A 67,121-nucleotide genomic window follows, 5' to 3' on the forward strand; every position below is an offset into this window, starting at 1 on the left:
CAGATGAGATTCCTGCCCTTTACCATGTGCGCACGAGTGTACCGAGGTAGTGAGGGAACTGCCATTTACGGGGGGAAACCTACAACTCAGTAAACGTTGTTCCACAAGATTCTGATGAGTGTTTGAGTTCTGCAAACCATAAATAATCTGTCAGTTATCCTGTCTACGAAGTTCTGGAATAGGCGCAACCCCTTTCAGTTGAATGCTTACAAATGGTCCAACACAACTGTGAAAAGACACGCTAAACCTATTCATTGTGCACGTATAATTTCCCTACGACTGTTGCAATGCTATATGTTTAAGTTTTAAGAGCGTCATTCAAACATGTTCACGTACTGGATTTGTTATTATTTGATCATGGCTCATTGTCCTGGAGACTTCATGTTGCCATATTACTATATAATTTAGCTGCCAGCTGTAGTTGTGTTGTTGTTTTTTTTCTTCTTGAGTCGTGCCATTTAACCAACAGCGCACAAATACAAAACTCTGGCAGGTACAAGGTAATGGCTGCAATCAGAAACATAAAAGCAAATCAAAGCTGTCAACATTGTTCGCTAAATAAATTGTGCCCATCATAATCTTCATATGCAAACAGAAAAGTATTTGAACTCATTTGAAAGAGAAGGGTAATCTGTTGCAATTAATCAGCATCCCAGGTACCAAAATAATCACATCATCATTTTTATATTTATGCGTGTGTGTCGCAGTGTGTGTGTGTGTGTGTGTGTGTGTGTGTGTGAGAGGTTTCCAAGAGGTCACGTCAACACACTTTCACAGATATAATTGCACCTCATTAAGTCGTACAGATTGGCGCCTTCCACTCCCTCTCCATTTTGCGCGCTCCGGACGACCCCATAGGACAGCTGCCACTCACAAGAAAGTCATTAACCAATCACAGCGTGGCATTTGTCACTAAGGAGGAAAAAATAATGATAAGCGTAATCTTTGGGATCTCCTAGATAACTCATTTATTTCATTTAAAAGCCAAATGACGGTGTTTCAGGAGCAGAGCGGGGGCTAACGGCGGTGGCACTCCAAAGCGGCGTGCGTCGGAGAGCGCTGTGACGCGTCTTCATTAACGGTGCGAAGTGGAAACCAAAGACTCGGCACGCAATTAATGCAACATCACAGCGCCAGCGTTTGTCCCTCGCCCCTGTGGATAGACACAACAGTGCAAGGCTCATTACTGCGCGGGGCCCGGTCTCCACGGTTTGCAGAAGAGATGGGGGCTGAGGGATGAGAATGATGTCGGTAGAGAGGAATCAGAACAGTTTGGATTATGACCTCAACTTTAGATGTCATACTCCAATCAGGGGTGTGTCATTTCAATGTAATCTGGCAAAGATGGAAAGTATATCACATACCTTTTGGAAATAAATACAGTTTATCCTTTTTTTAAATCACTTTCTTTTCATAAACCTTACTTTTCATTAAAAGATGTGTCAGATTCTTATGTCCAGGCCTGGATTGGCACAAGGAGTGATGAACTGGTCTGTGCTCTTGCAGTAAAGTTATTGCAGCTTATGGGCTCTGGTGTTTTGGAAGGTCCAGTCAAAAGATACACTTTCATTTACTTACTTTACTTATTAGTCCAGTTACATATATTTTGTTAGTGATGGTCCCAAGCTAGGATAAATGAGCAGCATGGTTGCAACAGAAAGGCAAAATTCCTGACATACAGTGCTTTAGATTACATTGTATTCTATACAGAGGAAGTCCCATCAGCTATTGCTCTATCAGAGACCACGCACCAATCACAGCTTAACCAAAACTTCCACAAAAAAAAAATTTCAAAATTGCAACCATAAAATAATATTGGCTTGTGCTCTTTCAGTTTGAAAGACATGTCACTAAAACCACTGAAATTCAATGCTTCTCCCATTGTGCCCTTTAGTCTTGCCTTGAAATGATATTCAAACAAGCCAATACCATATAACTTTCTCAGAAGAATACAATAATAATGCATTAGTTAATATCTGAATTGTGCCCATTGTGGGACAAATAAAGGTTCTCTTATCTTAGAGGCTAGCTCTTTGTTAGATGCTCAAAGCCGCTTTACAGTTCTGTGCATTATTTATTCACTGCAGACTAGAAGAGGAAGTTAGGTGGCCACTGCCAGGCTAGCAATTTTATTCTGTCTTTTTAGTCTGCAAATGTAAAAGACAACAGAAAAAAAATCTTATTTTAGTACATATAATGGAGTTATGAGCACCTACAGAATAGGATTCTGCATGTAAAATGACCCCGCTCATTACTCTGTAGTCCACATGGTCTGCAGAAATGATGGGGTGACGACAGGCACAGACATGGACACACAGCCTCACCTGCAACAAGGGGAAGGGGATGGGGGTCTCTGATTCACTGCCTTTTATCTCCACACACACACACACGCACACACACACGCACACACACACACACGCACACACACACACACGCGCACACACACACACACACACACACACACACACACGCACGCACACACGGGAGCATCATATCTTGATTAGGCAGCTTACGTGGTCACGGGGAAATACACTCGTCTCTGTCTGTCTCTCTCTGGCATGTTGCTATCTCCAGGGCCCAACTGTTTGGAGATATCTTCACACACACCTGATGACAAACAGCCTGAGTCGTCCTGCCGGCCTGTCCATCTTCTAACATGGCCCAGACCCACAGCCTGTTTACAAAGGGTCGCTCCCCACACACTATTTACCCTGTTTGTCAAAGGCCACGGACAGAAAGGTAATGGCAGACGGTGAGCTTTACACTTTTAAATCCTCGTCAGGAAAATTGAATTCCAGGACTAAGCCTAAGGAAGGAAACTCATTTGCATTCAATTTAAAATTGGAATGTATTGTATTGAATATTGGCCTACTGTTCAAAATGCTGATATATAAAATGTATTCAAATCACCAACAGAACTTGGTGGAGGATTAACATCTTTTTTTTCCTCACTTTTTTCTCACACTTTCTAGTGTCCAAAGCCATAAGTTTAATTATTCAAACCAGTTTATAAAATGTAATGTGCATACGCCAATATGCAGCTCAGCATGATGTGTCAACAAACAGTAATAACCAGTTTAGATCTTTAAAGTATACTTTGTTGTCCATTGTCAGTTTGTTCATTAATTATATACATGACTACAAAGACACATTTTCCTGGTCAGTCATGCAGACAGTAAAATATAATGTAAATGTAATCCAAGTTTTATGCAAAAGGAGTCTAACAGGTGCAGTGGAGTGTAACGGATAAAACATGAAAGCCATGAAGTTCTTCAGTAAGATGTAAACAAAGCCTTTTACATTAGACACAAAAGATTAAATGAAATAATATAACACGATAAACCAATAAAACTCATAAAACTATAGTTTAGTAAGAAAACTTGGCCATCTAAAGAAACTATAGCAAGGTTATGGCCTTGGGGTATAGAAAAATAGTGTAAGACGTAAGACAAAGAGGTTTTCTGTAGAATCGTCACCTATAGTCACCCAGCCCATCCTGGTAAAGTTAGTCTGTACTTTTGTACAAATATATTCATTAATATCTGGGGAAGCTTAATTTGTGGAATGTCTCATATTAAACTGGACAAGGCCATTGGCCACAGCCCCTTGAGAGGAAAGCATACATGTGTTTGTTCTGTGAATAAAAGGTACATATTTACATAGATTTGTTCATCATTGCACGCTGATACTGTGAGGAATCTGGTGGTTATATATAACCCGGATTACCTATAAAGAACCTTGAAATTGCATGTTATATATCACAATTAGAGGGATGAACTGTCAACATATCGCAATTTGTGAAGTTTGCAATAAAAAACAAGTCACAACCGAACACTTGGAGTGAATGGAGTGGCATACCGTACGTAACACCTGATGAGGAAATTCCTGCGGCGTCCCGGGAAGGCTGTGGCGGGTGAAGTGATTGACACGAGAACAGCAGTCAGATAAAGGCAGATAAAAACACATTTACTCTGTGTCTCACACTCACTCACACCGCGCCACGACGTGCTTGAGTGCGCTCTGCTCACTATGTAATGACTGTGCTATGTGCTATGTTTTTTTTTCTCCCTTAAAGTTGACTCATGCTCCACTGCCTGGTCTCTGTGTGTGCAAACGCTAACAGCTCACTCGCACATTCACAATAGCTGACGATGGGTTGTGAGCAGTGACTGGAGCCGAAACTATTGCACACATGTTTCAAAAATGAGTTTGAAAAGACGCTGTTCAATTTTTCAACTGTCTCGTAGCTGAAAGGCGCAGTCGCCTGTCTAAACAGCACAGACAAACAACACACTTGATAAAAAGGCAGCGCTTAGATAATTCACTTTGTCATCCACAATCTTGGTTTAGCTTTTTTTCCATTTGGCTCACACAAACTAGCCACAGCACTCGTGGGGACAGGTATATCATGCATTCTGGGCTTACAGTGCCGGGTCGTTCAGTAATTGAAAACAGGCCGAATAATCGAGGAGAATGACAGCACTGAAAGATTATGTGAACTCAAACATTAACACAATTAAGTGTGTGAGCAGTGGAGGATGTCGCGGCATTAGACACTGTCTTAATAGTCCCCCAGCACAAAGGAAGGAGAGCGAGAGAAAGAGAGAGAGGGGAGAGTGACAGGCTGTGTCAGCCATGAAGAAACACCAGGAGCAGAGCGGCACATGAGCCAAGAGCACTACCGAGGGTTCACACAAAGGAACCGCGCTTCTCATACGCGTCGGTGAGAATGTGCTTTTTATATGACACACCAGCAAAATACAAATTATTCTTCCATTTAAACAAACACAAGCAAATCAAATAAACAGACCATACAAGTTAATGAAGTCCAACAACTAAACCATACAACTCTACAGATGTATTCACACTAGAAAAAGGCAATAGACTAGATACAAAATTTAATTCTGAATGTTTTGAGAATGTGCAAAATTTAGAGTATATTTTTAGAAAAAAAAAATGCTACAAATAAGCTGATTAAAAATAAAAGCTAAAACATCATATTGTAAAGGGCATATTTCTTTTAACATTAATTTTACAGTCATTTCAAAGTCACACATTTCTGTTGGATTGAGATAATAGCATCATTATCAGGATACTCCACAAAAGAATCTCGCAATATTATTATTTTTTTTGTCAATATTGCCCACCCCTACTTCACACATTATTATTATCATTGATTATTCGATAAATCAGTTAGAGATGTTTGAAAAATTGTCAGAAAAATTGCTTAAAATCACAAGCAATGACTGTTTTGTACTGAACTTATGTGATGGTTTAAAGAAACATCCAAATAGCAGGCCTGACGTAGCGAGTGTCTCTGTAATTCTAGTGGATCTTCACTGGTCTTTACTCCCTCCCCCACATCTCAAGCCAAACTCAGACAGAGCCGTGCAATCAGGTTTGTTTATGTCAGTCACTACTAGTGCTATGGATTAAAAATATGATTAATCACACTTTTGAAATATGATTAATTGCATTGCACGCTTCTTTAAATATCATTCTTTTATGCACATTTTTAACAATTACATAATTTAGGCTTATCATTTGACAAATCTAATTATTTTAAAGCTCAAACTGGTAATTGAATTGTATTTCATGTTGAATTCGTGGGCCCTTTATTGTGGCTCTTATGGTGACAGATGCAGGCTGAGTTGCCCTGGCGTACAAGTGTTCTGTTGTAGTTTGGTGAAATATGTTCACATGCATTTTGAAAAATCTGTTGAAATGGGACTAGGCCAGTTATCCAGTTTGCCTGGCGTGCATGTAAACGTGGTGGAGAATGCATGGGAGACAAACAAGATAGTCATCTACATTTTACAAACAAGCCGCCATGTTTGTTTTGACACAAACGGATCATACATTTCTCTGATTGGCAAAGTACCTGCCAATCACATTCATCTAAACTCTGGGAGATAAAACAGTGTTCCAGATTACACATCTTTATATTGATTAGAAAAAGCATGCGGTTTTGGTTAGCCAGGCTATCAAGTCGACCTATTGACCTTATTCCGCCCCGCCCACTTTTTCCCCCACATTTCGCCACTTCTGTTGTAATCCCACTTTCGGTCCAGCGGAAACTCCGTGGGTTTAAATGTAGAAAAAGACGCTAAAATATTCTATAAAGTAGATTGATTTGTGTAAAATATCCACAGTTCCTGTATTTCAACAATGCACTGCTTCCCTGGCTGGCTCTGAAAATGGCTTTTAATCTGCATTACTCTCATATAAGGTGAATAGGGAAGACATCCTGCTAAATGACAATTAAAAATGTATCTACAGTCATTGACCAAAAGAAGAGGTTGAACAATAACCTGAGGTACACGTAAAATGGCCTTTGTATGAAATATTAATTTTAGAGCAGGAAAATGTATGTATTCTGCCACTGCTGGTTCAACTCGTTTATCATCTGTGAAAAATGTTGCCATTATTTTGTGCTGTTGCTACGAGAGTGACTAAACAACAGTAAATAACTGTGATGTACATTTAAATGCAAGTCTTTTTTATTACTAAATACATAAATGATTCCTCCTTTCAGTGTAATGAGAATGCCCATAACAAACACAGTGGTGTTCCCAGCGAGCAGACAGACCCTTTATCAGAGCCTGAACAAATGCAGCGATTGTCTCCCGGTGGTGCACGCCTTAGCAACAGCCGGTGGGTCGGTGTGGCCACGGCCCAGTTCTGATTTATCTGGCCGGCAGCACTCAGGTGCTGTTTTGTTAACAGGATTGCAGCCATTTATAACTGTGTTTCATTACTGTACTAACAGCCGATAAGATGATCACTCACGCACATACACACATACGGCACAGCAACACACAGAGGCGCTAATTCAATCCGCTGACAGGGAAACACGGCAAACAACATCCATTATGGCCTCAGAGCTAATTGGTAACGTGGAGGGGGAGAACAGGGGTGGGACTGTAGGGGGTGCAGGGGGTTTGAATTTTTACACATTTAGTAATATCATTTATTTTGTTATTTTACTCTTCAATGATAGGTTAGTACAATATAATTAAAACCACTGCACATGATCAGAGATGTTGAGAAGAGCCGGCATTAACAGAATGCAAAATATCAAGCCCAAATAAAAAGGGTCCGGGTCTCGCCTTGATCACTGCGCTGCAGCGTTCTCCTCGTGACAACAGTGCAGCTTTTATGAATTTGTTTGGTTATGCTATATTAAGAACTCAAGTGCTTTGATCCATCTCTGAGACTTACTCTGTCTTTTTTTCATACATTTTTTATAAATATATGGCAGTGCATGAAGTAAAAATAACAATTTAAATAAAACATTAAATATGTTCATCAGTATATTTTTTGTCACTCTGTACGTTTAACCAATTAATACAACCTACCTGCACAAGTATAAATAATAATAATAAATATATAGGTAAAGAGAAATAATTGAGAAGCAGAAAATCTCCTCAATGGTAGAGAACTGACATTTTATTATTTTTAGGTAAATTCGAAGACAGTTAGAAGACTGCCTGACTAACCTTTCCAAGATATTTACATTAATTTGGCACCTCTTTCTTTACAGGACATTTTGACAGGCAAGAGTAAACATCTGGCCAACATCATGGACTTTGAGTCAACTTGTGATGAGAAAAGCACTGAACACAGGAAGTGAGAGATAAGTATATTTAAAACACAATAGATGGTGGTTATGTTCTTGAGCTGTAGAAGACAAGAAAGAGAAAAATAAAAATACATTTGCTCCTTCACCAAAACGCATGCATTTGTTAAAGGTTTGAAGCTAGGGCTCTGCGATTTATCAGTTTGATTCAAATATGTCTTCCCCCCGTCCGTAATGTTTGAGTTAAAAAAATAGATATTGAAAGATTTCCCCCCCCCCGTTACCCCGATGATGCAGTGGATGAGGGCGATGCACATGTGTAGTTGCCATCACCGCAGCGTTGTGGGTTCTATTCCAACCCTTGACCGTGCCGATTGTCTCTCCCTCCTCTCTTCCCCATTCAACGAGATGACAAAATAAATATAAGACAATGGAAAATGGAGATTTATCAATATGAGAAGAAAATAAAACCAAATTAATTTGTTTGCTCGTCTACTTGACGCTATTGTTTGTGGTCTGATTTAAAGTGGTTCAGGCCAGTCCGTGGACCCAGTGTTGACAGCAGAACAGAAGTCAGAGCTGCGTTACTTCCTGCCGTTTTAAAACGTGTCTTAAAACATGTCTTAAGTATATATAAGCCACTATATTTTGCCTTTAAAACCAAAATCAAATACTGCACTATGCTACTATTCTTTGATCCAAGGTCGAGCAAGATCTGTCAATAAAGCAAACATCAATACCCGACCAGAAACAGTCAAGTCTAATACAAAGATTGCCTCGCAACCTCCTGTCAAAACAGCTCCGCCATTTAATAATTCTTTTGCATGGCCCCTCCCTTTCTCCAATCACCTGACTCCTTATTACAATTACCCATCAATCTTCCCCCCAATGCCGAAAGATACGTTTGTGATGAATTACCGTGGTTCATGCAAAGACAAGATCTTTTAGGGATTCTTGGCTGGGCTTTGTTTATTTACTCCCGCCATCGCAGCACATCAGCCGCACAAGTGACGCTGGATGAATGGCCCGACGCAGACCGGCAGACAGATAGAGTCGCGGGCGGAAATAAATAAAGCTCGTGAAGGTGTTGAAAAGGGGAGCAGAGGAAAAATGACAATGAAGAGGGAGAAGAGTGGAAGAGAGATGCCCGGGATGAGAGAGTGGAGCGCAGGCAGAGGCAGCGCGATGGATGGGCAGATTAACAGGGGCAACCGATAAGAGCTCTGATAAAGGCAGCGAGCAGTGGGGAGGGGCTTAATGTTTACATGCAGCAATATGTTGTTGAACATGTTGATGCACTTCTGTTGTTAGTTAGAGCATGGAGGACGGTACGAGCAGGCACCCCGGGGGAAGGAAAAAAATCAAAAAAAGAACCAACGACAGGCACAAATGATGACAGTGGGTGAATGCGGTTATGTCCGTTTAGGCTTTTTACGCTATTGGCGGTCTAATCCTAGTGTTGAGCTGTGGGCGTGTCTTGAAGTAAAATAAATAATGTGGTTTGTGTATCTTTAACTTCTGACAAACTTGCCTTTGACCAGGTTTGAGCAAATATTTAGTAGATGTTTCAAGAGACTGTTTGGGGTACTCTCTATACCTGCAGGCACTTCCTGGAGTGGTATAATTATGCCTTCATCAGAAAGCTTCACCTGCTGAGATCTGATCTTATAATGTTACTTCCTGGGCAGCCTTATTGTAAACAAGGGCCAAATTTCTTATACAATTACACAATAGTTATGATTAGACAAATAATACCAACTGATAACATTTCTCATCATTTAACATTTGTTTTATTGTTCTTGAATCGTGGATGTAATGTCAGTCACTTATTGACTTATTGACAAGAAGGATACATTTTAAAACTCAGCTCTACATCCTGTATTTTTCCATTTGTATTTTCCTTCAAAAACTGTTACTTGTCCAACTATAATGTCTGATGTGACCAATAATGAATATTTAGCACCAAACTAAGTTGTAATTAGAAAACCATGAAACTGCCATATGCACTTATAGCATGTCGGCTTTCAGCTCTAAGCATGAGCATAGGCCAATGTTTGGTTTGGCCTTAACACCCGACTAAAGAAGACATCAACAACAGCTGTTTCCAGTTTATTAGTGCACAACACTCAATTTGTGATTGAAAACAGTAGATTACCAGTGCAGAACTCAACACTCACCAAATCCATTGCATTACAAGAAAAAAAAAAGTTGAGGTGGCAAAGAAAGGTCAAATAAATACATAAAAAGCTAACCAGTTAAACTCTAGCTTTAGCCACACACAATCTCAAAGCACTGCAAACTTGGACTGTTTAAAGGTTGTTTTTGTATGTTTTTATATATATTCTGTTTGAGTGACGCGCTCATAGCAAACCTGTGACCTCTGGATCTGAAGCATCCATAACTCAATACAAATTACCCTATGGCCATAGGGAATGGCTATAGTTAACGCAAGGATTTTGGCAAAAACCCCGAGTTGAGGGTGCAACTCTTATAGTGTGATAGGTCAAACACTAATAATTAAATTCACTTTGCAATATAAGGGAGTAGACTGTAATGATATTTGTTTATAAAAAGATGTGCAAAATTACATAAAAAAACATGTTCTCATTAATTGCTTAATAATGCTTAGGATGTTCTTTGGGAATGACACAATACTATACTACTTCCTCCTGGATATTCTTACACTTCCTCATGGCCCAAAAGACAAAACAAAAGAAAAACTAATTTCACTATATTTTGAATTAATAGGAATTGAATTAGTAAGATTTTTTTCAGAAAATGATAAGTAAAAAAACAGTAACTCCTGATAATCACAAAGGCCCCAAACTCAATTTAGATATAGAATAAGATAAACTAAAAATATTTTAACTTCTCCGAATTCCATGCTTTGATTGAGAGCTGTAATGGATGACATGAGAACTTATGTTTTGTACTTTGCCTACAATATAGAGTAAAGTTTTAGAATGTCTAAATGCCAAAACTTTTCTCTTATATATCAACATCCTATACATTTCTATTAGTATAGCACATGAATGCCGTGAAATAAGAATTTTGCGCACCAAAATGGTCCTATATTCTTCCGCTGCTACAGTATAATCGCACTAAAGATCGGTTGGACCTTGTGGAATCTTGTGACCCCTCCAAGCAAAGATGAGGATAGCTCATTATATCCTCTAACTCTGTCGTGTTCGGGGCATGTCTTGTACAGTAAACGAGTCTTTGTGTGTTTGCCTTGTCAAAACTCCCTTTCTAAATGGCAGTTGTGAAGAGCAGCTTTTTGATCCCTGCGGATTCTGTTGGTATGAGGTCAAAGAAGGGTTGAGAGGTCGATTAAAACCCACCGTTATTTGTGACTGTATTTCAAAAATGTTTTTGATTGAATTTTCTTTGACAGTAAATGTTGCTTCTCACTATCGCTGAGCTTTGGCTTGAAACCAAATTACATTGCAGCATGAGAGAATTTGGCGTGTTTTTTTTTTAATGGGAGAAATGTGTTTTGGAACCTTGACTTATTCCATAAAATTGCCAAAATATCAATACATTCTTCAACTTAACTGCTATTGGTCTGTAACACGGGTACTAGCTTGAACAGTAAGAGTAAATTTAATGACAAAAGATGACAATCGCAACATTTCGGGGAATAGGTACATTTTTTCACCACAATTTGTTAGGTGACGTCCAAACACGAACACTTAACATGGCTTTCTACAAAAGGTGACTTATTTAAAAGGCTATCTAAAAACACAGATGCTATGACATAAACAGGGTGATCAAAGATGAACCATTGGCAGCAGGCTGTGCCTTGTCAATACGGGAGTCTTGTTTGTTGAGTTCTATCTTATAACATGATTTCTCAAAGCCTCAGATCAGTTGATTCAACGGAGCCAGATCATTGCAGAGCAAGTTCAGGCTTTAAGGAGTTATGGGACACACCCCATGTTACTACATAAAGATGCAGCACAGTCAGCAAACTCCGAGTTGTTCACAACTTTATTATAGATTGAATATTTGATGGAATGGATGAGCTCAAATGTGAGCAGCAGCTACTACTTGGCCACACAGTGTGTACTTTGGTTTAAGTAGTGTAAAACTAGAACTTGCCCTTGTCCATTCTGATCAAATCACAATTCCTGTCTGACTACAAAAAAGAGAAGAACAAATCTAGTTTCAGACATTACCTTAACAATGGTGAAGATGGTTCTTTACACACAACCCACACCTCAGATAGTATGGTGAATTCATTTGGTCTTTGGGCCATAAGTCAATTCAGAGAAAATGGAACAAACACCAGAGATTATTGGGAGCAGGGGTAAACAATCTGGGTTGTATTTATAACTGTTATTTGTAGAGTAGTGATTGGGGCATTGTGTAAACACATTTTAATACAAAGGAAAATCAGTTCTGAAGAGTGGCATGCTGATATATTTCTTTAATTCTTTCCTTGTGACAGAGGTACTTTACAACAAACTCAGCACAGTTTTTGATATATAAATCTCCTTTAATGGCAAACCCAAGAAGGCTGCTGTTGACAAATATGCAGGGAGTCGAACGCAGAATCTGAAATGAGCTCACAAACCCCCCGAAGTACAGAACAAACTTGGTTAGTTTCTTATGACCATAACCATAAGAATGGGTATGTTGCACATGGATGCATGCTTGTGTGCACAAACATGCACGCGGGCCCTCTGAGGAGCCCCAGGCCAAGAGGGAATAATGGTTAGTAACCTGAAAAATGCCCTCATCACAAAAGGCTGCAGACAGTAATAAATGAAATGGTTGAGCAAAACACATTAATCCACACCGGCTCCATTGTGCTAGTAGTGTGTAGTTATGTTTTTCACTGGTTTGTGTGATGTACATATAACAAGACATACATTGTAAATGTTGTTACAGTCCATAAACCAACTGGAATTGGTGTGAAACATCACCTATCTTTACTTCAATCACTGAGCACCATTTTCCTTGTGAAGATCTATTGTCAAAATGTGAGAAAGGAACATTTTATGAGTTGTAGTAGAAATAAGCAAAACATAGACATCTTTTAGCTTTGGTGACAATGCAAACATTCTTGACCTTGACCAGAAACAAGGAAATCAAATGAGATACTTGAGTGAATTGCATCACAAATTGATCCAGAAACGTAGAATCCAAAAAATAATTTAAAAGCTACAATCAATATTTCTCTTTTGCCCATTATTTGACTGGAATTGGTGTCACAAATATGAATACACACATATTTTCTTTTCCTTAGCAGTATTTTAGGAGCTTACATTAGCTCCTCTGTCGTGTTAATGCATGTTCAGCCTCCTATTTTGCTGCAACTCCTGTCCATTAATTCCTAAACTGTATAATCCTTCCTCGTCTTTGTGTCTAAACTGTGTATTTTTAGTCACTCACCTTGTTCATTTCCTCATTCTCTTTACCTTGGCCCTGTCTCTCTCTCCAAACTGTGTATATTTGGGTCTGTCTGTGGGGAGTCAGGGGTCATTATTAATCTTGCGAGCTCTCCTGGCTCCAGGCGTAACAGCGGGGCAGCATGTGTGTGTGTGTGTGTGTGTGTGTGTGTGGAAGTGAGAGGGAGCGGGCGCTTGCCAATGAGTCAGTTACGTCCATTCAACTAAAGGGGTAAGAACATGCTTCTTTTTTGAGGACATTGTAGACGTACCAGTGTTTAGCCGTGTGTACGGTAAAGCAAATGTTTTGCCGTGATAGATCATGAGAGACCCACATTGTTAATGCATAGTCGCACAAGACAGACACCCATGAGAAATGAGAGGGGCAGTGTGAGAGGGGGCTCAGGGGGAGGGGACGGAGAAAGGGGTGACAGGGAAACTGAGCAAAGCAGAGAGAGTCCCTTTTCCTCCTGAACTCATTAACCGTTGTCCTCTCTGCCCTCCCTCCCTCACTCACTCCCACAATGCCGAGCAGCGGCGTGCATCAATAACACCATGACAGCACGAGGGGGACGGGTCAGACAAGCAACCGCCATCACCCTGGCAACCATCGCCACAGCCACCATCGCCACGACAACAATTGGCGAACGCATACGGGGGGTATCCCCCTTCCCCGCCGGTCGCGCTCCCTCCTGCAGCCAGTGCACAGCGAGGGCCGCCCTGCCCGCTGCTGCTGGATCACAAGAAGGCTAAATCCACAGCACGGCGCCGGCACGGGATGAGGCGAGAAAAAGCTGACTGATCTGGATTCTGGGATGAAGTGAATGGACAGGGACTTCTTTCTGAGCAGCATTACTGCGATTCAGCGAAGGAGGGGTTAGGGACATTCTCAGACAGGATCACAAAAAAATGGCATTAGTTTGCAAAGGGGAGAAAAAAAGCCTATTCCTACAGTGCCTGTCCAGTGAGGTACATGACCTCAAACAAACACACGCTACAACATAGACTTTCAATGATAATAAAAGATCTACATACTACTTACATATTAGATAGCAGTTCTTTGCCATTCAGTCAGTTTTTCCCCTAAATGTTAAAACAATGATTTTATGGATCCAAAGCAAATTTTAAGTTGATGTTGTATATCATGCGGGTTCATTAACATGCACTGTCTTGCAAAAAATAAATAATAATGCATTAAAAATGTTCAATATGCTAAATCTAATATATTAAAATGTATATTTATATATATATTTTTAATCACATATTTAAAGTATTTAAACGTTATTCTGGAATTTATTGGCAAGTCTGGGTCATTAATTTTTCTATTGAAATTTGGATCTGCTTTGCGTTTGTGTGTGTGTGTGTGTGTTCTCCGGGCAGTATTTTATTGATCACAATTCAATATTTTGAGTTGTAAATATAGTAATAAAAATAAAGTGCTGTAATATTGTGTTCAATTTTATTTCAGTATTTTAAGTGAGCCAATTTGTAACTTCAATATTTTAAGCTGATTCAATATTTTTTAAATAATTAATTTAGGCCAAATTGTCTAATAATTTACCAAATGTGTTTTATTAAATAAAATACATAATTTAAGGTCTTCCGTGTATTTGCAGATTTGGTTTCAGAAAAGCATTGTATGTGCTTGTTTGTTTACATTTAAGAATTCATTTAAAACTAGCAGTAGAAGAAAAATTAAGGATTATGATAACGTATTAGTGCTATCCATAAAAGTACAAATTTAACTTTGTTTTTCATTTTTATAGGATGTACACTTGCAATCATGACTGAATATTCAGTTGTTGTTGTTTTTTTTTTAAATAAAAGCCAATAATGAATTTCTTCTTCTCGAAGGTTTAATTGTTTTTTAATTACAGGTTTTATTATTTGTCATTTCCAGGCTGTATATATTGTATACTGGTTGTGTTTTAGGGTCAACATCTTGGGCAGTCTTTGTGACGCCGTTTGTGAACACATGGATGAAATGCTTGGGCAGCAGAAAGATGGACATGTTTGTCAGGACTGAAGCCAGGACAGAGGAGCTCACATTCTGATTTAGAATATGTACTCTTTTGCTCACTAAAACAGCCATAACATTTTAACAGTGCCAATGGAGGCTGTAAACTTTGAGAGCTTGGGGCGTGAGCTTTACATTAAAAAATGCACTTTTAGTATAGAATAGGTTTAAAAAAATTGTGGCCCCGTTAATATAATAGTCTTTAGATTTAATGCATGGTTAAATCTAGCAGCCAAACGGATTCACACATACATGTTTCTGTGATTACAAAGCAGTGTAAAAAAAAGGCAAAGAACATGCTTAGGTTTGCCAAAACATAATTTTAGTACTCCCTAAAATGTATCCTGCATGCTCCTTCAAAAAGCTACAGCAAAATGGTGGTGAATGGCTATTTTTCCTGGGAAAGTAACATGTGTGTGGAAACATAGGCTGACTGTGTGTGGGTGTGTGCCGCATGCTGTGTGCAGTGTGAGAGCGCAGCGGCGGGAGACTTTATCAAGGGTCCTGAACAGAAATGAGAAAACAAAGATCGACAGAACGTGTGGCGGAAACTGGTGCAGAAACAATGAAACCAAATCTGCTTGTCCACAGTCTTAGATGCGGGTTAAATAAGTACTTATCGTTTCTCTGCGTTTTGTGTCGCTCAAAGCTTCGCACGGTGCGAAATGTCAGCTCTGTGTTCATGCGCCTCCATTAAATGAAGCAGCGGCGGCAACGCGGCTGCCGCGCGAGCCACGGAGCTCGCGAGAGGGATATTTCCTTTCCTCGCGGACGGAAAAACAAGTGGAGGAAGGAGAGGAGGGGCCGCGCGCGGCGGCTGGGCCAATAAAAGCAGCAGCTTCTCAGCGGGCGGGTCTTGGCCGAAGGACGCTCAAATGAAGCTCCGCGGCCCCACGTGGGATGTGAGATCCCAAAGACAACGAGCGGGCTCTAAGCCAATCACGTTTGGGTAAGGTGTTAATCTTGGTCCTGATTGGCTCGTTGTTTTTCACAGAGTCCGCTCACTCATCACGTTTAGGCCGTTGTTATTAACTCTTTCCTACCACACAGGAAGGTGCTGCTCTGCCTATAAATCACACGCCGCACTGTAATAGTCAAATGTGAATTAATAAATGATTCAGAGGCGGTTTGTTTTTAGAAACACGATACATCAGTTAATCCGGACTGTTTCAAAGAGTCGTTTCGGAGACATTTAAAGAAATAGAGAGGGTAATGTACTGAACTCCGTTGGAGCCCACGAGGCGACCTGCGCAGATGCTGCTGCAGCCTTTAAACCCTGCGTTGCCCTCATCATAATCAAATCAGCATGCACGGAAACCTATGGGATTAAAAGCACATGAGTTGAGCATGCATGCAGTGGGCTATAACCACATTCACACATCCAGGGTCTAAAACTGTAGAGTCCGAGCGCTTCTGCGCTTCTCCTCCGAAAGCCAAGTCTAGTTTAGAGAATGATTATAACACACTGCCCCGCCCGCCCGCCGTTGTGTATTTTGTCCCGATGCTTTACAGCTGATAAGACTTTCCTTGTTGTTTGTTGGCGTCAGTTTCTCCTAAAGCACGAGACATTAAAAGCAGCCATTTTAAATAGCACTAAAGTCCTCCCCTCCTCCGCTCTGCAGTCACACAGGCACCAACACTGACACACCAAGCATCAATCTTCTCTTGCTTTTTTTGAACCTCCAAAACATATATAGGCAGTGTTCTTATAAATGACTTATAGCAGAAGGTTAGTACTGCCCCTAAGAGGTGGCTTTGAGAATTGCAGGCAGCACCGATTGAAACGCAATAGCTCTTACTATAAAGGTGAATAAAAATAAATAACTTAATACAAATAACTTGTGGTAGGAAATATAATAGTATTTAGTACAAGACTTTTGTGATGACCTATGAAAAGTAAATGTCTAAGCATAAAACGTTCAGATATTATGTCAGCATACAAAGTTTTCTTCATCAAATATAGTTGTGAGGCAATTGTTCCATTATAATCTTATGCATCTTCATACAGCAAAGTCTTAAGGCAAAATACCTAGTCAACCTCCCAGTCTATGTAAATAATGAATGCATACTATTTAGATGTTTATATTAGAATTTGTTTCTAAAATAGTAATGTAAAATTATTTTGAAATGTATGCTTAATGTGACAGACATCTACACCAGTTGATCCCAACCTTTTCCTCTCACCTACAAACTACATGAAAATGTATGTTTAAGAAAGAGGAAAAATACCTTATAGAAGCAATTAAAATCCCACCCCTTCATAATTTGAACAGACTATTTTTTTTTAAGAAACCTGCGAAGCTTTGATGACCAAATGTTTGGGTCTCAACCCTACGCTTGTGAATCACAGATGTGGACTATAAATACATAAACACTATGTCTACGAAGTAAATGCAGTGCTGAAACAACAAGGACACCCACAAGCCCAAAGGCACATCCCGTTTATTCAGTTCACAACCTTTAAATTGAAGCAACTAGATGAGGAGAGGAAAGCAAGAATTGAGGTAAAAACATGGCATGGGCAAGAAAACAGCCGTGTCTGTGTGTGTCTGTGTGTGTGTGTGTGTGTGTCAGCTCCCAGAGCAGTGGGGCACTGTGGGGTATGAGGGAGCACCCTGCAGTCCCCTGTAATGGCAGAATAGAACTTAATAGGGTAGAAAAACGCTAGAGGCTGTTAACTTAGAAGCGGTCATTTTGAATTGGCCATTCTTTTCCTCACTCACTCCTTTCTTTCCCATCCCTTTCCCCAAACAGCCACTATGTCTTAAACTTGCAAGCTTGTGTCATTTACTATCTCATTCTTCCTTCCTCGCTTCCCCTTCTCCTCTTCTTTCCTTTTGCATCCTCCCTATTCATTCCCCCTCTCGCTCCTCCCTCCGTGTGTCTCCTTGGAGGAGGTGTAATGATAGCTATTTGAGTGTCATCAGAGAGCGCTGTAATGGCTTCTAAAGCACCATCCCACGGTTGCCACGGTGAACCTGGCACAGTCGCCATCCCAGAATGAGGGAGGGGGAACTAAAACATGGTGGGCCACGGACAGGCATCAGGGTTGAGACAGGAATATGAAGTCAGTGACGCAGCCCCCGGGGTCCGCAAACAGCAAGCTAATGATGCGTGGGATAGGATACATATGACAACTATAGTAATAGTGATAATAGTAATGAAAATAATAGCAATCATAACCATAACAGTTATGTTTTTTTGTTTATAGAGTAATGCGCATGCACTTCTGTACCTCTGCTATTTTTCTTGTGTGTCCCGCCTGTACAGGTTAGTAGAGAACTGAATGTTATGCACTCATCTTCAAGGTTACACAAATTATGGTAATAGATTATTTATATTGGCAGATGATGACCTTCTTTCATGGTTTAAAAAATGTATATATTTTTCCTAAACATTTTCATAAAAACAAGATGAGAAATGGTGAAATAAATAGTGGCATGGCATACGACTTTCCAACATCAGACCAGTCACTTAAATTGGTTTTGAAATTGTTTGGAAGATTCCACTGTTAGGTTATTTTCTTCTTTTTTAAAAAAAAAAATCAGCTTTTTCTGCAGCTGTTTTATGAACATTTTTAATAAAAAAAAAAAAAACCTTTGTACACTCACTATCCATACATACAAGTCTTTCTAAAAGTGTATGCATATCATACACAGTTTTGCAACAAGATATTTTGTTCTCTACAGAGGAAATTATACTATCTAGATTATATATTCCAAGCCTTTGTGATATGCTAATTCAACCCACTTAAATTGCAAGTTGATTTGATTACAATTAAGCTTAGAGAAATATCAGTTTTTGGGACTTAGATCTGTTCTCCAAAGGGGTTCTGCAAACCAAAGCACCGCCCTCCATCTATACTCAAGTCTGGCATTGTTCATTATGTTTTGTCCTACAGTTCAACTCTGGGTCAAGTCGAGTAAATCTTTGGGTGGCTGTTTACGATGAACCCCAGGACCCTGTATTGACCCGTACGTGCATGTGGCGTTGACATAAATGTTGCTTTGGGCCAGTCATCTTGTTTCAGTGCATGTTTCTATCCAGCAACAACTCTTCACGTTTGCGTCTGTGTCAGAAGGCCGTAAGAAGGGGAAGGGGGGGTTGTAGCGTCGTAGATTAGCCAGGTTGAAATGATTGGGTAGAGGATTAGATGGATTCGGGAAGAGACACGTCTGTTTACCTTCCAAAGGAGTCTTATAATAGGCTGATTGGCGGGGCTTGATTACATACACAATCCCCCCATATGTTGATTGCTTTGTTATTGTTGCCCCCTACAAACACCTGCCATCTTTGCTGTGTATAAAAGTCGGACTCCCCGGGCTCAGGCAGACACATTTCCCATTAGAACTGACCCAGAGAGAGCTTGCAATCAGAGAAGATGTGTAACCCAAGACGGGGCATAAACAGGTAAGGGGAGCTGAACTGGCCCGAAGGCACAGGAAGCGATCCGGTTACCTCCTGCAGTAAATTGTGTGTATTGTGGGGCTCGTGTTGTTACCTGTGCCGCAGAAAGAGGCAGGAGCGGAGAAAGGCAGGATTATACACATGGCGGGTTAGGAAAAAAAGACGTCAAGAAAGACAGGAGACGATGGCAGGGAAAAGCGACAGGGAGAGGCTTAAGATTACACACCTTTAGAGTTCCTTTTCTGGTTCATGTTGACTTGAGCAATTTGCAGGACAGATGCAGATGCTCGCTGATCAAATTGTCATCTGACGGGGCGCACCAGGTTTGATGCTGGAAAAAAGAAGAAGATATTGTGTGGGGATTTTTACCATTCAATAACAAGCAAGAAATGGAGTGAAGCCGGACAAGAGAGACTGAGCGAGCGAGCGAGCGAGCGAGGATAGAATAAAAAGGTAAGGCTGGAGAAGTGAAGATAAGCAGTCAACACACAAAATTAGTCTACAGGGAAAAGAAAGACCCAAAAGTCCGGACTGAGGAGAGATCAAGGCCAACTTGAGTCTTTGCTGCCTCGAACCTGATTAAGGAAAGGAGCGGTGGTGGAGAAGGAGTGCAAGGAGACCAAGAAATAGTAGTAAAAGAGAGAAAAAGAGAGAGAATTACAAGAGGACGTCTAGTGAATGAAGCCTCTTAAATCTGGGAGCTTGGAATTAGAGCCACAGAAAACTGCAAAGAGAAGTCCACAAAACCACAGTAAGTAAATTAGGAGGCTGTGCGGCAGGAAAAACGTGTAATGAAGCTACATGGGGGAAGGGATTTGTGGTCATTCAAAGTGTGTTATATATTGTACCTTAATGGATTGATTTCCTGTCTGTAAGATCTGTGCATGTTGACATCTTCCATGACCTCACCTACTTACCTTGGCTTTTTGAAATATGATTCAAGTGCAATTCTTGGAGCGCAGTAAAAACTCTTTTCACTACGTCTGTCATCTTGTTCTTGTTGTAGGTAAAGATGCCTACAAATGGAAACCTTCCCCTGAAGTTGCAGTTTGGTCTGATAAACCACGAGGGTCGCTATCTCACCGCTGAGAGCTTTGGCTTCAAGGTTTGCAATAAACAAAATAAAACTAACTGGCAAGGTATCCTAATAGTTTTTTTGTTTTATTATCCAGTGAGAATAAATACAAACATGCAACCAATAAGAAAAGATAAGGCCCATCCCACTAAAGACAGAGCTGAAGATGTTTGAGCGATGAGGTCTTAACTAAGCCCACTCTCTTTTTGTGTAAGACCACTGCAATTTAATGATTGCATTGATCATTTAGAGCTTAGTTTCAATTCATGAGTGTCAAATAGAAATGTCCTAAATTATCAAAGAGTGTACAGCGTTCATCCTCTCACCAATTGTCACATCTAAATGACAAAATAGTGGCTGGATGTGACAGGAACACACAGGGCACAAATCTGTCAAATCGCTGTGCAAAGACTAAATATCCAGATATTGTTGCTCCCTAAATTCTTATTACTACCCTTATACAGTTATTTATTACATTTTTTAAAATGTATAAGTGATTAATTCCTTATCTTGTGACGTGAAGGAGAATCATGAAAGAATGAGAGTCTTTTCTGTGTTTGTCTTTTCAGGTAAACGCATCAGCGCCCAGTCTGAAGAAGAAGCAGGTGTGGACTCTGGAGCAGGACTCCAAAGACTGTCATGTGGTGTACTTGCGCAGTCACTTGGGTCGCTACCTGGCTTCGGACAAAGACGGTAAAGTGAGCTGTGAGGCCGATGGACACAACTCAGACTGCCGCTTTCTCATCGTTGCGCAGTCGGATGGACGCTGGGCATTACAATCTGAACCAAACCTGCGCTTCTTTGGGGGCTCTCGCGACTACCTGTCCTGCTTCGCACAGTTCATCAGCGACACGGAGCTGTGGGCTGTGCATTTAGCCTTGCACCCACAGGCTAACTTGCTGTCCGTAGCCCGCAAACGCTATGCTCACCTCTCCACGGAAGATGGGGAGATTGCAGTGGATATGAACATTCCTTGGGGGGTGGCGGCGCTCTTGACCTTGGTCTATATGGACGGAAAGTACTGCCTTAAAACATGCAACAGTCGATTCCTTAGCAACGATGGTAAGCTCTTGACGCAGAGTGGAAGAGGCACGGCGTACACATTAGAGTTTAAGTGTGGGAAGCTTGCTTTTAAGGACTGTGAAGGGAAGTACCTGTCTCCAATGGGGCCCACGGGCACACTGAGGTCTGGACGCTGCTCCAAGCCAGGGAAAGATGAACTCTTCGACTTGGAAGAGAGTCATCCACAGGTCGTTCTAACAGCAGCAAATGGTCGATTTGTCTCTATAAGACAAGGTAAGAAAAAAAACATCAGCAAAAAATACTGTAGAAATACGTTAGATAGATTGGAAGAGTGGTCACACAAACAATTCGATAATTCAGTTGACCTACATGCATACACAATGAAATACAGGGGTTACTACTGTTACTAAAGCACCCACTATCAGGGCTTATGCATGCAAGACTATTGCGTGCACCACAAAAGAAAACGGAGCTAACCATTTACAGGAAGCACAATGCCAGAGTGGACATGCTCAAAGAAATTGGCTGCTCTCAGCTGATTACAGTCTGATAACACAGGCACTGTAATTATGGGTAATGTAGTGCATCCATGTGACATCACATATTGAGGGGGAGGATCTTTCATCAAACTCAGCAGCGATAAGAATCAAACGACTGTCCATATCTTAACTAGTAGATGGGAAGTTCTGATTTTGCAGACCTTAAAAACTTTTAAAAAGTAAAAATTATTATAGAATATATTATACATGAAATAAAATAAAAACTTATCAGGTTATCAAGTAAAACAGGGCTTCACTGGAGTAAAAACTGTATGTTCAAAATCACAGTACATTTTAGAAGTCTACCCAGACTTTCATCATATAATCAGTCATAATGTGTTGGCTTAATTACCTCAATTTCCTCACATGTTGCCCTTAGTCGTTGGTGATAATTGTATTGACATTCTTAGCCAGAGTCCCTGGGCTCGTGGAAACAGCTGCTTGTAACCTATATACCACAGAGCAATGCTGTGTTGATACTATATTTTGTATTTACTCCACTGTCTTTTGATGGAGCAGTAGGGGAGTGTTATTTGATCAGCATGCGGGCATGGTGGCACTATCGCATGCTGATGGATTACACCTGCTACACAGCAGCTTCAAAGTTATTTTTTCTCTCAACAATAAATGTTCAGCTTGAATGGACAGTAAAACATGGTTGTCTCCACAAGGGCAGTTGGTGTTCCCTGTGAAGCAGAAGGGCCTGCAGAAGTTTCAGTTGGTCAGTATGGTCTGATTTGAGACTGGATTTGGGGCAGATTAGCACAGACCAAAGCACTTGTCAGCATACTTGGCAATGATACCCATCTGTACGCGACAGATTCTTGTTGGTGGGCTCGAGTTACCCCAGTGCAGGGTCCTGTAACAGAATCTATCCATGCTCATTGTTTCTGGTTAGCACTGGGAGCTGCCGGCACAAACCAAATGATGGGAAACTTGGGGAGATGATTAATTGAATGTACGGAGATATAAGTCGGAGTTAAATGTATTACCTTCCTGATATACTATAATGTACACATTTAGTGCTCCGACCACACACAGAGAGCACACCCAGCCTCTTCCAGCTTTCTACCTTTCCCTTTCCACACATGTTCGCCGCAAACAAAAGCTTTATCTTTCTTCCACACACACTCGCCCACACACAACCATACTGTCCAGCTGCAATGAGTGGTGAGGTAAGGTGTGATGAATTATTAATGCAGTTGGCCCCTGTTCCTGGAAGGCAAGGGGGAGTCTACTTTCAGAAACCCTAGCTGCTTCTCACCTGGGGCCAAAGCTCCTGCCCCGCTGAGTCCCCTAATCTAACTCACTGACACTAGCCCTATCAGAATGGTGCAGCAAATCAGGAGAACACACTGAGGGAAATGCAAAAGGTTGAGATAACAGAAAAGTAAAAAGAGTTTGCATTTGACATACTTTACAAACTAACAGGCTAGCTTGTGTAGCTTTGCTTTGATAAAAGGATGATGTGGAAGAAGAGGAAAGGGAGGATAGAATGTAGGATACATCTCACAGGGCTATAAGACAGATATATGAGGACATCGGAAACAGGGGGCCATTTTATCACCCCAAAACTTCTATGTCCTCATAAATTAGCATTGTTAGCCACTTTGCTGGCTAAAATAGAGCGGACAGGACAGAAACCAGGTAAAAGGTTACAGGAGTGAAAGTGTGTTTGGTTACAATGACACTCACTGCTTCGAGTTCCCTGTTGTTTAGACGCTTTTGTTAACGTTAGCAGCTCTTCCAGATCTGTCATCACAATTCTTGTCAACTCCCTGAGTTTCCTTAAGCCAAAGTGCTGCACTCTGGCCTGAAATGGCAAAAGAGCTGATAGTCCCAGACACAAACTTTCCATTAAAGCGCATGGGATATCACAAATACACACACACACACACACACACACACACACACATACAAGTGTGTACAAATGGGATGAATGCATGGGCAGACACAGGCTGCCTCGAAAACAGATGAGCGTAAAATGAATAAAAGATTAATGAAAAAAACACCAGCTGTAGTTGTGAAGGGGTGATGGAATTGGGGAAAAGAAAGAAAAAGAAAATGAGGGACAGGGGGATAGTGGCATCAGCTATCCATTAATAATGGATGTCAGAGCCATGCATGGTTGATGGATTAGTTAGGCCTGCTCCACTTGCAAGCAGCAGGTAGGACAGCAGCAGAAAGTGGAGCTGGTCAGTGGGTCTGCTCCAAACGGATCGCGGCTTTAACTCTACTGTGATCAGGGGAGTTTCATGACAACATCTGATAACGGATGCCTGACCAACCTGTGTTTCAAAGATGGTCATCAACATGTCCATTGATATCCTTCAGAATGTGTGCTTTGGGTTTCAGCGTATCCAATCTCTTTCTCTATCGTGTGGCGCTTTCTCTTCCTGCGTACTCCTCTCATCTGTCAGAGCAGGCCACGGCGGGGTCCCAGCTGAGCCCTGTCTGAACATCATTTCTGGGTTGAATTAGTGTGAAATGGACACGTGGAATAGGTAGACAAAGCATGACATTGAATTGGGATGAGAGAGAATGAGAGTGATAAGCCCCCAGGCATAGGCGCTGAACGGAGAGGCCCAAATGTGCGCTTCAAATGCACAGGAGATCAATGATACCTTACTAGTCACACAACCTTATGATATGAGTTTATTAACTGAGAAAAAAGGTGATTAAAGCAGCACACAAGCTTAGTTACCAGTGTGACATCTCTGTCACACTTTTGTTTCTTTGACAATTTAACCCAAATGCAGCAGAGGTAGCTCAAAGGGAACGACTATGAGAAGATTACTTCATTTAACCATGATAAGCCTGTTGAAATGATTTTTCAGTTTTCTGCAGGTGGTACATTGCAAATATACAGGCAATCTTAAAAACTAGGCCTATGTGAGCTTGACAGAAAAACATACACACTATTAGCTTTCAAGTAGCGGAGTGCAAATTTTATTGTGATTACTATTATGGGTCTAAAATTATGTAATAAAAATGATACAGCCACTAGCTCTTACCCAGTTTTATCCAGTTTACAAAGCCTTGTTTTAAACATGAATCTCAAAACTTGACTAATGAATGACAATAGTTACAAGTTTACAAGGTAACCTTTTACAGGAAGTATTTGTTTGGTTTTTAAATAATTGTGATTGAAGATTGTTTATTCTATATTCAAGCAGCCCTGCTTTTTAGCGGTGTCGACCTATTCGTATTCAAACTGCAAGTAAATAGTAAATAATAAAAAAATATTTTCCCCCTATGTAGAGTTAATTTAAGCATAGAAATTATTGTGCTAGACTGTACACCAGGTTCAACCCCCCATGGCATGACTATATTGTTAAAAATGTTTTAAAAGTAGCTCCAAATCTCTCTCTCAAAGTCTGCTGGCAGCCCCTGGCCTATAGGCCGTTAACATGCCTGTTCGCCCTATCTGTCCTCATTCATGACCACATAGGCTTAAGGTCTGAGAGGGGCGGGTAATTATCTGTACGTCCCGCTAAGTGTGACTACAAAATCCTCAAGTTCTTTCCTGTTTCTTTTTTCTCAGTCCTTTATTGAGAGGGATTGAGGAATTGGATGGGTAGCACTCACAAGCTGATTATATCTGAGGCCTGCTGTGCAGAGGGCAGATTGGAAGGGCCAGAGGTGAAGGCACTGGGAGCCTGGGGGGTGGGGGTCAGCGGAGAGAAGGAATGTGAAGAAGAACTCGACAAAAGAAAAGTGCGTAGATTCCTATGATGGCAGATTACTGTGGGATCCATTCAATTTAGATCTGGCACGGTCTTCCTTCCTATTCTATCAGTATAATTAGAGATTTATGTAAACCTCAAAACAAATAAAATTATATTACCAGAATTGTATACTTAATCAGTGAAAATGTATCGCCCTAGAGAAGCCAGTACAATGCCAAGTGCAGATCAAGAGCACAGAATGAGACAAAACCACTTAAAAAAGACCAAACATCCGTGGATCAGACGTGATTATCAAGTTGTGCATGCTGGGCCAGGCTAAATGCAACTATATGCAATCTCATTAGTGAGCTATTGTCTGTTTGGAACACAGGAATGGAAGGGTTTGCCAAAATATAAAATGGCTTTAGTTGGGGAAGTCACACAAAATAATGTACGCCTTTTGCTCATATCTAATCTGATAACCACACCACAACAACAACTTAGCAGTCACAACCTCTTAATTATTGAATCCACTACCGTTTAATGCTGCATAATTAATGACAGGATACTTTGCCTTTTCTAGGAGTAAGTCTTGCAGCGAATCAGGAAGATGAGACTGACATGGAGACATTTCAGTTGGAGATAGAGAAGGAGACTAAAAAGTGTACGTTCCGCACCAGCCAAGGAAACTACTGGGCTCTTGTGGCCCACGGGGGGATCCAGAGCACTGCCACTGTTGTGTGAGTAAAATAGACTCCAAGTTGCATCAAGCATGAGCAAGATTATTGTCCAGGATTTATTTGCAATATCTCCCTCTATATTAAAAAGTGTAACATAAATATGCTGAAATATAGTATTTTGTATTAGGGCTGCACAACTACTTAAAGAAAAAGAAAAAACATTTTGACTAACAGAATAAAACACGTATGAAAAGACCTTTTATAACAAAGACAGCTGCGTTATTTTTTATTTTTCAACCTTTATTTGATTAAAAATGTCAGAATTTGACTACTCGACTAATCCAAAGAATAATTGCTGACTAGTCGACAACAAAAATAATGGTTAGTTACTAGTAGTAGCAGTTAGTAGCTTTATTTATTTTTTCTCTTACATTCTATAAATTACTATGTTTTGTCTACACAATGCATATTTGTTGTCATTGTTTTTTCTTTACCGTACTGATTTTGAGTTATTTAACAATCCATCTGTGATTCCAATACAGGTCAGTGGACACACAGTTTTCAGTGGAGTGGCGTGGCCAGAAGGTGGCACTAAAAGCGAGCAATGGAAAATACATCTGCACTAAGAAGAATGGCCAGCTGCTTGCTGTTAGTGATTCCGTGGGTAAGTTTGGATTTCCTCAATCTCAGAAGTCTTTAATTTTCACACTTTGTTGCTCTGTGTCAGCTGAAGATGAACTTCTGTCCATAAAAATGATCAACCGGCCCATGTTGATCTTGAGAGGACAAAATGGTTTCATCTGCCATCACAAGAACTCCAACACACTGGACGCGAGTAGATCTATATATGATATTTTTACACTACAACACAGCAACGGGGCGTATCAGATTAAAGGTAAGAGTGCACAGAATCACCCAAACTACTGTGTTCATGTGTTACTCACGCATTGTCCCGTGCAGGCGTGTCCGGCCAGTTCTGGTACGTGAACAGCTCTCTGGTGGTGTGCTCTGATGGAGAGGTCCCTGAGGATTTCTCCATTGAGCTTTTGGAGCGTGGACGCTTGGCGATCCGGGGCAAAAACGGAAAGTACCTCCGTGGAGACCCGGGTGGACTACTGAAGGGAGACGGATTAACGCTCAACAACTCTGTCCTGTGGGAGTACTAATCAAAAACAATGGTTAACATACACATAAGGACTGCTTTCAGGATCTTCCTAAGGGGAAAGTGCAAGGACATGAACACTGCAAGTAGCCAAGACAATGAAATTAATATGTCAGTATTTTATAAAGAAAAAATTGAGAATTTCTTGTTATAAATCTTCCAACCTTTTGCATGACTCAAAGAATAAAGACCGTGTTACCTTGTCTAATATTTCAAAGCATCATTGTGACATACAACGATCCCCTTTCCTCTCACCTGTATCATGTCTTACAACAGGTGTAATGACACTTGTCAGTGCTCCAGTCAAACGTCCAGTGAATTAGGGTGTCATTTGAGATGCACAGTTACCAGGTCAGCCTTTCAAAGCATTCATCAACGCGGTGTGGCTGTCGGAGAGCAGTTATAGCAGCAAAGATACTTGGATTACAGTTGAAACAATAGAAACCCGTTCCTCACACTTAAATCACCACCATGCAGAAGGTTTTCTACGTCTCACAACTAGAGGGATTTGCATGATTGTGGTTTGGTAACCACAGACTATAAATTAGATGGATGTGCCTGATGACAGTGCTGGAAGTTGAACAGTGAACCTTATAGTAAAGGGAAAATTACTTATCCTAATCTAGTGTAAACATTTACAAAAGTTGATCTTTCTAGGTTTGTGGATAGAGAAGGCCCTTGTCTAATCTAATCTCTCGGTTTCAAGGGTTTTAAAAGCAATTTATTAGAATGCAAACTGTTTTTTAGTCTTGATGGGGAATAGATGAAACCCACTTTGAATCACATTACCTTCGAATACTGGCAAATCACTTAATTATTTACACATTTACATCTTTAAAGAAAACAACATGACCTTCAGTCAAAGGTGCACTGCGTAACTTGTCTGGTGCAGGTTTGCTTGTTTCCATGGAGATTTTAAGGCTTTGCCTGGAATATTCCATCCAAAAATGTAAGTATGGCATATCAACTACAGGCCGCGTATAATACTCAAAAATACCATGTAAACATGGATTCTTCTGTGAGCAAGATCGCCTCAGTACATGTCTTCTCCAGTCAAGCAATAACACCACCTCGCTGTCCCATGGAGAAGCTCCACCAGAAAATGTGCACAGGGCACCTTTAGTAATAAATAAATCAATGTTCCTTTCAAGTACTGGAAAAATCTAATTGAGCACTATTTTAGTGCAAGAATAGTCAATACTTAACAAATAAACCGCAATTTACTGGCCAATAAATTTGCTGAATTTTAGAGATTACTTTAGGAGAAGTGAATAACTGTTCTGATTTGTTTACAAAAGGAAAATACCACCTAAAGCGTCATCAAGCCTGAGGTGCCTGTTCATAACAGTGGGAAAGTGACTTCACTCATACAGCACATCACAAAACATGTGCTACAGGGCCTGTGTCTGTTCAACTGAAACTAGAGGTTACACGACCATAAACCTATATTAACAGAGATAAATATTTGCTCTACTGTGGTGCAATAACAGATAGTTTATTATTTTATGATATAACATACATTTATATTCACTGAGATGTCAGGCATTCAAGGATAAAAACATCATAACACTGAGTAATACTTAAGAATGATGGAGTCCTTTGTGGGTTTAAAAAATGACCAGAGGACGTTGGCGCAGTTCCTGGTACACCTTGAAAAGTGAGTGGGTCATATGTCCTGAAGACACGCCCACACCAACAGCTCCGGAGACACGACTGTCCTGGACCTGCTGCAACAAGTGCTGGGATCATACAAAACACTGAATTAAGCAATGAATTATTTAGCATGTAAATCAAGTAAACAGAGGCATAAAGACGATTCAAACATGAAGATAGCCACGGTCTGATGTTTAAAATAATAATAATAATTACATTTATAAAACAAAAAGTAACATTAAAAATGAACTCAGCAACTCATTGCTGTTTGCTAGAAACATGAGTCACCATTGTGTCATTCCCAAACCCGCCTACAACAATCTGAAACATGTTAATAAGTTCCTCATTACATTTTAACAGTCACTAATCAGTCGACCAATAAAAGTATTACCTCAGCCCGCAGAATTGCTGGTCTTAAGGCTAAAGTGTCTGCTCTTAAAACAGAACAGGTCTTGGGTGCCCTCTTCACCAGCGTCTGTATGACACAATAATAATACTATTCAAGTTCAACATAATAGTTTTAACAATCTCAATGTGCATTCACACTTGCCCTGGTTTGGTCAGGGTTTGAGTCCAGATGAGTCGTGATGTACACTTAGTAGGGTCTTGTTCTAGTCCTGCTGTAGTAATGGTCTAGTCCAGGTTTAGTCCAAATGTTGATGTGTGTGAAGAGTGAATGCACCACGCACTTCAAAAGACAATATATAATCCAATATATGTTGATATATTGTAAATTGAGGCTTATCAGCAGCTGCAACAAATGTTTGTGTGATAATGACCAATATAACCTCACTTGACTACACAGCAAACAAATGTAAAAAAAAAAAAGTAATTTAACTACAAGGAATATAGTAATAATAAATACTGAATAGATAGATTTTCCCATCCCATTTAGACATATAACTATAAATGTAAATGTTTTGTGTACATGATATATAGTATAAAACACATTCAACTACCTGCATCCTATCCAAGATGGCATGGTGTAATCCACACACTGCAGCCAAAGATGGACTTTCCACCTGAATCTCCACAACAGCCAGGGTCTCCTTCCCGACCTCAACATTTGCCTACAACAAAAAAAACACTACTTTTATTAATTTGAAACAGCAAGGATAGGTTGATGTATAAAAACGTTGTACCTCTTTTGCCACCAATTTGACAAGTTGTCCATTTGGGCCTTGCGCATGAAGCACTGCAGTGTTTGGTGTGCTTTCCCGTATGTGTCCTGTCACTCCTCTGTGCGGCTCCGACAACAGCCAATCCAGCAAAAGAACACTGAGATGTGGTGTACTCTCCTTATTTGCGTGTAGCGTATGTTTAAGCAAATCCAATGATATCTTCATCAAAGCTGAATAGGGTTTGTTTTCCGCTTTTTCCACTTTATTTTTACCCTTTGACTTTAAAAACCTTTGTATTGAGTTGCTTCTGGCGAGAGTTGTTACACTTTTCTCATTGAGAGATATGTTCAGCTGGAGTGCGTGTAACCAGTCCACTGCCAATGTGTTCAGCGGTAAGTTAATGGTATTATTTTGCACTTTTAATAGACTTGCTAACTGCTTCTCATCTAACAGAGTCTCAAGTGAAAAAACAAGCCCACAGCTAATTGTTAAGGGTAAGATCTTATCATCTGCTGCCGTTAGAGGCAATGTCACTTCAAATTTCTGTCCCGGACCGAGATTGCAGAACAGGAATGAATAATTAGTGGATGTGTTTCGTTCTAGTGAAGAGTCTGACAGAGGATAGACGGTAATGTTCAGAGTCCAACCTTGTTCCAGTAAATAAGGACTATCGTTTTTCAGGGTACATGCGAGGTGTAGCGAGTCCTTCTGAAGCAGCCGCGTCCATTTGGTTGTGGCGTGGCATCTGATGGACTGCTCCATGTCTTCAGTGTTATTCAACAAGAGGAAGCTGACATTTGCAACTTGGTTTAGGTGTTGCAGAGTTTGGTTTTTGGATTTTATGGAAGCTTTTAAGTTAGAGGCTCTGTTGAAAAAAAAAGAAAAAGGAAAATGTATTTACGACATTGTACTTGTACTAGCGCTGGCCACTGCATTATACGTTTTTTGGAATTATTAAAAATGTCCAGACTCCAGGTGATGCATGTATGGTTAAAAGGGAAAAATCATAATCTGTGCAAGTTATAGTTTAATACTAAATACATCTTTTCTGATCTAACTGTTGGTGTGAAAACTGTTGGTTAAAGCCGTGGAGCCGCTCTGCTGCTTTTGCTCAGACACAGACACTGGATTGGAGTCTGTTTGTTCTGGCTGCTCTCTCTTACATTGCACACAAATTTGAGAAATTGGCCTTCATCTCCTCTTTCCCTCATCTCATACGGAGTTTATTGGTCAAATCTCATTACATGTAACCGTCGTTACAGTTTTACTTTTACACAAAGTGGGCTGAGCTCCACATACAGAAAGACAAGATCTTAAAAGGTGGTATGGACGATTATTTTAAGTAAATTTTTTATCATATTTCCTCGTGGCGTGGATAAATCATTTGTCCTGCCACGTATCAATTATAAAACGCACCTACCGCTCACCTGCAGCTGCGTGCGGTTCGTCCCCACGTTTCCGCGTGCCTAAGCGCATGGATCTATCATAATATAGTTCCCTCAGTGTACGGGGCAAAATGAAGACGGAGAAAGACAGTTCGAGCTGACGCAGAAGTGGACAGAAATCTACGGGAGACGAGCGATGCGATGCGCTCTTTTGCGCTAATAAACAAACGCACGTGTGTGTTGTATCAGTCCGCACGGGGGAGTGCGCGTGTGCACTTCCACCTGCGTTCTCAAATCGCCGAAAAATTGTCCATACCGAATTTAAGACTACCGCGCATCAAGTGTCAACTTTATACTTAACTTTGCACTAAATCCTTTCTGTCCAAAAGGCGAACAAGAGGGATGGTGAGCATATGGGAGGAGGGGAGCCTGTCTATCCTCTTGCTTCCCTAACCTGAATCAACAGAAAAATTCAACTTCTGTTTCATACATTGTTACATATCAATCAAAGAATTGTTTGTGTGCGTTCTGGCTCCTCTCTTGTTTAGTCAGATCATAAAACATATCATGACCAATGCTCATTTTGACCTCAGGGGTTTCATTGCCCCCCCATTGGTCTGGCCTCACCAGATTCACCAGGAGCACACAAAACAATTTAAACCTCCGACCTGAGTTAGTGTTGGTCACACCCAGGATTATATCTTTCATGGAACAGCTTGAGGCTTAAACTGGAGATGGAGCTAGATTCAGCCCAGGATTTCAGGATAAGTTTGGGCTTGTAAGGTGACTTTGATGAAACACCCCTATGTCTTCTTTAAAGATATATTATCCATAAATACCTGCAATTTGACAGATATGGGCTTGTCGTTATGATTCAAGCATACCTTTCACACACGTCTCCGATCGCAGAGAGAAGGTCCTTCACACTGCGGCCCGCATGTGTTTGCCATTGTGTTGAAGATTCTCCCTCTCTTCTAGCTTGAGGAAAAGTAATGCTCTGAAGCTGCCCTTTGTCAGACAAACCGAGCAGCTCGACTTCCCCTAAAAACAAAAAGATTATATGAGAACAAAATTGCACTGTGGCATTTCAAAGTTTGCTGTGCCATTGAGAAATGAGTGTTAAAAATACGACGCAATAAAAACTAAAATAGAGCTCAAGCATTTCAGATTTTCAAAGAGAGATTTTGCCTTTAAAAGAAAAAAAATGATTTGGAAACTACAAGTTAGGATCAAAATGTGAACAAAATAATAATGACACTGATACCGTTACTTAATAATTCTTCGAAGCTTCATTTTGAGTGCATTACCTGCAGTTTTGCATGTAGGTTTAGTCAAAGCGGTGATTCTACACACATTCAAACTGATGGGGTTGCGAAGACTATAGTTGACCTTCCTTGCTCTTTCCTCATTTAATTCTTGATCAGTTTTTCCACTGGATTCCTCCATCAGGCTGATTGACAGCAGATCAGAACCAGTGCTTAGAAACAGACAGCTCTTATCCGCACAGGCTGACGTCACCTTTCCCGACACACAACCCTCGGTGAAACTAACTTGTCTGGCGTTCTCCTCCGTGGCTCCTTCACATGTCTTTATGACCACCACTCTGCCATGTTCACCCACAGCCACTAAGCAGCGAGCGGACGGGCTGATTTCCGTTTCCACGACAACAGATGCTCCAATAAATACCACTGGCTGTTCCAGGCTGTGGATCACTCGAACTCCTGGGAGGCGCAGCGAGAAGGCGCACAACTGTCCATCTGGGAGGCCACAGAGAATAACTGGAGATTTGATGAGGGCGGAGTCGATGCCGAATAATAGTTTGAAAAGTGTAGGTTCTAAGTGGCTTTCTGATGAGGATGATGAATCACTCATATATACACACTGCATTACAGGCCGTCTCTCATCCATTTCCTCTGAAAATGACGGTATGTGAAAGGAACTGAGCGATTCAAAGAGGCCAGGTTGTTCTCCTGGTTTGTTCACGGTCAAAAGCCAGGATGAGTCTCTTCGGGATAGCGTCACCAGTACTGAGCCAACTGTAAGAAGACATAACACTCCCTCTTCTCTTATAACAAGGTGGTCTAAACTTATTTTGAACTCCGCTGAGCTTGAAGATTCAATGAAGGACAATCTGTAGAGATAATAGAGAGAGAATATTCAAATGTTACAAGATTTTGAAACAAGTTTTTTACATTAGGGCTGCAACGATTGATCAACAGCAGTAGTCTTGAGAAGTAGATGGGGATGTCTCAATATCAAATTTCAGTGTTACAATTATTGCGAGAAAACACATCAAGATTTAAGGGTTTACGATTATTGAGATTGTAACCAAAAAAAGTTCTTTACATATAGGTCTATTTTGTGAACAAAACGCAACGATTAATCACGATTATCGCACTAAACTCTTGACATTCCTGGTTTTTGACTCTAAAAGCTGGACTATACAGACTTTAAAACACATACAAAAATACCTTTTATAACAAATCTATCTAGAAGCCTTTGATCACCATATTGCGACCTTGATTTGGCTCATAATGTAGTTAGTATCAATAAACAATATAAATAATTGTTGGAATAGTCGATTAATCAAGGCAACAACAATCGCAGACTTGTCAACTACTGAAATAATTGTTAGTTGGAGCTCTACTTTACATACACACCTGATGCAATAAACTACACTTGTGCAAGCTACAAAGAGATGCTGCTTGTCCTCACTCAGAACCAAGTCACTCACTGAAGTAGGAAAATGCAAGATGCCCTAGAAAATATGTATTAGCATATTAGACTATTGTTTTACAGAAATCGTACGAATAATTATTAAAGTTATTCACAATTTACCGTGAGTGTCTTGTCTTGTACATTAAATATATAGACCTCGTCACTCCCACAGTAGATAAACGCTCGACCCTCGGAGTCCAGTGTGATTCCCGATGTATTCGGTGTTGCCCAAAAGCCAAACTCGGCCAAAGTTTTAACAGCACATCGTCCCGACATGACAACCACACGGACGCACACAAAAACGGCAGGGAGACAGTTGCAAGCGTGAGATAAATAACTTAAAATGCACGCGGTTTAGCTGATGCTGATTGTTGACACTGCAGCATGGCACGAAAACTTCCGCGCCTCCGCTGGACCAATAAACGTAAGGACAACATTTCCCATGATTCAAGGCGTCACAAATGCTAAGTTATTTCTAAAAAAAATGTGTTTTATAATGGCTGCACGGAGATACATGAATTCTCGTTTTGGCTATAAAGACTGTTTAAGGAATAAAAATACAAAACTAAAAATACGAAATGTAGTTTGGGCTCCGTGTCGCTAGAGGGCGCTCTACTTACGACGTAGGACACGCCTCGTCCAATCAGAGCCGCGGAAGGAAGCGCCCACACAAGTTTGAAAACGCATTCAGCAGCGCAGTAAAAAAGCTAAGCGTAAACACGACGATTTTTGCCGTAGTACAACCTCAACACAATGGATATCCGCAGTGACTTAGACCTTAAGATGTACTTTTATGAAAACAGGTTGAAAACATTTGAAGGATGGCCCTTTGAAGAGGATTGTTCGTGCACGCCAGAAAATGTAAGAAATGTTTGACCTGTTGTAACCATTTGCCAGAGAACTGATATTTTCATAAATATTAACGTAGCCTGTACTCATCTGAAATTATTTATTTGTTAAACGAGGCTATGACTGCACAATAACGTATATTTAGTTTACCTAAAGTCTAACGCGATGCCTGTTATATTGTAGAATTAATACGATTCATTTTTCGAGGACCTTTCCCTAATTGTATTGCTCAGATTTACTTACATCTGTTTATCATTATTCAACGGCAAAAATAAAATGTCATTCTTCATCTGCTTCTAATACAACAAAAACATTAATTTTCTTCAGATGGCAAAAGCTGGCTTCATCCACACTCCCTCAGAAAACAGCCCAGACACTGCTATGTGCTTCTTTTGCCTCAAAGAACTGGAGGGATGGGAGCCCGACGATGACCCAGAGTAAGGAAGAACAACAGGGCTTTTGCTGTTTTAAAAATATATTATTTTCTTTTGCCAGATGCCCTTCCTGGTGCAACAAATCACTCAATATACTCATGTCTAATTTATTTATTTATTCAGAGCCCCATTAGCTTCACCAAGTGGTCACTAGTCTTCCTGCTGTCCATTCGGCAAAACATTTACACTTTTATATAATATAATACACAACCATATTGACCTTTTTTACAATATATGACAAGAAAATATCACAATACAACTTCATATTCAAAATAATTCATTCATGCATTTTTGTTTTAGTGTAAAAGAATATCTCACTGCTGCTGAAGGTCTAAACAATACAGTTTTTCTCAAGCAATTTGACTGAGAAAGGAGCAACTAAATCACCAGAGCTGACCAGGGCTGATTTAATTGTCAATGAAAACGATTGGTACTTTTTCATCGGTCACAGTTGCATTCACCTGATATAACATAATCAAATTGAGCTGGAGGGAATTCACTGTTTAAAGCCTATATTACAGGTTCTCATGTTTTTCTAACGATGACATTGTTTAGTGAGGGACTCCTTGTGGTAAATAATAATCATATTTTTTCAACAGTTAAGTTGTAGTTTTTGAAGAAAACCTGGCAAATAAAAGACAAAGATTACAGCAGAATCCCTCCATCATCAAAAAGCGCCATTTCATAAAAAATGCAGGGAAAATTTGCCTGCGACTTACACCTTTTTATGACTGTTTAAAGTTTAATTTCACAAAGTAAATGTGCTGTCAGGTGTAATTATTTGTCAAATCATAATTATTGGATTATTTAAATCGTTTTTGGCCCTTGTTTACCATCTGGTTGCTATGTAACGGTCATGGAATTACCTCTAACTATGTCTGATTTGCTGGCCATGTCAAACCAGGAAGTGACTTAAATGTCATCGAAATTGCCAAAGTAGAGAAAAACAAGGAAAATGTTTGGTCAATTCTTAATCTTGATATTCGGTAATCATAATCCCTTTGTTTTACTGAAACAAATTTGTCATAAGGACTTTAACTGTCAGATTGCAAATTTGTTGACCTGGTTTATGTTTCTAATATCTGTAATTACTGGGATGATGGGATACTTACTAAGATGACCTCTAACAAATAAGGATATTATTTATATTTTGGAGATTTCTTTCCAAAACCGTAAATCTCCCAGTCCATAGAAGCCTTTACCCACCATCTGAGAATATAACATCAAATTCTAAAACGTGAATGCAGCTTATCCTCTCTTAACAGAGTTTGCACTTGCTTATAACATGAGGAAAAATGTACACTGTCAATTACACACAGATTTCAAAACATGTCATGTGCTGAGAAAAGTTTATGAATTAGCATTAGTTCCAAAAAACTCAGAAAAATTGTACATTTAGTGTTTTTGATCAAAAACCTATGTTGCCCTATCTTCGCTTCAGTCCCTCCTTGATCAAAACAGCAAATGGGTTACTGATTAAATTGATGGACAAAATATTTGTTTGTTGCAGCCCTATTGTCAATGTAAAGCAGCTTGTCCTATTGTTTTGTCACAACACAGCCTATTCTGAGACCATTAGACAGATGGTGAATGGTGAAACAATGCTGCTGTTTAGGATGCAAACATGGTGTTCACACAAAAGTACACTGATCTTTTTGTTTTCACTAAACCTTCATTTACAAAAAGGGCTCATTTCTGTACTTTTTATATTATTGTGACCATTACCAGTTTGTTACTACGCGATGTGCATACTAAAACGGTCCACTTGTATTGGGTATTTGTTGAATTCAGAGACTTGCTGTTTTAAATGGCAGTAACAAAAGACCATTCAAATCATGTGCTATTTGTCTTTATTCATTTACTTGTTTGACTAAGTGCAGTGTTTCACGTAATTAATTTTAACCTAATGTTTCTGTTTTGCAGAAAAGAGCACAAGTCTCACTCACCTTCCTGCCACTTTATCTCCTTGAAGAAGACAATTGAAGACCTTACAGTAGAGGAATTTTGCAGGCTTCAGAGGGAACGGCGCAAGTTTATCATTGTGTGTAATCTAATTAACTCTAATACACTAAGACTTAAGTCATGTTCTGTGTTTTAAAAGCCTAATATTTCTCTCACAGACCAAAACCTGTAATGAGGCCATCAACAAGTTTGAGGAGGCTTCCAAAAAGAGAAGAGCAGATATCGTCAAGACAGCGATGGGAGAAGAATGACTGTGTACTCTGTGAGAAGTTTGTTTTAATGTGTGAATGTATTTTTATCCATGTCTTGAATTATAACTGTTCTGTCCTTTTTTACATTAAACATTTTAGAAATGACTATTTCTTGTTGTATTTTGAACCACGGGAAAAGTCAAATGAAGTATAAGTATGAAGTCTTAATCTTTTAACAAACACATTTGTGATTTCTTTTACACATTTTTATCTATAATGGAATTCACTTTGAATCTGTTCCTTTCATATCGTAATATTTTTAAACCTTACCTTTCTCTACAAATAAGCAATATCTCATCCATGCCACATGTCACTAGACTATGTCACTCTAGTGCGTAAAAGCACGCGCCTTCCAAACCCAAGTCCCTCCCCAAAATCTGCAGAGTGTTCACAACCGCTTGTCATCTCCCTTAAACACAAAAGAAGAGCTTGACCTTCACATGTGAACCTTTTTCACAAATCTCAACGTTTGACGCGCATCTGGAGCGGCAGACGCACTTGGATCGCCAGTTTACGCGCAGACGTTTACGCGTGAACTTGGAAGCATGGTGAGGGTATCTTTTGGATATTTGGTGATTGCAGCCGGGGTCTGCGGGGTTCTGAGTTTCGCGTTTCTTGCCACGGCTCTCGGGACCGATTATTGGTACATTATTCAGATGAATCAAGTCAACGCGAGCGACGCTGACCTGGAGGACATGAGCTCCCATTCAGGGCTGTGGAGCATCAACGAAGGTACCACATGTCACCCTTTTTTTATTTATTCAGACTTGTTTGTTTTAAGCAGTAATAAAGACTATTCTCCCCTTGGTCAGGTGATAAGACGCACGCGGACACCATCGACTCATTCAAGACGGACTATTCCAAGTTTTCTGAAGCGGAACTGCAGATGCTCTGTGAGTTCCGTCCCGTTGTTCGTTCGTGTTGTAACGGTTCTCTCGCCGCGCTGTGAAATTAATGAAGTCGAATGATCAAGACGGTCATTAGTGCACAGCTGCTCCCCATAACGCGTATGTTCCCCGCACGCAGACATGCACGGGGCCATCGTGGTGCTGCTGCCGCTCAGCCTGATCCTGCTGCTGCTCGGGGGCATCTGCGGACTTGTCAGCTCCCTGGCCCGCAGCCCCGTCCTCCTCACCGGCACCGCGGCTTACTTCTTCAGCTGCAGTAAGTCGGAAGTCATTTGCACAGCCATTAAGTCGAACAATATTCTGTTATCTGTCCTTTTCCTCTGTATCTACCTGCGTTGTATCAATGAAATTTCCCCATGTGTGGACAATAAAGGATTATCTTATCTTATCTTAACCAGACAACCCAATAATAAGCTTTGATTTTTGGTGTGTATTTACATGCCCAAGACACATCTGAAAACACCTTATGACATGTGATAGTGAGTGAGTGGGTTTTTAAGATAAGATAATCCTTTATTGTCCACATATGGGGAAATTTCATTGTTGCAACGCAGGTTGATACAGAGGAAAAGAACAGATAACTTATAGGAAGTTTAAAAAACACTAGAAGAACTCTTATAAACAAAAACTCTTATAAACAAAAACTCCTATAGACAAAACCTCCCATTTCCCAACAAGGGATGGAGGGGAAAAATAAATAAATTAAATAAAAAATAAAAATTCAATTCAATTAAAAACAACTAGCGTAAGACAAGATAATACTAATAATAATAATGGAAAAATAAACACTCTGTTCTCATCAGTTATATGCACACGAATGTGACACCATTGCATGTGACTAACTGTTGTATGTGGAAGACAAAAGTACAATTAATTTAACATTTTTGTCTTTATATGTAACATTTCTTCTTTCATTTTAGTCTTTGCCAAATTACTTTTTGCATCAAAACCTCCACAGACGTGATCAATCAGAAAGAAATCCGATTGCTCACACCAGATATACCGTTACTGTAACCGTTTCCAAGACATTTCAATAACCTGAGTCTTTGTGTGCATGCAAACCACAATGAACCATGAGATGGTTACTGCGCACACAATTGAATACACAAACATAACCAATAGTAATAAAGTACTTAAAATTACATGAATGCAAATGATTGTGTTGCAGTCACATAACATCCTTCATTATTCCACTGATAAAAGGCGAACCTATGGAATGTTCTATGTGTACAAGCAGCAAGTGAAAATGTTTTGATGTATGGTGTTAATAAAAATCTAATGAACAAATAAACAAGATAAAGGGAAAGAAGCAACTCCCAGAATCCCTTTCCCTGCTCCTCTATATAATTCAATACTGATTTAACGGTATTGAATTAAGCAGAGCCCATTAGTGGTGAGGATGAGGGGGGAAAATAAAGACCTGATTACAAGAAGATGTAAAGTTCTCCACACATATCCTTATTAGTGACATATCAGCAATGCAATGAACTTGAATATTTATAGAATTACTTAAATGCAGGAATATGAAGCAGTAAAACATATATTATGGAAATATGACGGGTTTATACAGTACATCTCAAGGTTTTTCATATGTTTCCAATAAATGCTTCATTCAATCAATTTATCAATAATGACATATATAGTAGGACATGTATTTATGCATTCACAGCCTTGGTAGGTATAAGAAGATGGAGGATATGCGGCTGACCTTAATATCGACCTCCATAGTTCAAACAGACTGCATTTTATGACCAGGCAGGGCTGATTGGCTGTAAGATTGAGCCATATTGGTTAAGTATGCATGAAGGTGCTGTGTGAAGGTGTATTGGTTTTCATGTGTCTGGTATATGCCTCACTACACCACAGCTTCATTCTGTGCGCGTCAGATGAAATGAGAGTTGATATTGGTCTGCTGGGAGGAACAAGCAAGAAGTCAAATTACTTCATCACCAGTCACACTTTGCGAGCACAGAGTTACCGATAGGCTACAAAATATCACATTTTAGTAAGACTCTATTTGCCATGTTGCATTTGAGTGTATGTAGACTAATGTGGTGGTTCAATCCTGGCTGGCTTATACATTACCATTCACATAGGGTCACAAGAAATTTACTTTTATTGCAGTCGCAGCCCCATCAGTGCAAATTAAGTCAGAAAATGTGCATGTCTATTTAATAAAAGATGAACTCTTGATGTGGGAGGACAAACATGCTTTCATTTTGGTCTCTTTCATGGACAGACAATTTCCTGACCCCAACTAACAGTAGGTTCATTGTTTCCAAAGTGTATTGGTAACTAAGGCGTTGCTTTCAATACTGATCTTGTCATGAATTAAACCAAAATAACAGTGCAACAGCAGGGAAAAATTACACCAAACCTGTTTATCTAAATGAAGGAAAGAGGAAATTCAATTATCAGCTTCATGTCCCTCACTCCTACTTTAGAAACTCTAAACAAAGTTAAAATAATAGGTTTGTATGGTGTTTGTGCTAATGAAGTAATTCACATAGAGGACTCCTGTGCTCCAAAGACCTTTTGACCTCCCTGTGATAAATACACACCATTCTACTGACTTGCCTTCCCCTAATGGGCAGCACACAGTCAGTGGGATATAGGCAGGAATTATTTATAGATTGTCATCTTGGGAACTTGTTGACTGTCCAGGGTTTTGTTCTTTTGCCTCAGTGCCTTTTGAGTATTTGAACACACCGCAATTTTGCAACTGCGAGAATCTAAAAACACACGGAAATGACATGGTACGATAAATAATTTATTTGTATGTTATTGCTGCAAATAAGTATTTGAAAACCTGAGAAAGTCAATGTTAATATTTGGGACAGAACCCTTAATTTAACCATTACAGAGGTCAAATGTTTCCTGTAGTTCTTGACCAGGTTTGCACACACTGCAGCAAGGATTTTGTCTCACTCCTCCACACAGATCTTTTCTAGATCAGTCATGTTTTTGGACTGTCGCTGAGCAACATGGAGTTTCAGCTCCCTCCAAAGATTTTCTATTGGATTTAGATCTGGAGACTGGCTAGGACACTCCAGAACCTTGATATTCTTCTTGCAGAGCCACTCCTTGGTTCTCCTGCCCATGTGCTTCAGGTCATTGTCATGTTGGAAGACCCAGCCACGGCCCATCTTCAATGCCTGACTGAGGGAAGGAGGTTGCAGAAAAGCACCCCCAAAGCATAATGTACCATCCCCATGTTTCACAGTAGGGATGGTGTTCTTGGGACGGTCCTCATCCTTCTTCTTCCACAAACACAGCAAGTGGAGTTCATACCAAACTGTTCTATTTGGTCTCATCTGACCACATGACTTTCTCCCATGATTCCTCTGGATCATCCAGATGGTCAGTGACAAACTTCAGACGGGCCTGGACATGTGTTGATTTAAGCAGGGGAACCTTCTGTGCGTGGCATGATTTTAAACCATGACAGTGTAGTGTATTACCGATAGTGAGATTTGAAACTGTGGTCCCAGTTTTCTTCAGGTCAATGACCAGTTCCTCTTGTGTAGTTCTGGGCTGATCCTTCACCTTTCTTATCATCACTGAGACCCCACGAGGTGAGATCTTCCATGGAGCCCGGGTCTGAGGGAGACTGACAGCCATCTTTAGCCTCTTCCATGTTCTAACAATTGCTCCAACGGTTGATCTTTTTTTACCAAGCTGCTTGCCAATTAACTAATAGCTCTTTCTAGGCTCGTGGAGCTCTACTATTTTGTCTGGTGTCTTATGACAGCTCTTTGGTCTTGCCCATGGCAGTAGTTGGAGTCTGACTGATTGTGAGGTGGACATGTGTCTGTGCTGCTAACAAGCTCAAACAGGTGCTACTAATGTAAAATAATAAGTGGAGCAGACTTGGACTTTTTAAAGACTAACATGTCTATGAGAGCCAGAATTCTTGCTGATTGGTAGGTGTTCAAATACTTATTAGCAGCAAAACAAATAAATAATTTAAAAATCATACATGATTTCTGAATGATTTTTTTTGAATGGGAGAACTTGCAAAATCCGAAGGTGTACAAATACTTGCTTTCTTCACTGTATATAATAAATCAACCACATTGAATTGTGTGTCCTATATCTGTGAAATGAAGCAAACATTCATGCTTTTTGCACACATGTGGTGGCACCCGGGATGAGATCATAACAAAATGATTACTAGTCATCCCAGTCGCCTCTGTGCTCCACTTGAAACTCAGGGGCAAGACATCAAAATTAAAAGGGTTACCAATGGCAACCGTATGTAGCTGGTGAGTGGAGTGTGGGATTATTGTGTTGTTGTTTTTTCATTTCTATGACAGCTACCATGTTGTATAAACAGTGTACTTCTTGTCTCTTCCAGTGTGAGATTTTAATGGTAAGAGGCTTTTTAATAAGATCTTGCCCATGTACATTTCCACTGCATAATTGCTACAGCAACACATTTGAGCAATAGTGTTTCAATTTTAAATTGACTTTCCTGTAACCACAATGAACATCCATCCATCCATCCATCCTTACAAATGATAAGTGCTTTGATGGAATTCTATGCTCCAGCTTCCCCATTAGCTGGTAAAAGTATGCATCATATTCATTTATCAATGAAGATTTTCACAAATTTAATCCTCACTAAAAGCTAAAGAGGTTATGCAGGGATTTGTTGGTTATTTTCCATTTTACAATCAGGATTGAAAATTTTGAATTTTTAAAGGACTCCTTTGCCATACAGGGTCCAAAATATCAAAATATAAGACTCCTATGGAAAGGGAAGAGACTCTTAAAGAACACCAGCCTCAAGGATAAAAAAGACTAATTCTGATATTTGACCGGTACAGTCAAATGTCCAATCATTTCCATTTATTCAATTAGTATGTAAAAATAGAACATATACGTGTACATGTATTTTGTTATTTATCACTTGAGATCCTTTCTCTCTCATGCGTCTATGCAGGCCTGCTGACCCTGAGTGGAGTGATCTTATATGTAGTGTACTCTCACAAAGCGCTGGTGGAGACAGAGAGACTGGTGGGACAGGAGGGTCTGTCCTACATCCACACGTCCTTCGGCTGGTCTCTGGCCCTTGCCTGGCTCTCTTACAGCCTGGAGCTCCTCACAGGGGTTCTGCTGCTGGTGGCTGCACACACATCCAGACTGAGACACAGCAACCCCACTCTGGCCTGACACTGGGCAGCGAGCTGAGAGGGGACGGGTAAAACATGTGATCCAGAACAAGGAGAACCAGTGTTGGGGAAGTTCCTTTGAAAAAGGACTCATTTACACATTAGGTACTTGTAATAAATTAAATAAACTTGTAAATGTAATATATTACTCTACTTAGTTACTGCCTCAAGAAAGTAACTTGGAGATACTGTATAAATTAATCAAATATGTGATTTTCTGTTTTATTAAAGACTGGCATAAGTGAGGGCTGAGTTTGTCACTTTTAGCATGTTCAACGTGCTCCTTGTTTTAGCTGTGTCAAGACAGAAGCACGCATGCAGAGGAAGGTTACGCTCTCTTCCAGAGCGTTGTAGTCGGTGTCACACCAACTATTTTGTTAGTAACTGTCATTTAAGAATAATACATAACACAACTACCTTCCTTAAAATTGTACTTAGTAAATAAGTTACATGCAACACTGGGAGGAACCACCGCAACTCTGATTTTGAACTGGTGACATTTTACTGTATAAGGACACTTCATGTTGTAAGACACTACAGGGCGGAGTCACTTGTCAACAAATCTGAATCAGTTCCTCTGAACTGTATAATCTATACTGTCACATATGCAGAGAGGACAAAGTATGTCAAAGTGATTTGTTTTTGTGTGGCCAATTTGTGTACAATATATTTTAAAATGCTTCCACCATTTGACATTATTCAGCTGGTTTCTTTTACCTCTATTAATGAACATCATTCTGCATCAGCAGCATCCCCTGCTGTTCAGAATGTATGCTACACAAGTTATTGCGATGCTACTGTAAACTCAGTATTGTGAGTATTGAGTCTCTGGTTATTATGTATATCTATGTATGCTTTTGTTGTTGCAACACCAAAGACAGCTATTTTGTATGTGTGAAACACGATACATAAAATCCTGGAATGTTTGTGACAAAGCCCTATTTTAGAAAATAAAGACATCCCATGTTAGACCATATATTTTAATGTAACAAGGTCATTAAGGTGTCTCTATTAGCATCAGTTTCTGTACAAGTTTACAAGTATTTAAGACATATCCATTATCCTCATGAACCATTCCACACTAAAGCTCCTCTTCTTTGTCTGTTGAGGTTTCACCACTGCCCCTCTTCAGAACCCCTATGTACATACTTCAGAGCTGTATCTTTATCAAATATGTATGATTTCATTGTAAGACACCTTTGGTCACCTCTAAAAAATACACAAAGGGGACCCATTTAAAAAGTAATCTTTTGTTCTACATCACAGCTCTAGTTACGTCTGTTACGCTCAGGTACAAACAATTTGGACAAATGCCTCCTTTAAATTAGTTCTAGTTTTGATCATTAGGTTCCGCTGCTTCTCATGTATGCAGCCATTTCAATATCAGCAGTACAAAAAAAGATATCTTGTATTTAGACTGGTCCTTCTCTCAAAAAAATGATGATGGGCATCATCCTGGTAGGCACACCTTTCCAGCAAACAGCAGTCCAACTATGGTAAAGAATATGGACAGGACAAAGAGGACGTAGGAGGAGCCCACCCCAGTGTTGTTGGGTAACTTGTACGGCTGACCTCCGACCTCACTGATGTAGAAGCCGATGGGGAAAATGAGAGCCGCCATACAGAAGAGAACCACTGTGACAAAAGACAGAAACATTTATTCTTGCTGTCAATTCAAATACAAAACATGACTTACTGCTCTGCATTGGTTTGATATTTCCTAAATTCATATTGATTAGCTGAACATTGATTTCTTGAGATTGCTATGATGCTTTATATGAAAATGTGTCTTACTTCCTGTGAAAGCAATCCAGCGAGCGTACCGCGTGGCCTCGGGGTGCCAGTGGGACATGACGAGCAGGATGCAGGTTAGGGTGAGGGAGATGATGCCCATCATGATGAAGAAGAGTGTGGTGATCCACTCTGGGGGCAGCTCAGGAGGGATGCAGATCCTGTATCGCCCGTGAATGGTCTGGCACTGCCGGGATAGTCCAACGGTTAGTGAACCTGTGGGAGAAAAATGAATGAACTCAGGTCTGAAGGAGGAGAAAGGTTGGTGTCAACAGACTTTACAAAAAAAAAATCATAATACATTTAAAAAAATTGTCCTGAACAGATATACCAAAAAATACCCTCAAATCCCACAACTTCAGGGATTGAAAAACATAAGTGGTTTATAATGTAACTACTAATTGGTCTCTAACATCTTGACTTTGTTTAAATGTATTCAATATCAATATCTACATCTCCCAAAGTAGTTAGTGGACTGAGCGCCCATGTGACTGTGGCTTGTTCCTGGCAGTGAGTGGGTGCTACGTAACTTGTTGGTATGGAAACAAAGCTGACCTCAGGTGATTTTCAGTGATGTGTACCAGGTTCAAGGCCGTACAGACCAAAACACAGAACAGCTGGAGTGTGCTGTTGGCTGCTGTGATGTAATGGGAAATGAGACCATAAATGTTCCTTACATTTAGAAAACTAACAACTGCACAGCAACTCCACTATAATCAGTTAATATGTTATGAACTCAGTCGAGAAATCAAATGCTGGACATTCTTCTTATAAGCAGAAAGTAATATCAAAGGAATGGAAGAAGGAATACCGGTTTGGATCACTGTCAGCTTTGTGACATGTAGCAGACCAGGCCATTGTCAAGTTTGCTCAAAGAATCAGTGCTGCAGATGGTTCTGCTCAAAACGTCATTGAAGAGAGCAGTATGTGAGGAGGGACAGTCACAAACTGATATTTAATGACAATTATATGAAGTTGTACTGGTAATAGCCACATAGAGTTGGACAATATCGGGGCTCGACATCCTCAATGGAGCATTCTGCCCTGCTACACAGGATATCCTGTTCCCTGCTCTCACATGCTTTCATAAGGAGGGTGGGGGTAATGTAAATAGTGCATCCATTTCCCTGCATATTCCATATCACTATCTTGTTAGTCCAGCATGCCCAAGCACTGCAAACTTTTTGATGGATGAATGTGGCATGATTAGGCTATTTACTGGGAAGATTATGTCATGGTTTAATTCTCCAGGAGGCAGCCATTACCCTCTCAGGGGCCTAATTACAAGTCACACCTCAGTCTTAAACAACACTTCCTGTCTTAAGGCGATTATTCTCTGGGTAATTAAACACAGACTGAGGCTTTTAGTGGATTAATTTCATGCTGTTGTTGTTGTTGTTTATAATGTACAAAAAGTTTATTTCCAAAACCCAAGTATATTCATCTAAACAAATAATTAACAGAAAAAGAGAGAACTCTTGAAACAAACACCAATTGAAATATGTGATGAAATTTAAATTAAAAAATAAGTATGCAACTACATTGTATATAATTTAGGTCTGGAATATAATGACCACCTGCTCATCTTTTGGTTGTCCTGCACAGCCATTTAAACTCTTTAGAGACTGTCTTACCTTTGAATGGTATAAAAGAATGAGATTTACATAGAAAACATGTTAACATCAATATTTCTCACAAACACATATGCACTTTTGGGGGGGTCCTGTCTCTCTGTGTTGTATGATGTGATCTATTATTAAACTCTAGCTGTGTTTTACAGGGTAAACATTGAAAATTATACTGTTTAACAGCAGCTTTTATATAAAAGCCAGAATCACCCAACTTGTCTCACTATTTGGAACTACTTGACAAGACTTAACGAGAAAAACAAACTCTTCTTCTGGGTTAAAACAAAAGTTCGCTCTTTACCCGCAGATTTGCCCGTGTTGATCCAGTCTGGGTTGGCGATGCTTGCGATGGCGAAGATGTCTGCAGCGAGGAAGAGGCATCCTGAGATCACGGTGAGTTTATCCATGACGATGGGCTCAGGGAAAGTGTCTGATGCACTGGACGGGACATTGAAACCACTGTCCCCCCTGAAGCACTTGTCCCGCTACCCTGAACCCCTCAGCCAAACTCCCAGGTCACTGTTTACTGCCGCCGCCGCCTCGGACATGTTTGTTGTTTGACTCAGGAGTTAAATGTTCACGTTGTTTGAAGTTGTTGTCGTAAAGGACACGCAAACGAACAAAACCCGGGGATGATCGAGATGAGCTGTGTTATTAATGCGATGCGGATTAATTCCAAGCGGATAAAACAGATCTTGCATTTAGCAGACTTATTCCCGAAACCTGGAGACTACGCGGAGAAATGTCCAACACATCAGGCCCGTCATGCTAGAAGCACTGCGCTCTGGTGTAGTTTTTAAATAGGTCCGTGTTGCGTCGGTTTTTAAAAATGTACCAAAAGTGTCATGATTAAAGGGAAAGTCGTTCTGCTCTTGGAAAAGCGTTGCTGATCTGTTTCGGCGCAGCTCAGTGGAAACTAAACACTGACCAGCAGCGGTCCAGTTCACGCCTCCATCATTGTATTTGGTAAATCTCGCGAGACTGCGTGAGGCGACGTAATTTCGTCCACAGGGATGTTTTTGTTTTGCTTTAGTACGTAATATATTATGGCAACGACACACAGCTGCAGTTTGTATTATATATATATTACATCACAGAATGTTTACAAGAAACCTAGCACCAGACTTTAAGATATAATGTATTACTTTACATCAGTTATACAGAGAATGTGGACAGACATGTTGAAGAATACGTTTGTAGAATACCCACAAATAGTGATGTTGATTCTTTTGAACAACACAGCAGGGTAATAGGTTTGCGTTTTGTCATTAAAATAGATGTTTGTGATAGTAATTAAGTTTTAAATTAGAGGAGATGGACAACATTTAGAGTTCATCCACAAATGGCGTATTTACAAGGTTTCCGCTCGAAGCCATAGTTTTCTTGCCAGAAACAAATGCCTTTGCAGCCTGGAAATAAGAGCAAATGATGAATGAACTTGGTTTCAAATGTAAATGTGATATGAAATCTAAGAGGTCTTACGTTGGTAACATCGGTCAGGGAGACATTGTCAATATTTGTAGAAATTTCCTCAGCAGAGCAGTACGATCCCACCGCCAGTGCCTGTGTTCCAATAGCTTCCAGCAAACCCTCTGAAGTCTCCAGGGACATCAGGAACTGTGCCTTTAGCTGAGCTCTGCAAATAGTTTGTCAAGTGAACATTTATTTTCTCCAAGCTCAAACAAACTCAAATAAAAGCATCTTACTTTGGTTGACCTAACTGAGACCTTATGATATTTTTGAATCAAGTTGTAGTGTTTTCTCTACATTTCAAAAGCTTACTTGGCTCGAGTAAGATCCTCTGCTGTGACTCCGCCATCTGCAACAGCATTCACCTGGCTCACAGCAGCCTTGATCACCTGCAAGGTGTCACATGTCATGGTCAGTTTCAATGCAAGTTAAAACTGGTTGGCAAAAAGCTCACACGTGTTAAAATTGATAGTCACACATGTCTAAATTGATAGTGATACTCACATTCCCAGCAGCAGCCGATTGGGAAATGATGTAAACTCCAAACAAACCAGAGTCAGAGTAGCTCACATTGAACGCACTGACCTGTTGATAACGCAATTATTTAAAATAAATGAACACCCAAAGACAATAGGTCAATCATAACTTTATTCCATTCTAAAAAAAAAACAATGAAATTATTTTAAATCATGTACAATTTATAAGGCCCAGTTGTGTAAAAGAACTTAAGACGTAAAAACAGAGAAACTCACATCAAAGGGGTCTGTGGTGGCTTTGGCTACTCCCTGGCACAGTTTGCTGCTGATGTTGGAGCCCCTCTTAACATGAGGTCCTGCTCCCAGTAAATGCTGCAGAACCCCAAAGGACAGAGCATCACTGCCACCTGCAGCAGCTCCTTCACTCACAACCATCGAATGCACCAAACCGCTGATACTGGGCAAGCGGCTCTCTCCTAGTCAAATGATTTAGATCTGTTAGCAAGGGTGCAACAATGCCTCACAATGCTAGAATGTGACAAAATGCTGAATAAATAGCCCAATCACAAACAGGCCCTTGTCCTATGTACTACTCCTTACACTATTGTAATACAACAAAAATGTTCGAGTGGGAGTGTAGTGCCATTTGGGAGAGTCTCATACATTTAAGGCTCGGAACTCAAATCTAATCTTAACAGCACTGTTGTCAGATCCTGATGGTCCAATTCTGTTTCTAAGGCCCTTAGTGATACCAAGGAGACACTCCATTATCATCCAGTTAAATACAGGCTAAATAACAAATACATGTGGTCGTAAAATAACATTGAATAATCAATTACCTGCTCATGACAAAGCTATAAACACTCACCTCCACGATAGTGTGCTTTAGCGCCCTCTGTCCCTGCACCACTGCGAATGTTCAAGAACTGTTCTCCAACTTGTTTCAGAATACTGTGATCCACACCTGTTGAGCACATATGCATTATTGTGTATATTCACACAGGGGCCATTAAAGATCAAGTAAATGTTAAAAAGTCACTTTGTGTAAATGCTCTTACCAAGTCCAACAAGAGCCATCCTAGCACTTGTGAAATTATTCTCCACAAACTGGTGAAGCTGGTAAAAAACAAACAAATATAAGTATATTAATTCTATGAACATATGGTAATTGATATCCAGAAAAAAGTTAACATTTGCAAATTCCTCACATGATCAGACTGGACGTTTCCGACCATGTGCTGGGGGCAGTACAGGGAGTTACAAAGGGAATTCTTGTAGGCAGCATCATGTAGGCCTTCAACTATACCTGTCATTAAAATTATGCATATTATCTTAGAGAGAGCAACATGTTTACATTATATGATACGATTAAAATGTTCATGTATGATTTATAAACAAATGCATAAAATCAATTTAAGATTACCTATCTGAGGGTTGTGAGCAGCTTGGGCCTTGTCCATCTTAACCCTAGAAGTGAGTCCAGACACCTCCCAAGGTCGAAACTCTGGGGCTGTGGTCACATTAATCAAGTACTCCATCACTGTGTCACTGCAGAGTGAAACAATTGCATTATTAAAAAGTAAAATTCTATTTCAGTTGGAAAGGTCAAACATTTTAGGTCTAACATTACATGTCATCTCTTAAGCAGTCGACAGTGTAGCTGATATTCTCTCTGGTTGAGGTCACACTGCAGAGAAACACAATTCAATTATGTCAATACAGAAAAAAATAATTTATTCAAAACCTACAGCAATAGGATATTATTGTTTACAGACCTTAGACTTCCACCCACAGCCTCAACACCACGGCATATCTTAAAAGATGAAGCTCCTTTTGTTGTCTAAAATGTAAATCATGGTTAACAGCATTATGATACACAATCTTGCCATTTCCATTTATGAAAACAAACAATATATTGTATGGAATGCAATACAATTTCAGAGAGTGTCTTTTATGAGAGTGTCTTTTTTACCAGGCTGGAGGCTAGTCGGAGGAGGTGAGTGACCCCTAAATTGTCAGGAGTCTCGTAACGACAGCCAGCTTTGACGAACACTCCAATCTTTGATGCAGGGGAGTAATCCTCTTGTGATGCAATCACCAACCCACTGGGAAGTTTGGAGACCTGAAGAAACAAACAGAACGCATTTAGGTACTTATTAGATTGTTTTACTAGTTTCTTAAAACTTCAAATGATCAAGTGTGAACTCACCTGGACACCCTGCGGTTGAAACTTGACATGTTCAGCCTCAACCTTTCGCGCCGCTTGGGCAGCATAAAGCCTTGACTGCAAAAACAGATTTAAAAGACAATAGATGGATTGAGTATTATATATTTTTATTATTTCATGTTTTCATTATGACTGATAAAACACAGAGTACGGGTTCAGTTCAAGTACAGTCTGTGCTAAATGTACCAAAATAAAATAGAATATGGGTGATTAAAACATGTACAACAACAGGATCAGAACTACACTGCATAACAGTGGATAGGAGGTATTTACCAATATTAAAGTGACTAGAACATGGAACATGGTCGAGCTGTTTGTTAATCCTTTCAACATTTTGTGAAAAGTGAAAACCACATGCTATATTGTAGCCCTCAATCAATGATAGAGACTTTTTATTCGGCGTTATACAACGTTTAGTTGAGACTGTGGGGTTATGGCAGGTTACAAGTGACCACTTCCCTGAAGCCTTTGCGAGTCTTGAATTGGACATGTTTGCATCAGCAGCGCTCTTAAAGCACAAAGCTATACATTTGTTTGTATCCGGACATGTTTAAATTATATAAAACATACCGATAACTGCGTTATTCCCCGAATCCCCTTCATCTCCCCTCTCTCCTTCACTCAGGACAGTGGAGCAATATGGCCGACTGAAAGTGCCCTACCCAGCATGCTTTGCGCGCATTTACTTGCTCGCTGATGACTTCGAGGTAAAACAAAAGTAATGCGCCCTCTATCGCTTATGCATTTCAGAGACCAACATGTGATTAAAACATTAAAACGCAATTGAAATGTCACATAAATCGCCCCTAGTCGATATACAAACGGATGTTTGCTGCACTTACAAACAAACACTTTCAGGCACAACTTTCATCTTCACGCCCCGCACAACATGGGACACCCATTCATCACGCGCATGCGCAGTGACGCACACGTGGAGTAAACGTTTGAACGCGCTGCATGCGGTAACACCAACAGACCTAATCTGGCTTGTTTGAGGCAAATTCGACATTTTACAAGCGTCTTTTCCTTCCCAGTCTGTTCGGAATCAATTAGTCCTCCGTGAAGCATTTCGCCGAGAGGGCCGGAATATCTTGAAGACGAGTGAAAATGGTAAGTAAAGACATGTCGCATCCACAGCTAAAGGTAGCCAGCAGGAAGAAGACACGCGGTTCGTCTCATTGTAGCAACATTCTTCTTGCGTCTTCATTATACATGTGTTTTAAGTTGCAAAATATGAGAGTGTTGTCTTTTTTCGCAGACTGAGCCACAAGTGAATCCAAAGGCCTACCCTCTGGCCGACGCCACGCTGACCAAAACTATCCTTGATTTAGTGCAACAAGCTGCAAACTACAAACAGCTGAGGAAAGGCGCTAATGAAGGTGAGCTAACTCTACTTAAACATGTGAGGGTTTATGATCTTATTGTAGAACTTCAGAGTAGGTCAAACATTGGAGGTGGGCGTTTTACATATTTATACATGTTTCGCCTCTTTTCTTCTCAGCCACTAAAACTCTGAACAGAGGCATTGCGGAGTTCATTGTGATGGCCGCTGATGCTGAACCTCTGGAGATCATCCTCCACCTGCCGTTACTGTGTGAGGACAAGAACGTCCCGTATGTGTTCGTGCGATCCAAGCAGGCCTTGGGCCGGGCCTGTGGGGTGTCCCGTCCCGTTATTGCTACCTCAGTGACCATAAAGGAGGGCTCCCAGCTCAAGCCACAGATTCAGTCTGTCCAAACTGCTATTGAGAGACTGCTTGTGTAATATTTTTTATACTGTGGATGATGAACATGTCTCTTCTGGAAAAAGAGACAATTCCAAAATATTTTAGTTAAATACAGCATATGGCTTAATATGGTGGTATTTTATGTTGGAGTTTTATATTGTACAAGTGTTTCATTTTGTAGTTTTACAATTTGATTCTCAATAAACATTTTATGTCAACTGATACAGCCTTGATCAATGATGGCTATATTTGCAACTACTGTTTCTATATTATTTGTTTTTGCTTAGCTTAAATTACTTTTGGCTGTTTTCCCATGTGTGAACCAATCCAAACAGGAAATGGTCATCACAACTGACGCTTGAATAAAATTAACAATGAAGCGGTAAATGTGTCTGTGTGAAATATCACTAGAAATGACTCGCATTAATGTAAGATAACATTCCTTATGTGGTCTCCTACACTACGCAAGAGTATAGGCTACACCTTTTGAAACTTTGAACTCGCTGGAAAACCGGAAATCCGCTGAAATATCGCTCCAAAGTGTAACATGGCCGAAAGCTCTCCCGCAATCATCTGGGAACATGCAGTTCGCAACTTATTGCAATATAGCGAGCTAATCCCGCGCTTGGAAAGTGCACTGGGCAAATTCTCCAAACGGGACAGCGCGGAGGTGATCCAGCCTGTGCGCACCACTGTCCCGCTGCAGAAACACAGTGGGTATGTGCGCGACAACTGTATCTCTATAACCTAATATTTCTTCTATCAATGCGCATTTAGCGGTCTTGCGACTCCTAATGGGCCTAAACGCAATGGCATCCGAAAGAGGGACAGCCAGATTGTGTTACCCACAGTTAATCACAGTAAAACAAACTTGTGCAGGTTCCTAGGGCTGATGCCTTGTTACATGGAGAATGATGGAATCCTGTGTACGAAGTTGGTGAGCTTCTACAAAAGACCCACTGGCTCCACTTTACCATCAACTCAAGCCACCGTGATGCTCTTGGACCCCGAGTATGGGGATGTTAAAGCAGTTAAGTGTGGGCACGTGCATGTTTGTGCCACTCTATTTATTTTAATCAACAAACTAACTACAGGTTACAATGTGTAGGTTATGGACGGAGAGGTTATCACGAACATGAGGACAGCAGCCGTCTCAGTAATCTCAGCTAAGGTCTGTGCAATACAGGACAATACCAGGGATGTAACTAATCACAAATACTGTTTTGTTTTTTTAGACTGTTAAACATACTTGAAATTGAGTATAATTCTGGCCATGTAATTGCACTTAGGAACCTTTATTAAGTATTTTTTTAAAGTATTTTTCATGCATATTTTCTACATTTACTTTATTACACTTATAAACAAAAAATATGCATCTTTACTGTGAGTGAGCTTGCATCTCCACAAACCTGACTCGCTCTTGGCCTGGAGGAGCCTCATCCAGTTTGTTTCCATTGAAATGTTGTTCTTTTGGCTATAATAATCCATAATATGGCATAAAGCATATTTACCTCCATACAGAATGTTCCGTAGTATGGGTTTAACTTTCTTTTTCAATGAATTCATGCGGTTCACGTCCACCTCCAGAGAGTTACTTACCGGTACTGTTACTTTAAGTAGAAATTTGGCAGCACAACCTTTGTAATTTTGTTCTTTTTCTGAATTTTCAGTTCTCTAAATCACTTTTCCAAATATATCGTTTGCAGTTGCTGATGAGCCCTGATGCCGAGGTGCTGGCAATTTTGGGAACAGGCAAACAGGCCATGAGTCATTACAATGTTTTCACAGAAATGTTCCTGTTTAAGGAGGTGCATATTGACAATATTTGAATTTGCTGAACATTTTTATGTTAAAAACAGCTTACTCATTTCTACCTTGTGCACAGGTGCGTGTGTGGAGTCGCTCAAAAGACAGAGCTGACACATTTGCTGGCTCTTTAAAGGGTCCAGTAAGAGTGTGTGAGTCAGTGGAGGAGACGGTGAAAGGAGCAGATGTTATAGTCACCGTCACCAGAAGTACAGAGCCAGTGCTGTTGGGTCAGTGGGTCAAACCAGGAGCTCATGTCACAGGTATATGAAAATGCCCCAATCAAAACAAGACGCTAAAGCTGATTTCATAAGGGAGCCATGCACTACATCCACCCATGTTTCCCTACAATGCCAATCACAAGCCCCATTGCATCATGTTATCAGATACTAATTGTTATTAAACTATTATCAAAACTAGAAATCAAATTATCATTGTAGTATCAAAATTGGTCATTTCAGAATGCAGTATTTCAGCACATCAGGGGCCCCCAAGCATATATACTCTATATACCGGTACTTTAGGTGTACATCTGCTATTTATTCATTTGTATTTGATTTGATTTTGCTTAAGAATAACGCAACTAACATTGTAGTTTAGCAAAATGTTGCCCTTTGCATAGGGCCCCAACAAAGCTAGTCAGCCCCGATACACTGGGGTCCATAAGGAACCGTTCACCTCCTCCAGTTACGCCTTTCTAAATAATATATAAATAATGCTGAGTATTGTTTAATGATTTTGTATCGCATTCACAGTTGTTTTTCCCCTTTGCTGAGTAGCAGTGGGAGCCTGCAGACCTGACTGGCGTGAGCTGGACGACACCTTGATGATGCAGGCAGTGGTTTATGTGGACAGCCGTGAAGGGGCTACGACAGAGTCTGGAGATGTCATCCTCTCTGGGGTACTACACAAAAACACGGTTAATTTGACGTGCCATCAGGGTACTCAACATAATTGTTTCAGGTTGACGTTTTTGCTGAAATTGGAGATGTGATCAACGGAACAAAACCAGCCTTCAGAGAAAAGACCACTGTGTTTAAATCACTAGGTAGGTGTCAAACTACAATAGAATGAGAATAAACTTGTGTACATACTCTAAACTCTTTAAAAACAGGTTTGGGAGTTCAAGATGCCGTCTCTGCTCAGCTTGTCTATGACAAATGGAAATCTAATGTGTAATAGTCTGAAGTGCATTATTAATGGACATCGTAATTAGGACTTAAATGTATGTTTTTGTTGAAATTACCAAATTAATAAAGACAATATTGTATAGAATTTTAAAGACTTTATTTACTTAAAAAGAAATTTCTGCATTATACTATGTGAAAATAAAACCACGTGTAGCAAGAGTAAATCAGCGTGTGAAACACTGTTAAAATGAGTTTGAATGTACAGCAGCTCCCCAGAGCACCCACCAACTTTGATCATTGCTCTTCTCAAAAAAACTTTCATAGATCTGGACTGCACATGAAGGAGATTAAAACATTGGGTGCTAATACACATGGCTCACAGACTGGAAGAATACAGTAATAGATGGGGTCAAAATGACATGGGTTGCAAATCAGCCATGTGATGATTTAAAAAGCTTTCTACTCAAGCCCCAAGAATAAAACCGCATACAAAAACTGAAGAGGCGCCTGACAAACCCACCCCACCTTTACAATGTGTCAGTTCTCTTGACATACAGTAGAATAACATGACAATGGGCACAGAGATTATAATGGCCATAATCAAAGCAGTGGCTACAACACTTCTTATTAGTAATTTTTAGGAATACATTTTTTTTTTTACAAATGGTTAAACTCACTTGACAGAAGATTAAAACTACTGGACACATTAGTGTTTCCCATGGTTACTACAGTGTGGTGACCGCTGACTGAGTTTTGGCAGTACATCAGTCTAGTCGAGTGAGAAATGTAAACAAATCATCAGCCATAGATTAGAGACTGACAACCAAAAAAGAAGAAATTATATTTTCCTCAAAAAATAAAACATGTTTCATTAGTAAAATGTCTTCAAGGCAGCAGGAATTTCTTAGAGTCAAGGACATTTAAGTACATTGAAGGATCCATTAGTGAATTAATTTTAAAAGTAATTTCAAATTTGTAACTTTTCTGATTATAATAAAAGTTAAATTTAGTTTTGTTCTCCCTGTTTTTCCTGCATTCACCTCCAAATCATTACCACGCCATAATTTTCACCCGGCCATATTAAAAGTCACTTATTACAGTTGTCTGAAAGAACAGGACAGACATGAGCAATCTTTTAGTGAGTGTTCAAATCTGTGGAGCTCTTTCAGTTAGTCTAATCTACCACTATGTAAGCAAGGACACCAAGTGTGAACTGAAACAGTGAGAGTAATGTCTTCCCTCTCAATAGGCAAGTCTGACTGCAACTGTTTAGCATACTCCCTGTAGTTCTCCATTACAATAAAAGGCACTTTCTCCTCCTCTTCTTCATGGGTGGAGGGCAGAGGACTGCCCTGATGGCTTCATCAAACACTGTCTTAAGGCCACGCTGGGTCAGAGCTGAGCACTCCAGGTACTTCACTGCAGCTGCAGATCACACCAAAGAACCAGTTAGTTTAGCCGTTAGAATTTAGGAAAGACAACTGAATATATGTTTGTTTTGAACTAACTTATTTCTTTGGCCATAGCCAGGCCCTGGGGATAAGTGATTGGGATGAGTTTCTTCTCTTTTAGCTTATCAATTGTGTCCTTGTCATCTCTCAGATCCAGCTTGGTGCCCACCAGAATGATTGGTGTGTTCGGACAGTGGTGTCTCACTTCAGGGTACCACTAGAAGTGAAAAACAGTCAATGTTAGGACTTGAACAAGCTACTGATGCAAGTGATAGTGGACACATTAGTCCAAGTCTTACCTTGGCACGGACGTTTTCAAAGGAGGCAGGGCTGACAACTGAGAAGCAAATCAGGAACACATCCTAAAAAGAAAGATGGAACAGCTTGTGGTGAATGCCAACTTAAACATTAACAGTGAGTAACTCCTTGTAAGACACAGAGTAAGTGCAACTGTTGGCCACACAGAGTCCAGTTTGTGCTGCAGACAAAGGAGACAAACAAGAGATGCTATTCACTTGCAGACATTGTAGAGGTACTGGGAATACAAGTCACTCACTACCAAGTATGAAAGCAGTCCATAATAATTCACCCATTCAAGCCTGTATTGTCAATAAAGTGCTCCCATAGCACAAAGAATCGTCTAATGTATTTACCGTTTGTGGGTAGGACAATGGCCGTAGCCTGTCATAGTCCTCCTGTCCAGCTGTATCCCAAAGGCCAAGGTTCACAGGTTTGCCATCGACCATAACATTAGCAGAGTAGTTGTCAAAGCTGTTGGTACAAAGGACATAAATACAAATACATAATAGCAATTCAAATTCCAGTTTAATAATTCTTTAGAAACTGCATATTTGTCCTCCTTACACTGTGGGGATGTATTCTCCGGGGAACGCATTGGTCGTGTAGCTGATGAGCAGGCAGGTCTTACCCACAGCCCTGAAATAAGCACAAAACATAAGGTTAAAATAGAATAAGCAAAACTACTTTTGTTTAAATTGTTCATTTTAATTTCACTTTTCCACAACCTTGCCCATTACGTCGGCAAGAAGAACAAGCTTATCATGAATCTAAGCCTTTGGTAAGTTATCCCTAATGTAGACCACAGTGCAGACAAACATGACATTTTCCTCATTTGTTGGTCATGTCTTTTAATTTACAATATATTGTCAGCATGTATTTATATTTTGCAATTAAAAGATCTGAAGGAGTTCTCAGAATTCGGTCCTTATCCCACTTCCGGGAAATCATTAATTATTTACCTAAACTTTTCGAGTTTTTTTTCTTAATAGACTGATACATATTTTAATTTAATAGTTTTGTGTCAAGTATCAAGTTATGATGTTGTTCACATTACAACTATTTCTTAACTTTGTTTATACTGCCGCGGATTTACCCACATCTATTGTTTTGTTAAACTTAAGCCTTTGTCGCTAAATTACATCATCTTGTGCGCCTATGGATTCATACGGGATAAAATAACATGTTGTCCACAGCTCTGGAAAAGAATAACAGATAATAACAGGTTATCAGAGCTCTGGAATCACACCGTGGCCTTTTTGAGGAATTTGTCACAAAAAAACTGCACGTATACTTCAATTCTACGCAGTCATTTTGAGTGAGTCACGTCTGGGTACGACATGCTGTGGCCTTACAGTCACACCTCACTCGGGGCATGTCGATAAATCTGTGTGATCCAGCTGGACTGAGAAACAGGCACAACAACAGCTGTCGGCATGTTGGCATATTATCGGAGCCTAGTTAGCTGCTAGCCAACTGTTGCTAACTGGGTCAGCGTTTAAAAACCCTGTTACCCATAAAGTCAACAAATGAGAAGAAATTATACAAATAAGTGGTTAAAGAAATACAAAACACGCAAACTTACCCGTCCCCCACAACCACACACTTAATGGCCTGCATTGGACGGCTCTTTTGTCGGCTTTATCGCAGCTTTCCTCAATTAGCCACAGTTAGCTAAAGGCGGCTAAAGGGACCGCTCCTCTGTCGGCTAAAAGTACAGCGTGAACAAAGTTCAGAGGCCTCGATGTTTTTGCAATATCTTGGATATACCTCGCGCGGAAAGAGTTTCTCTTGCCTACTGTTCTCCCGAAACCTCAAAGCAAAACTTCAAAACTTGTAAATCAGAGGGGCAACACCCAAAAATTGAGGAGTCAAGATTGTGGAAAAACGCCCACAGTAAAAGGCTGCAGCGCTGAGAACTGTGCAAGTCATATCCGGTCAGAGCGGGGCGCACAAACACGCCTTCCTGCGGCCACGCGGGGGACTACAACAAGAAGTTTGTCAACTCTCTTGACGAAAACTAGTAATACCATATTTTAATTTACAAAATCTTAACATTGTTTACAATGCATAACAAAAGTGTAACAATTCACTAAGCCAAACATGTTCAAAGAATTGAAATCAATTTAGGCCTATAAGCATTATGAATAACGTGCATAGGACTAAATGAATCCCACGAAAAACTGCTATGTATCAGTATCATGACTGTTCTATCAATGAATTTCTACTTTTGGCGCGGTTGTAATGTTGTTGTTACACTAGAGGGCAGTATTTCAACGCCCTGACGAGCCAGTCCCTCCTATATTCTGTTCAAATGCAGAAGGTTTTATAAAGTAGTCTGTCAAAACGTGCCCAAATAGCCCACATTTATAACTATAATTTGTATGCAGGTTTTTATGGCATCATGTACAGTAGTACAGTAGCAGTAGCAAGTTTGGACACACACCACGGCAAAAGGGCCAACAAGTGGTAAGCATCTCTGGGAACTCCTTCAAGACTGATGGAAGACCATTTCAGGTGACTACCTCTTGAAGCTCATCAAGAAAATGCCAAATGTGTGTGAAGCAGTAATCAAAGCTAAAGGTGGCTATCACTGGCTACTTTGAAGAACCTAGAATATAAGACATATTTTCAGTTGTTTCACTCACAATTCATAGTCATGAAAATAAAGAAAACTCTTTGAATGAGAAGGTGTGTCCAAACTTTTGGTCTGTACTGTATATAAACTCACATATCATGTCACATACGGTACTCAACATGCACCCTTGCCTTTTTCTTTCTTTCTTTTTTAAAGGTTTGATGTATCACAATTAGTAACCAACAGCCCACAATCTCCACTAACAAAACTGAGTAGCAGAGAGAAGTTAATGACGGATGAACAGCCATTCCATTTGCACTTTTGAGATGGTGTAAGACACAGCAGTCTGTGTGTCTGAATTTGGCATGTCTTTTATCATCACAGAAATTGATGAGTTGGGGGGGACTGTCATGATTTGTATCAGTTTTTGTAACTATAACGAAAAAGAATAATAACTAAATAAAACTACGGCCTATTGGGATGCTCTGCAGTCTGCCCTTCTACCTTCTCATACCAACATTATGGCAATTTGAAAGCAAATTTAAATAATCATTATCTTTTACCATTAGTCTTCTAAATAGTCACCAGAATTAATGACTTTATACTTATTTGGTTGGTTGTCAATCAATAGTCAGTTAACAAATGGCCTCTTATGCCGCATAGTGTGTACACTAACAAACCCTCCACATTTGTTCATAAAGTCACAGTATATAATAGGCCTTGCATAGGCCTAATGTAAAGATCTTATTTTCCAATTCAGTATCCACCTCCATAATTACAGCTGGACCAGTAATGAGATCCAGTAGATATCTCACACATATGAATAATTCAGCAGCTCAAACCATTGTGTGACATGTGATGGATATTTGGAGAGATATGATTGGAGCATTGCAAATGTCAGTTTTGATTTGATAATACAGAAAGATTACAACAAACCCAGGCCACAGCTGCGTCTGCTCTTCACCAGGTCATTGTTGTAAATGACAGTTCGCAATCAAACTACTAGATAAATAGGCCTGAAGGTTCAACAACAACAAAAATCAAAGAAAGAAAACCAGTATCCTACTCAACTAGGCATACATTCATTAAAACATTTAGTAAAAAATACAAATACTACATTTAGTTAATAAATACAAATGCATTACCATGTAGACATATTTTACAAATGTGTTGCTTTACTTTTACTCATACCAAGAAGGACATTTCTTCTACCTGTGCATTTTTTGTATCATGTAGAAAATATAACTATTGTATTATAATATGCGTGCTGCCTTTTATCACAACTTAATAATCACTATCCCTCAATATTCCATTTTGATGATGAATAATTTCCATTTGCCACATTTGCAGTGGATTTGACAACAACTTTCCAGTCAATGTTGGTTGTACTCCAACTCCATCTGACGCTTGCTTTGTCCTCCTTCTACAATTGTTTCTCAACAGTTTCCTCTACACGCATCACCGTTGTGGGCGCCTCTCTCACCCATAGTGAGAAAGGAAACGTGTCACATTACTTACACATGTGTTTAGATTAGCAAGAATGTGTGTGGGACAGATCACAATCGCCACATGTGTACAGGCCTCTTCAGTTTCAGCTGCACAACCAGTTTATTTTTTGAGAAGTAAAAGTATTCTTGGAACTGATTATTTCAACAATAATGTATCCCACTGAGACAATTACCTCATTAAGAGAAAAAGGGTCAAAGAGTAGTTTAGTCTTTTAATTGACATAGAAGTGATAGCCAAAAATACATTGGTCTCTGTTTAAAAATGTGATAATTCACAAATGTAAGTGTAGATTCTCACACTGCCACCTGAGAAACTTAATCTACGTGTAGTCTAGATGAGAAGAGAAATCTATTCGTGGACAGTTGTGGAGGAAGTACTCAGTTACTTTAAAAAAATAACACAGGGGGAAATACCAAGTAGAAGTAAAAGTCCATCTATCCTTCTTCTTCCACTTATCCGAGAAGCAGTCTAAGCTGGAAATCCCAGAATTCCCACACCCCAGACACTTCCTCCAGCTCCTCCGAGGGGATCCCGAGGTGTTCCCAGACCAGCCAGGAGACATAGTCCCTCCTGTCCTGGGTCTTCCCATGCCCAGAACACCTCCCCATCCGGAACAGATGCCCGAGCCACATCAGCTGGCTCCTCTCGGCGTGGAGGAGCAGCAGCTGTAGTCTGAGCTCCTCCTGTGTGACTGAACACCTCACCCTATCTCTAAGGGAGCGCCCAGCCACTCTGCGGAGGAAACTCATTTTGACCCCTTGTATCCGCGATCTTGTCCTTTTGGTCACTACCCAATGCTCATGACCATAGGTGAGGGTAGGAACGTAGAATGACCGATGAATTGAGAGCTTTGGTTTTAGACTAAGTTCTTTTTTCACCACAACAGTCCGATGCAGTGACCGCATCACTGCAGACGCTGCACCGATCCCCCCGTCAATCTCCTGTTCCATTCTTCCTTCACACGTGAATACCTGAACTCCTCCACTTGGGGCAAGGACTCCCCACCCACCTGGAGAGGGCAAGCCACCTTTTTCCAGTTGAGAACCATGGCTTTGAATTTGGAGGTTCTGATTTTCATCCTGGCTGCTTCACACACTGTCCCCGTGTATGTTGCAAAGCCAGGTTTGATGAAGCCATCAGGACACCGTTATCAGCAAACAGCAGAAATTAGATCCTGTGGTCCCCAAACCGGAAACCCACTGACCCCTGACTGCGCCTAGAAATTCTGTCCATAAAAACTATGAACAGAACCGTGCAACAACGTCCTCTTTAATTTCTATCTAATATTTGAATGTAAAAGACTGACATTTTGTCTGTCAGAGTCCAACATGCACTGGCAACAGGTCCGACTTACTGCCAGAATGTGAACACAGCTCCTGCTCTGGTCATACACGGACTGGACAGCACTGAGCAAAGAGCCCCGGACCCCATCCTCCCAGAGGAGGATGGGGTCCGGGGAACACCACAGGGGACACGGTTGAACGCCTTCTCCAGATCCACAAAACACATACTGACTGGTTGGGCAAACTCCCATGAATGCACTCGATGGAGAGTAAAGAGCTGGTGTTCAATGACATAAAAGAGTAAAAAGTATCACTTGAAAAATCTACTTAATAACAAAGTAGCCATAAAAAACAAACCATTTAGAGAAAAATAATATTTCAGACCGATTTGAAAACCTACAAAGAAAGCATCAAATGTGAATTATAAAGATTTGTACTTATTTTTGGTCAATAAAATAATTTTTGAAGTTGTTTTTATTGACACATTTTTGTTTAATTTAGGAAACATGTCACCATAAATATATTAAAAAAAATACAACAAAAACAACTCTTGTCTCAAACTCTAAAGAAAATTACTTACCGTACTTTTCTGTAAATGTAGAAGAGTAAATAAAAAGTATCAACTGAGAACTGTTCTGAAGTATACAGTAATTTTACACTTTACTTTCCACTGCTGTTCAATGACAAATGTAATAATGATTTTGATAAGCATTAGCCGTCTGACCAAAGAGTCACCTGTTCCAACTCCCCCAGACACCGGAAGAACATGCAAGATCCTAAGGAGATCCCACATGGCCATTGAACCTGGAAACTTCTTGTTAAATAGGTTGACAGCTGTTGGAATCAATGGAGCCAATACGTATTATGTTTGTTTAATTCTACACTCAAACATTTTATTCATTTTATTCATGTGTATTTCAGCTCACTGGATCTTACTTGACCTTCTCAAAAGCCTTGTCCATGGAGGGAGTCTGATTTGGTCTCCTTGGCTGCAGCTATAATCAGACAGGAGTGCGTCCCTGACCACTCAGCAGAGCTCAGGGTCAGCTCAGCCTCTCCTTGGCCCTGCACATGGGGGAGTTGTGGTTGGGCAGACAAACCCTTCTCTCAAGCACTCTGCTCCTCATCAAACATCAACGGGCCCCATGAAAGTGTCACTTCTCCTGGAAAACTAAACATGCATAGTTGATTGTAGATTCATGTTTCAGTTGTTGACTTGCTCTTAGGGAAGTAGTTATTAAACTCTTCAAGTACCACCGTAGAAAATATGTGGCTTTCTGTGTGAGGCACTCGGGACTAAACCATGTATTAAAAAGGTTCTAACTCAAAGACTAGACCCACTACACAGACATGGGAAAAATATGCAATCTCCAGTTCTTTTTTCTGTGTTTAGATTTGTGATTTATGTTTTAATAATAGGATTCTGTTCAAAGTTCACATTTTAAATGCGCAAACTATTACAATAAACAAGAATGTGTCTCAGAACATGTGTGCACAGATTTAAATTACAGCGTTTGCAAGTTTTGTGCGGAATAAAACTGGATATTTTGTTGTGGAGGAAATTATGGTAATTCAAAAATCGTCTTTGCGATTTGTTAATTGCGTCTATTAAGATTATTATTTAAGTTGCAATTAATCTTGCACCTCTACTCCTAACATTTAAATCAATTACAATTAATAACAAAGAAGCAGATTAACCAATGTTCACGGGAAATAAGCAAATGTCCCTATCCCTATCCCTGTGCAGCCTCTGTCCTTAGACCCTCCTTCTCTGCAAAAACCCAGTTGTAAAAAGAGAAACCACGTGGATGTCCTGTTCTTCCCAGGCCGTAGATGTGTCCAGGACTGACGCACTTCCATTTGCAGATAGAGGTTAAGTCTGTAACACATGACATACTGCAGTTCGAGGATCAAACCTGGGACCTTCTCGTTATGATGCAGAGATAATCACCAGACTATGGCGTTACAGAGTGCACATCTTGGTTCTATAACTGCCTTGAATCAAACTCCTCAGCTTTCTAGAGCAGGTTTTAGTTATGTTTTGTTGTTTTCAATATGGACATTACATGAATTAAAATTAAAATAAAAATATTCCTGCACTGACAATAATTTAACATCTTCCACATCACACCTTTTTTCCTGAATTGACTTCCAAGTCCAAATTCCAACAAAAGAGTGGTGACATTTGTTATGAGACTCTGATAAGGACTGATTACTGGATTTCCCACTCAGACCGATTTGAGTCTGAGTAGTTCCAAATGTGGTGCACACTGGGGTCATTGTATTCTCTTTATAAATTAAGTCTTTTTGTCAGATGGAAGAAAATCATTCAATTCAATTATGGGGCCCTTTCTGGCCTCCACCCTTTTGAATGGAAGTGGAAATGGAGCCCCCTTCCTGTTCTGGTCTGCAGCTGATACGGAAACTCTCACTACTCCTAATGTTCTAGAAAGTCTTTGTTAACTAATGCAGAGGGTGATAGTTACTTGCTGAGTGTCTGATGGCTGTGGGCAGGCCTTTTCTGTTTAATGAGACGAGAGGCAAACAAAACATAACAGTATTTCTGAGGAGTCAGGATTTGTTTATGCCTAGAGCTTATAAAGAGGTAAAGTTAGGCTGTGTATGTTCTATTTTAGGAAAAAGAGAATAAAAAATAAATAAACGTAATCCAGTAATCAACAATATTACAAAGATACGGTATATATAATGTCTGACCATTACAGCACAATGTGTTCAATTGTAAAGAACATACACAGGGAAATAAGTTGAAACGTTGTGGCAATAGATTGGGGGAAGTACATTTTGATCAAAGAGAAGGTAGTGAATGGCGAGTTTGTATGACAACTCTAATACAGACATGTTATTTCAGTCTGTGACAGAATCATATAAGCCTGCAGGAAGCACAGCCAGATGCGTGGACTATGGGAAATCCCCTATATTATCAAGTTATAGAGGAGTTATTATATAAATGAAAACATATCTACAGTAATGAAAAAGTATTCAATCTATAGACCCTTTAAAATGTTCTAAATTACGCAATGGAGGCAAAATGAAACTGACCATAACATTTTTTGAATGATTAACTGACATCAGATCTAAATGCTAATGATTTTAAGCCTTAACAATATAAAATAATTAACCATTTTGAATAACCAGGATAAAAATGTTACAAACTATTAAACTACTATTACAAAAGATAGATTCAAAAGAAAATATATATTTTAAACTTCTAAATTGTTTGTTCTTTAAAATGAAAAACTATTGTGGGTCAACACTTGAGTATTCGTCCTGTAAAACCTAAAAATCATGATTTTGCCCCATCAAAAATAAAAATCTGGGCTCTAATGTCAGTGTGAGTGGTTTCCATTTGACTAAACTAAAAATCCCAGTTTCTCCATTGAAATCACACTATGTTCCACTTCACTTTTGTGTCCAATCCGGAATGTAGACTCTTTTTGTTAACAAACTTTCAATGGGTCTATACTGTATGTATCACTGAAAACAAATACGTCCTTATGTTTGAGGCGTATCGTCTGCATGCAATCTGCTTTGGTACTGTTACATAAATGTAATAAATTCATTAGATTTGACTTTCCAGTGCATGGAGAAAGTGCTCCAACTTTGATATAAGAACATTTTATTCCTTATTTACTGTTTTGATTATGCCTTTCCTCCATCCCTGTTTAAAAAGAACTAAATAACCTTTTGTGGCCTAGTCATCATCACAAAAGCAATGGCAGCGTGAGGCAAT

At 40.0% G+C, this 67,121-nt stretch overlaps 9 protein-coding genes and 1 long non-coding RNA gene across 12 annotated transcripts; 5 read left to right on the forward strand and 5 right to left on the reverse strand.

Moving 5' to 3' along the window:
* Positions 1-18,773: 18,773 nt before the first annotated feature.
* On the forward strand, positions 18,774-27,547 carry fscn2b (fascin actin-bundling protein 2b, retinal). 3 transcript variants are annotated; one of them, XM_072456266.1, is made up of 7 exons: positions 18,776-20,147; positions 20,403-20,501; positions 21,041-21,767; positions 26,285-26,441; positions 26,924-27,045; positions 27,109-27,276; positions 27,342-27,547. In XM_072456266.1, exons 2-7 carry the CDS (start codon positions 20,409-20,411, stop codon positions 27,545-27,547), a joined length of 1,473 nt encoding a protein of 490 aa, XP_072312367.1. In that variant the 5' UTR covers positions 18,776-20,147; positions 20,403-20,408. The 3 variants fall into 3 exon arrangements, with proteins under 3 accessions (XP_072312365.1, XP_072312367.1, XP_072312366.1); XM_072456264.1 differs by having other exon boundaries at positions 18,774-20,147; positions 26,924-27,276; XM_072456265.1 differs by lacking the exon at positions 18,776-20,147 and having other exon boundaries at positions 20,333-20,501; positions 26,924-27,276.
* On the reverse strand, positions 23,568-27,528 carry LOC140369054 (uncharacterized). Its single transcript, XR_011928216.1, has 3 exons — positions 27,326-27,528; positions 24,322-24,487; positions 23,568-23,846 (listed from the first exon to the last, which is right to left on the reverse strand). It is a non-coding gene; the product is annotated as an uncharacterized lncRNA (long non-coding RNA).
* A 1,470-nt stretch (positions 27,548-29,017) lies between the features above and the next one.
* Positions 29,018-34,817, reverse strand: faap100 (FA core complex associated protein 100). The gene is made up of 8 exons (XM_072456445.1): positions 34,541-34,817; positions 34,363-34,460; positions 33,010-33,833; positions 32,587-32,743; positions 30,339-31,182; positions 30,156-30,266; positions 29,588-29,671; positions 29,018-29,282 (listed from the first exon to the last, which is right to left on the reverse strand). The coding sequence occupies exons 1-8, from the start codon at positions 34,694-34,696 to the stop codon at positions 29,151-29,153; spliced, it is 2,406 nt and encodes an 801-aa protein (XP_072312546.1). The 5' UTR covers positions 34,697-34,817; the 3' UTR covers positions 29,018-29,150.
* Positions 34,818-35,158: 341 nt separating this feature from the next.
* On the forward strand, positions 35,159-38,022 carry birc5a (baculoviral IAP repeat containing 5a). The gene is made up of 4 exons (XM_072456446.1): positions 35,159-35,281; positions 35,597-35,706; positions 37,627-37,744; positions 37,824-38,022. Exons 1-4 carry the CDS (start codon positions 35,174-35,176, stop codon positions 37,914-37,916), a joined length of 429 nt encoding a protein of 142 aa, XP_072312547.1. The 5' UTR covers positions 35,159-35,173; the 3' UTR covers positions 37,917-38,022.
* A 418-nt stretch (positions 38,023-38,440) lies between these two features.
* Positions 38,441-44,118, forward strand: tmem235b (transmembrane protein 235b). Its single transcript, XM_072456272.1, has 4 exons — positions 38,441-38,648; positions 38,729-38,809; positions 38,943-39,080; positions 43,770-44,118. Exons 1-4 carry the CDS (start codon positions 38,462-38,464, stop codon positions 43,997-43,999), a joined length of 636 nt encoding a protein of 211 aa, XP_072312373.1. The 5' UTR covers positions 38,441-38,461; the 3' UTR covers positions 44,000-44,118.
* An 844-nt stretch (positions 44,119-44,962) lies between these two features.
* Positions 44,963-48,389, reverse strand: LOC140369052 (uncharacterized protein C16orf52 homolog A-like). Its single transcript, XM_072456274.1, has 3 exons — positions 47,719-48,389; positions 45,793-46,005; positions 44,963-45,633 (listed from the first exon to the last, which is right to left on the reverse strand). The coding sequence occupies exons 1-3, from the start codon at positions 47,822-47,824 to the stop codon at positions 45,449-45,451; spliced, it is 504 nt and encodes a 167-aa protein (XP_072312375.1). The 5' UTR covers positions 47,825-48,389; the 3' UTR covers positions 44,963-45,448.
* Positions 48,390-48,544: 155 nt separating this feature from the next.
* uqcrc2b (ubiquinol-cytochrome c reductase core protein 2b) lies at positions 48,545-52,358 on the reverse strand. The gene is made up of 14 exons (XM_072456267.1): positions 52,161-52,358; positions 51,573-51,647; positions 51,336-51,485; positions 51,139-51,203; positions 50,994-51,050; positions 50,787-50,911; positions 50,572-50,669; positions 50,422-50,479; positions 50,232-50,327; positions 49,640-49,839; positions 49,392-49,472; positions 49,200-49,276; positions 48,900-49,053; positions 48,545-48,826 (listed from the first exon to the last, which is right to left on the reverse strand). The coding sequence occupies exons 1-14, from the start codon at positions 52,191-52,193 to the stop codon at positions 48,743-48,745; spliced, it is 1,353 nt and encodes a 450-aa protein (XP_072312368.1). The 5' UTR covers positions 52,194-52,358; the 3' UTR covers positions 48,545-48,742.
* A 152-nt stretch (positions 52,359-52,510) lies between these two features.
* Positions 52,511-53,540, forward strand: LOC140369218 (NHP2-like protein 1). The gene is made up of 3 exons (XM_072456492.1): positions 52,511-52,700; positions 52,849-52,969; positions 53,092-53,540. Exons 1-3 carry the CDS (start codon positions 52,698-52,700, stop codon positions 53,352-53,354), a joined length of 387 nt encoding a protein of 128 aa, XP_072312593.1. The 5' UTR covers positions 52,511-52,697; the 3' UTR covers positions 53,355-53,540.
* Positions 53,541-53,808: 268 nt separating this feature from the next.
* crym (crystallin, mu) lies at positions 53,809-57,114 on the forward strand. The gene is made up of 8 exons (XM_072456270.1): positions 53,809-54,033; positions 54,196-54,346; positions 54,425-54,487; positions 55,023-55,124; positions 55,202-55,385; positions 55,902-56,023; positions 56,086-56,170; positions 56,237-57,114. Exons 1-8 carry the CDS (start codon positions 53,864-53,866, stop codon positions 56,299-56,301), a joined length of 942 nt encoding a protein of 313 aa, XP_072312371.1. The 5' UTR covers positions 53,809-53,863; the 3' UTR covers positions 56,302-57,114.
* Positions 56,388-59,928, reverse strand: rac1a (Rac family small GTPase 1a). The gene is made up of 6 exons (XM_072456273.1): positions 59,586-59,928; positions 58,568-58,639; positions 58,357-58,474; positions 58,003-58,065; positions 57,761-57,920; positions 56,388-57,677 (listed from the first exon to the last, which is right to left on the reverse strand). Exons 1-6 carry the CDS (start codon positions 59,618-59,620, stop codon positions 57,547-57,549), a joined length of 579 nt encoding a protein of 192 aa, XP_072312374.1. The 5' UTR covers positions 59,621-59,928; the 3' UTR covers positions 56,388-57,546.
* Positions 59,929-67,121: the final 7,193 nt, after the last annotated feature.

The sequence above is a fragment of the Eucyclogobius newberryi genome, unplaced genomic scaffold, assembly GCF_026437365.1.
Source record: "Eucyclogobius newberryi isolate DKJ021-1_F unplaced genomic scaffold, fEucNew1.0.hap1 SCAF_20, whole genome shotgun sequence".
Lineage (NCBI taxonomy): Eukaryota > Metazoa > Chordata > Actinopteri > Gobiiformes > Gobiidae > Eucyclogobius > Eucyclogobius newberryi.

What these genes read in the sequence shown, in the direction of transcription:
- faap100 (XM_072456445.1), bottom strand. Translation starts at nt 34,696, where the DNA reads ATGTCGGGACGATGTGCTGTTAAAACTTTGGCCGAGTTTGGCTTTTGG. An exon ending in TACAAGACAAGACACTCACG is followed by an intron (nt 34,461 to 34,540) that starts GTAAATTGTGAA and finishes CATATTTTCTAG; the next exon opens with GGCATCTTGCATTTTCCTAC. An exon ending in ACCTACATGCAAAACTGCAG is followed by an intron (nt 32,744 to 33,009) that starts GTAATGCACTCA and finishes TTTTGTTTTTAG; the next exon opens with GGGAAGTCGAGCTGCTCGGT.
- LOC140369052 (XM_072456274.1), bottom strand. Translation starts at nt 47,824, where the DNA reads ATGGATAAACTCACCGTGATCTCAGGATGCCTCTTCCTCGCTGCAGAC. An exon ending in CAACACGGGCAAATCTGCGG is followed by an intron (nt 46,006 to 47,718) that starts GTAAAGAGCGAA and finishes TTTCTCCCACAG; the next exon opens with GTTCACTAACCGTTGGACTA. An exon ending in CTGGATTGCTTTCACAGGAA is followed by an intron (nt 45,634 to 45,792) that starts GTAAGACACATT and finishes CTTTTGTCACAG; the next exon opens with TGGTTCTCTTCTGTATGGCG.
- uqcrc2b (XM_072456267.1), bottom strand. Translation starts at nt 52,193, where the DNA reads ATGAAGGGGATTCGGGGAATAACGCAGTTATCG. An exon ending in GGGGAATAACGCAGTTATCG is followed by an intron (nt 51,648 to 52,160) that starts GTATGTTTTATA and finishes CTGTTTTTGCAG; the next exon opens with TCAAGGCTTTATGCTGCCCA. An exon ending in GATGGCTCTTGTTGGACTTG is followed by an intron (nt 50,328 to 50,421) that starts GTAAGAGCATTT and finishes TGTGCTCAACAG; the next exon opens with GTGTGGATCACAGTATTCTG.
- rac1a (XM_072456273.1), bottom strand. Translation starts at nt 59,620, where the DNA reads ATGCAGGCCATTAAGTGTGTGGTTGTGGGGGACGG. An exon ending in TGTGTGGTTGTGGGGGACGG is followed by an intron (nt 58,640 to 59,585) that starts GTAAGTTTGCGT and finishes TGCTTATTTCAG; the next exon opens with GGCTGTGGGTAAGACCTGCC. An exon ending in CATTGTCCTACCCACAAACG is followed by an intron (nt 58,066 to 58,356) that starts GTAAATACATTA and finishes CTTTCTTTTTAG; the next exon opens with GATGTGTTCCTGATTTGCTT.
- crym (XM_072456270.1), top strand. Translation starts at nt 53,864, where the DNA reads ATGGCCGAAAGCTCTCCCGCAATCATCTGGGAACATGCAGTTCGCAAC. An exon ending in AGTATGGGGATGTTAAAGCA is followed by an intron (nt 54,347 to 54,424) that starts GTTAAGTGTGGG and finishes TACAATGTGTAG; the next exon opens with GTTATGGACGGAGAGGTTAT. An exon ending in AAATGTTCCTGTTTAAGGAG is followed by an intron (nt 55,125 to 55,201) that starts GTGCATATTGAC and finishes CCTTGTGCACAG; the next exon opens with GTGCGTGTGTGGAGTCGCTC.
- tmem235b (XM_072456272.1), top strand. Translation starts at nt 38,462, where the DNA reads ATGGTGAGGGTATCTTTTGGATATTTGGTGATTGCAGCCGGGGTCTGC. An exon ending in GCTGTGGAGCATCAACGAAG is followed by an intron (nt 38,649 to 38,728) that starts GTACCACATGTC and finishes CCCCTTGGTCAG; the next exon opens with GTGATAAGACGCACGCGGAC. An exon ending in GGCTTACTTCTTCAGCTGCA is followed by an intron (nt 39,081 to 43,769) that starts GTAAGTCGGAAG and finishes GCGTCTATGCAG; the next exon opens with GCCTGCTGACCCTGAGTGGA.
- LOC140369218 (XM_072456492.1), top strand. An exon ending in GAGGAAAGGCGCTAATGAAG is followed by an intron (nt 52,970 to 53,091) that starts GTGAGCTAACTC and finishes TTTTCTTCTCAG; the next exon opens with CCACTAAAACTCTGAACAGA.
- birc5a (XM_072456446.1), top strand. Translation starts at nt 35,174, where the DNA reads ATGGATATCCGCAGTGACTTAGACCTTAAGATGTACTTTTATGAAAAC. An exon ending in GTTCGTGCACGCCAGAAAAT is followed by an intron (nt 35,282 to 35,596) that starts GTAAGAAATGTT and finishes AATTTTCTTCAG; the next exon opens with ATGGCAAAAGCTGGCTTCAT. An exon ending in GAGCCCGACGATGACCCAGA is followed by an intron (nt 35,707 to 37,626) that starts GTAAGGAAGAAC and finishes TCTGTTTTGCAG; the next exon opens with AAAAGAGCACAAGTCTCACT.
- fscn2b (XM_072456264.1), top strand. Translation starts at nt 20,409, where the DNA reads ATGCCTACAAATGGAAACCTTCCCCTGAAGTTGCAGTTTGGTCTGATA. An exon ending in ATTTGTCTCTATAAGACAAG is followed by an intron (nt 21,768 to 26,284) that starts GTAAGAAAAAAA and finishes TGCCTTTTCTAG; the next exon opens with GAGTAAGTCTTGCAGCGAAT. An exon ending in CGGGGCGTATCAGATTAAAG is followed by an intron (nt 27,277 to 27,341) that starts GTAAGAGTGCAC and finishes TGTCCCGTGCAG; the next exon opens with GCGTGTCCGGCCAGTTCTGG.